The 60,948-nt window shown below is 45.1% G+C and overlaps 2 protein-coding genes and 1 pseudogene across 2 annotated transcripts; all 3 read left to right on the top strand.

The window, feature by feature from the left end:
• The first annotated feature begins 25,672 nt into the window (after positions 1-25,672).
• On the top strand, positions 25,673-29,146 carry LOC123047480 (disease resistance protein PIK6-NP-like; annotated as a pseudogene).
• Positions 29,147-49,408: 20,262 nt separating this feature from the next.
• Positions 49,409-53,063, top strand: LOC123042817 (disease resistance protein PIK6-NP-like). The gene has a single exon (XM_044465191.1). It carries the CDS (start codon positions 49,837-49,839, stop codon positions 52,729-52,731), a length of 2,895 nt encoding a protein of 964 aa, XP_044321126.1. The 5' UTR covers positions 49,409-49,836; the 3' UTR covers positions 52,732-53,063.
• A 2,135-nt stretch (positions 53,064-55,198) lies between these two features.
• LOC123047481 (uncharacterized) lies at positions 55,199-59,534 on the top strand. Its single transcript, XM_044471047.1, has 13 exons — positions 55,199-55,497; positions 56,419-56,734; positions 56,803-56,952; positions 57,037-57,213; positions 57,289-57,414; positions 57,509-57,712; positions 57,784-58,079; positions 58,166-58,364; positions 58,448-58,564; positions 58,632-58,891; positions 58,987-59,062; positions 59,150-59,279; positions 59,376-59,534. The coding sequence occupies exons 4-13, from the start codon at positions 57,175-57,177 to the stop codon at positions 59,393-59,395; spliced, it is 1,467 nt and encodes a 488-aa protein (XP_044326982.1). The 5' UTR covers positions 55,199-55,497; positions 56,419-56,734; positions 56,803-56,952; positions 57,037-57,174; the 3' UTR covers positions 59,396-59,534.
• The last annotated feature ends 1,414 nt before the right edge of the window (positions 59,535-60,948 follow it).

Here is a 60,948-nt window from a genome sequence, read left to right on the forward strand (position 1 = left end):
TCTGCACAAAAACCTGGTTGCTCACACACTGATTCGTCTCCAACGTATCTATAATTTTTCATTGTCCCATATGCTATTATATTACCTGTTTAGGATGTTTAATGGGCTTTACTAAGCACTTATATATTATTTTTGGAACTAACCTACTAACCGGAGGCCCAATCAGAATTGCTGTTTTTTTGCCTATTTCAGTGTTTCGCAGAAAAAGAATATCAAACGGAGTCCAAACGGAATGAAACCTTCGGGAGAGTTATTTTTGGAACAAACACAATCCAGGAGACTTGGAGTGGACGTCAAGAAGCAAACGAGGAAGCCACGAGGCAGGAGGGCGCGCCCTAGGGGGGTAGGCGCACCCCTCACCCTCGTGGGCCCCTCGTGGCTCCCCTGACCGACTTCCTTCGCCTATATATATTCACGTACCCTGAAAACATACAGGAGCACCATGAAACCCTATTTCCACCGCCGCAACCTTCTGTACCCGTGAGATCCCATCTTGGGGCCTTCTCGGGCGCTCCGCCGGAGGGGGAATCAATCACGGAGGGCTTCTACATCAACGCCATAGCCTCTCCGATGAAGTGTGAGTAGTTTACCATAGACCTTCGGGTCCATAGTTATTAGCTAGATGGCTTCTTCTCTCTCTTTGATTCTCAATACAAAGTTCTCCTTGATCTTCTTGGCGATCTATTCGATGTAATTCTTTTTGCGGTATGTTTGTCGAGATCCGATGAATTGTGGGTTTATGATCAAGATTATCTATGAAAATATTTGAATCTCCTCTGAATTATTTTATTTATGATTGGTTATCTTTGCAAGTCTCTTTGAATTATCAGTTTGGTTTGGCCTACTAGATTGATCTTTCTTGCAATGGGAGAAGTGCTTAGCTTTGTGTTCAATCTTGCGGTGTCCTTTCCCAGTGACAGCAGGGGCAGAAAGGCACGTATTGTATTGTTGCCATCGAGGATAAAAAGATGGGGTTTATATCATATTGCTTGAGTTTATCCCTCTACATCATGTCATCTTGCCTAATGCGTTACTCTGTTCTTATGAACTTAATACTCTAGATGCATGCTGGATAGCGGTCGATGTGTGGAGTAATAGTAGTAGATGCAGAATCGTTTCAATCTACTTGTCGCGGACGTGATGCCTATATACGTGATCATGCCTAGATATTCTCATAATTATGCACTTTTCTATCAATTGCTCGACAGTATATGTTCACCCACCGTAATACTTATGATATCTTGAGAGAAGCCACTAGTGAAACCTATGGCCCCCGGGTCTATTTTCTATCATATAAGTTTCCGATCTACTTTGTTTTGCAATCTTTACTTTCCAATCTACATCATAAAAATACCAAAAATATTTATTATCTCTATCAGATCTCACTTTTGCAAGTGGCTGTGAGGGGATTGACACCCCCTTTACCGCGTTGGTTGCAAGGTTCTTATTTGTTTGTGTAGGTACGAGGGACTTGTGTGTAGCCTCCTACTAGATTGATACCTTGGTTCTCAAAAACTGAGGAAGTACTTATGCTACTTTGCTGCATCACCCTTTCCTCTTCAAGGGAAAAACCAACGCATGCTCAAGAGGTAGCAAGAAGGATTTCTGGCGCCGTTGCTAGGGAGTCTACGCACAAGTCAAGACATACCAAGTACCCATCACAAACTCTTATCCCTCGCATTATATTATTTGCCATTTTCCTCTCGTTTTCCTCTCCCCCACTTCACCCTTGCCATTTTATTCACCCTTCTTCTGTTTGTCTTTTTCGTTTGCTTTGATGTCTTACTTGGCTCGTTTGATTGTTTGGTTCGAATACTTGTTTATTTATTGCTAAACAAAGAACCTAAGATCTATGGATCCTCATCCGCTTGCTAATCTTTTTAAGAGATCCAATTATGATGAACCAATTGCTAGTGAGTTTTGTGCACTAGATTATCTTTATGAAGTTTTGCTTGAAATTCATGACTCTAAAAATTGTGGTGAAGAAATTTATGAAGAGATTCACGATGTCTCCTTGAATAAAAAGCATGATTGCAATGATTTTACTATAAATTCTCTTGATGTCAATTTTGTTAATAACATGCAAAACCCTAAGCTTGGGGATGCTAGTTTTGCTATGTCTACTACTTGTTGCAATGATCATGATTGGGGTGATTCTTCTTATGATCTTCAAAATTTATTTAAGCCCCATGATGAATATGAGATTGATAATAGTGTTTGCAATAATATTGAAAGTGGGTTTGGAAGAGTGTCAACTTTAGATCCCACATATTTGGAGTATGTTCAATCTTATGATATTTTTGATAAAAGTGGGTTTGGAGAGGTCATGACTTTAGTTAATGTTAATCCCACTATCTTGGAAGAGTGTCAACTTTGGATGCATGTGGGTCGTGTTGAGAATATGTTTTGTGATAGCTATATTGTTGAATTTGCTTATGATCCTATATGTAATTATTATCAGAGAGTAAAATATGGTTGTAGAAATTTTCATGTTACTAAATTACCTCTCGTCATGTTGAGTTTGCTATCGTCTCTTTCTTCTTCCTTGCATATGCTAATTTTTGCTTTTTATAATAATTTGTTTGCTTATAAAATTCCTATGCATAGGAAGTATGTTAGACTTAGACGTGTTTATCATGTGTTTTACGATGCTCTCTTTGCACTTCAATTCGTGTCTTTCATGTGAGCATCATTAAAATTATCAATGCCTAGCTAAAAGGCTTTAAAGAAAAGTGCTTGTTGGGAAACAACCCAATATTTTTACTTGCTGTTATTAAATAAATAATTCATATAGCCTTTGTTTAGATATGGTTTTATATTTTAGGTAGTGTTTGTGCCAAGTAGAACCTATAGGATCATTTTCGGTGATAGTTAATTTGATCTTGCTGAAAAAACAGAAACTTATGCGCGCGCGAGAATAATTTTAATAAATCACAGAAACATGATTTTCAGTTGATTCTTTTTGCAGTAGATTAGTAGACAAATTTCCTAGGACTTCCTATTTTGGTAGAATTTTTAGGATTCTAGAAGTATTCGAAAGTTACAGATTTCTACAGACTGTTCTGTTTTTGACAGATTCTGTTTTTCGTGTGTTGTTTGCTTATTTTGATGAATCTATGGCTAGTATCAGGTGGTATGAACCATATAGAAGTTGGAATACAGTAGGTTTAAAACCAATATAAATAAAGAATGAGTTCATTACAGTACCTTAAAGTGGTTGTTTGTTTTCTTGCACTAATGGAGCTCATGAGATTTTCTGTTGAGTTTTGTGTTGTGAAGTTTTCAAGTTTTGGGTAAAGATTTGATGGATTATGGAATAAGGAATGGCAAGAGCCTAAGCTTCGGGATGCCCAAGGCACCCCAAGGTAAAATTCAAGGACAACCAAAAGCCTAAGCTTGGGGATGCCCCAAAAGGCATCCCCTCTTTTGTCTTCATCTATCGGTAACTTTACTTGAGGCTATATTTTTATTCACCACATGATATGTGTTTTGCTTGGAGCATCTTGTATGTTTGAGTCTTTTCTTTTTAGTTTACCACAATCATCCTTGCTGTACACACATTTTGGATAGACACACATGCATCGGAATTTATTAGAATAATCTATGTGCTTCACTTATATCTTTTGAGCTAAATAATTTTGCTCTAGTGCTTCACTTATATCTTTTTAGAGCACGGCGGTGGTTTTATTCTGTAGAAATTATTGATCTCTCATGCTTCACTTATATTATTTTGAGAGTCTTTTAGAACAGCATGGTATTTGCTTTGGTTATAAAATTAGTCCTAATATGATGGGCATCCAAGTTGGGTATAATAAAAACTATCATATAAAGTGCATTAAACACTATGATCAATTTGGTACTTGATAATTGTTTTGAGATATAAAGGTGGTAATGTTAGAGTCATGCTAGTTGGGTAATTATGAAATTGAGAAATACTTGTGTTAAAGTTGGCAAGTCCCGTAGCATGCACGTATGGTGAACATTGTGTGACAAATTTGTAGCATGGGGTGTTCTTTGATTGCCTTCCTTATGAGTGGAGGTCGGGATCGCGTGATGGTTAAATCCTACCAACCCTTCCCCTAGGAGCATGCGTAGTAGTACTTTGCTTTGAGGGCTAATAAACTTTTGCAATAAGTATATGAGTTCTTTATGACTAATGTGAGTCCATGGATTATACGCACTCTTACCCTTCCACAATTTGCTAGCCTCTACGGTACCGTGCATTGCCCTTTCTCACCTTGAGAGTTGGTGCAAGCTTCGCCCGTGCATCCAAACCCCGTGATAAGATACGCTCTATCACACATAAACCTCCTTATATCTTCCTCAAAACAGCCACCATACCTACCTATTATGGAATTTCCATAGCCATTACGAGATATATTGCCATGTAACTTTCCACCGTTCCGTTTATCATGACATGCTCCATCATTGTCATATTGCTTTTGCATGATCATGTAGTTGGCATCGTATTTGTGGCAAAGCCACCTTTATAATTCTTTCATACATGTCGTTCTTGATTCATTGCATATCCCGGTACACCGCCGAAGGCATTCACATAGAGTCATATTTCGTTCTAAGTATTGAGTTGTAATTCTTGAGTTGTAAATAAATAAAAGTGTGATGATTTCCATATTAGAGCATTGTCCCAAGTGAGAAAAGGATGATGGAGACTATGATTCCCCCATAAGTCGGGATGAGACTCCGGACTTTATGAAAAATAAAAGAGGCCAAAGAAACCCAGATAAAAAAGAGGCCAAAGAAGCCCACCAAAATAAAAAAAGAGAAAAAATGGGAGAAAAAAAGAGAAGGGACAATGTTACTATCCTTTTTCCACACTTGTGCTTCAAAGTAGCACCATGATCTTCATGATAGAGAGTCGGAGATGGAATTGGATGGTTGTGTCGTGTCGGGGTCCATAGCTGTTTGGTGACCACACTCCCTATTGATGCCGGTCATCCCCTTCTCCTCAGTGCCAGCTCGGTCCTAGCTCCCTGGTGCTTCGTTCTCGGAGGAGGGCCTCGATGTCTGCAGCTGTGTGCTTATCTGTTTTATCTTCTAGGTTGTAGCTTTGAGGCTAGTTAGCTGCTTACCAGCGTCTATGTATCTTACCGTGTTGTTTTTCTTTCTTTGGTTCTTGTGATCTGTAATCCTAGCCGGTTGATGGCTTTGTCAATTCAAAGCCGGGCTAGGCTCGAGCCCCATCTCGGGCTCGGTTGATGCCTTTTCTCTAAAAATAAAAAAAGTACGCTCTCACGTCTCCATTCACGGATATGCAGGTCAACCCCTCTTCACCTCCTCTCCACTCATCTTCTTTTCCAGAGCTAGTTGTATGGTTGCATGGCAAATTGTGTTATTGGGCTCGCCATGTTCTGCTTTTCCTGGTTGTCGTGTGTGTTCATGTGCAGGTTGACCAATGGGGCTTTTCTTTTCTGGTAAAAGCCAGAGGTACTATTCTCCATGCATTAGATTTTTGTAGTTCCCTTGTTTCCATGCTTGTTTTTTGTGGGGTGTAAATATATGCTTTTTGTTCCTTGTCTGGATTCAGGTAGGGCCTAATATTATTGTTTCTTTGTGTACGGAAATGTTGGTGGTTTTGTTCCTTTATGTATGGAAGCGTGCCATGATATGAATTTCCAATGCTTGAGTTGTAATTAGTGTTTTTGTTACACATTAAAACATATGGTTATTTGTCCAATCACACATGAAAAACATAAGGTTTTTTGTCCAACAATTTTCTTTCTCTGTGATGGTTTTAATTACTAGAAACAAAGTACTCACTATTACTCCCTCCGTTCAAAAATAGATGACCCAACTTTGTACTAACTTTAGTACAAAGTTGAGTCATCTATTTTGGAACAGAGGGAGTACATCATCGTATATATCTTACTGTGTCGTGATATATGTATAAACCCTATCTACTTCCTTTTGACATTCCAAGTTTTCTTTTTCTATGGCATATATTTGACTCCTTTCCATGCCTTTTGACTCTAAAATTTCCTCATGGTCATGTCTACTACTATAAAGGGCACTAAAAGCCACATCTATTGTTATCTACAGACTGTGTACCATAAATCTCTATTTTATACGGAATTTCCGCCTCCTGGTATTAGGTTATATGGTGAATCGCAGTCGACCATAGAAGCGCAAGTCACAGCTCACGCCGCTGTTCCGTCGGGGTCACTATCGCGTCATCATCGTCCTCGCATTGTGTGTGCGCTCAGGTGCTTCATTCCAACTTCCTCTCTCATGTTTCATAAATTTCAGGTTTCATATTTCCTTCGTGACCTTGGAGATGGCCACTTGTCCAGTTTTTTACTTTTTGCAATCCTGGGCAAATCAGTAACTTTTTCTTCAATGCCTGGTCTAGGTAGCCATTTATCTTGCATCAATCTGTGTGTAGCTAAAGAATGTTGGTTCCATCCAGTTTGAGTAGGTTGTCTTGAGCTCGGTACTTAATTCTGTGGAAAGTGTGTTCTACAGATTAATAATTATATAGGCAAATGCATGCCCCAATTTAGGATTATTGTTACAACTGCTGGATTTGTGATGTTCCTACATTCTGGTGATGTAGTTTTAGAATATCCTTCTTTTGGACTAACAAAAGTTTTTTGTTTGCCTGTAGGTTAGCAAGGTGTCAAAAGATATATTACCTTGGCAAAAGGTAGGTGTCAAAAGATATATACCTCGGCAAAAGGTACAAAAAGAATGAATGATTTACAGGGAATGGGGACACAATAAGATTGACTATAGAGTATATTTCTTTTAGTTTAGGAGGTTCTTATGTGGTGGTCCTGATGCAGCTATGTACTCATGTAGTGGTATGTCTGCTCTATTGTAAGTTTGAGGATAACAAGGTTAGTGAAGTCAATGATTCTATATTTCCAGGTGAGAGAGCAGTTGATTCTATTTGCCAATTAGTGTGTTTAATACATAGTGTTACTTTACAAAGGGCCATTTTATCTAATGTCAGATACTACGAATTACAACTGACTTTAGTGTTTCTTTACATATATGTTTGAAGCAATTCTGATTTGAGCTATCGTTATGTTCATGTCATTCTAATTTTTTGTTGCTGCCAGTTAATGCCCTTCTCATTTTCTTTAGTGATTTTTGATTACATGAACTGACCACTAGGACTGGCATGTAACTGGAGTATTCAGTGTAAATTTTGTGGTTTGCAACTTTTTTTTAATCAATACAACACCTATATTTTTATATATAGAGTAACTATGACTACCATGGCACTTGAGTAATTCAGTCTGTGTACTCCCAACTTTAATCTTCACGAACTAAACTATGTTGAATCCAAATTAAAATGCAGATTTGACTTTCCATATGTAATTATTGGCCATATTGCTATATGATCCAGAAATGAATACACTTATAGGCATTTCTCGAGTCCCTGAAGGATCTAAATCGGGCAAATGTTAAATTCATGTAGTTAGCTGCATCTAATGCCACGTCCAAGCGAACTAATTCAGCAAAATAATGCAATTGTGATGTGGCAGTGTCGCTGACAAGTACATCCTTCGTCTCTTTACAGAAGGGTCTACATTTATTGCTTGTGTATGTAAACAAAGAAATCTTATGTTTATTCCAGTATAACTGACGGGCACCAATTGATTTGGTGCAGGTAGGCCTACTCAAAGAATGAAAACCAGAAAATGTTCATGTCTGGGTTGGATATGATTGGAAATTATTGTGTGCCTTGCTTTGAGTTGTTTTCATTCTCATATAAATGCTTAAAGGATTGTTGCTTACTATTTTCTAATTTGAATGTGCTGCTACAGTTTTTATATGGATTGCTATACCTCTCTGGTTAAGGTCCCATTGGAACTGAGAGGCATCGTATTTTCTAAATTTTCCTGGGTCAGTTAATTGATAGCACTTTGATGTATTGTACTGCTTGGAACCTCTATCATGCTACGTTACATTTTATATGCAATGCTCCAGTGTCTTTGTTTATGGGTTGGATATGATTGCACCCGCGGGGGTGCAGCAAGCCACACTTCTATATATGGAGGTTAATTCGACATTCCCCCGTGCGAGATCAAACGACTTGAGCTTTACATTGAACTGTCATGTCATCAAATATTATGTTTGCGAGTTGAACAAGATCTTCGTCACTCCTGGACAGAGGATGGTATGGACCTTAAATACCCTGCACTTCTTACAAGTAGAGTGTTGTAGTGCCCAGCTATAACCAATGCATGTTTCTTTTCGCAGTATTTCTCTTGTCGCTTCACAAAACTGCATCTAAAAGACCATTTCAGTGAACTCGTCGAGGACATGATGGTTAGTCTGAGCAACCGATTAAGAGGTATGTACATGAACCGCGTAGAAGTACTTCCATACCAGTTGCCGCAACAGCTTGCTGGAAAGATCTATCATGATCTGGACCATGCTGGGTATGCAGAACGACCAGAAGAGGTGAATGACATCGAGATTCCATTGGAGCTGCCGCACTACCCAGTGGCCGCAATGCATGTGGTGGATTTGGAGCCGATGGACTAGAAGGTATGGATTTGTTGGTGTGTTTAATCGATGATAACTGATTTCTGAACATTGTATTCAAAAGGTTTAGGTATGTATGGTTGTCACTAGGATGGAAGCGTTCCTTAGTTCATAATAAAAAGTTATAACCTAGATGGTGGTGTGTGCTACCTCTTGAGCATGCGTTGGTTTTTTCTTGAAGAGGAAAGGCTGATGCACCAAAGTAGCGTAAGTATTTTCCTCAGTTTTTGCGAACCAAGGTATCAATCCAGTAGGAGGCTACACGCAAGTCCCTCGTACCTACACAAACAAATAAGAACCTTGCAACCAACGCGATAAAGGGGTTGTCAATCCCTTCACGACCACTTGCAAAAGTAAGATCTGATAGAGATAATAAATATTTTTCGTATTTTTATGATGTAGGTTGGAAAATAAAGATTGCAAAATAAAGTAGATCGGAAACCTATATGATGGAAAATAGACCCGGGGGCCATAGGATTCACTAGTGACTTCTCTCAAGATAGCATAAGTATTACGGTGGGTGAACAAATTACTGTCGAGCAATTGATAGAAAAGTACATAGTTATGAGAATATCTAGGCATGATCATGTATATAGGCATCACGTCCGCGACAAGTGATCGAAACGATTCCGCATCTACTACTATTACTCCACACATGGACCACTATCCAGCATGCATCTAGAGTATTAAGTTCATAAGAACAGAGTAACGCATTAGGCAAGATGACATGATGTAGAGGGATAAACTCAAGCAATATGATATTTTTTTAGAAAAGGAGGATGACCCCCGGCATCTGCATCTGGGCGATGCATATGGCCACTTTATTAATTATTCTCACAAGACCTTACAAAGTAATACCACAGTAAGACTAAAGCCGCCGTCTAAGCAACAAATTGTCGCTACACCTATCCAGTTGATGAAGGGGCGCAGATAGCATGGGCCTAATACCAAACAGGCATCGCAGCCAAACCTAACATCTAAGACCTGAGGACCCATCCTGGACGCCTGCCGGGCATGGATCTCGCCGGTCCGTCTTGCTCTCAGAGGCCGCCGCTGCCAGCTGCCACCGCTCCATCTTCAGAACTGTACTGATGCATCAACCTTGGTTGGTCTAGCTATCGTCGACGCCACCACGGCGCCCAACGGCACCTCCTCCCTGTGCGCAAACAGTTGTGCACGTCGCGGCCGCCACTGATACACCTCAGCACCATGCTGCCAAGTACCACCAGCCGACATAGCTTGAAGTCTTTGGAAGATATGTCGTGCGTAGCACCTGCCGACCAGGCATGACAAAGCGTAGCACCTGTCGGTCAGGCATGACTTGACATCTCCACCGAAGCTCTGTGCAAGACGAAGCCGCTCCACCTCCTGGCTCTGACTTCCAGCGCTGCTCCACAAATGATGCTCCCAAGAGAGAAACGACACCGCAGTGCCGCCATCATCCGATATGGAACACCAGATCCTAGGGTTTCCCCCAGAGCAGCACGAGTGGGTAGACAGTAGTTACACGACAATGCCTCCATCAAGGTAACGACGTAGAACGCTGCCATTGCCTGCCAACAACTCAGTTTTCACCGGCAACCATGTCTCCCCAACTCGCAGCCGGGACTAGATGATGGATCTCGAGATCCGATCACCAAGCCTCTGGCCGGCCATCTTTGACAACGAAGATGACCACCACCATTGGCCAACGAGACGACACGAGATGAAGTAGGGCACTGCCAGCATGCGTCCTGGCCAGCGGCGCTAGGCCTGTCCCGAACCACGCCTCATGGCCGAGGGCAATGGCAAGCGCTGCCATGACAAGGACGCAAACCAGAAGCCCAGATCCGGCCCACCCGCACGCCGCCATGTGGCCACCACCAAGCGCTGCTCAGGGGAAGCCCCGCCGCCGTGAGGGACGCCGCCTCATGGCCAGCAGGCGCCAGCCCCCGGCGGAACACCGCCGCGCGCCACCGGCCGCCGCGAGATCTGCGCGAGAACAGCGAGTACGCCCCGCCGCCACCTTCCCTGGGGACCACGCGGGCTTCGCCGATGTCCCCTCCGGCGGCGGCAAAGTGGGGGAGGAGCGGGGAGGGGCGGCTGGCGGCACGATTAGGGTTAGGGGCGGGGAGGGACTGCTATCATGTGTTCCTAGCAAGCAATATGATATAAACCCCATCTTTTTATCCTCGATGGCAACAATACAATACGTGCCTTGCTGCCCCTGCTGTCACTGGGAAAGGACACCGCAAGATTGAACCCAAAGCTAAGCACTTCTCCCATTGCAAGAAAGATCAATCTAGCAGGCCAAACCAAACAGATAATTCGAAGAGACTTGCAAATATGACCAATCATACATAAAAGAATTCAGAGGAGATTCAAATATTGTTCATAGATAATCTTGATCATAAACCTACAATTCGTCGGATCTCGACAAACACACCGCAAAAAGAATTACATCGAACAGATCTCCAAGAAGATCGAGGAGAACTTTGTATTGAGAATCAAAGAGAGAGAAGAAGCCATCTAGCTAATAACTATGGACCCGAAGGTCTGTGGTAAACTACTCACACTTCATCGGAGAGGCTATGGCGTTGATGTAGAAGCCCTCCGTGATCGATTCCCCCTCCGGCGGAGCACTGGAGAAGGCCCCAAGATGGTATCTCACGGGTACAGAAGGTTGCGGCGGTGGAAATAGGGTTTCGTGGTGCTCCTAGATGTTTTCAGGGTACGTGAATATATATAGGTGAAGGAAGTCCGTCAGGGGAGCCACGAGGGGCCCATGAGGGTGGGGGCGCGCCTACCCCCCTAGGGCGCGCCCTCCTGCCTCGTGGCTTCCTTGTTTGCTTCTTGATGTCCACTCCAAGTCTCCTGGATTGCGTTTGTTCCAAAAATAACTCTCCTAAAGGTTTCATTCTTTTTGGACTCCGTTTGATATTGTTTTTCTGCGAAACACTGAAATAGGCAAAAAAACAGCAATTTGGACTGGGCCTCCGGTTAGTAGTTTAGTCCCAAAAATAATATAAAAGTGCTTAGTAAAGCCCATTAAACATCCAAAACAGGTAATATAATAGCATGGAACAATCAAAAATTATAGATACGTTGGAGACGTATCAAGCATCCCCAAGCTTAATTCTTGCTCGTCCTCGAGTAGGTAAATGATAAAAACAGAATTTTTGATGTGGAATGCTACCTAGCATATTTCTCAATGTACGTAATTTCCTTTATTGTGGCATGAATGTTCAGATCCAAAAGATTCAAGATAAAAGTTTAATATTGACATAAAAATAGTAATACTTCAAGCATACTAACAAAGTAATCATGTCTTATCAAAATAACATAGCCAAAGAAAGATTATCCCTACAAAATCATATAGTTAGGCCATACTTCATTTTCGTCACACAAAATACTCCCATCATGCACAACCCCGGTTTCAGCCAAGCAATTGGTTCATACTTTTTAACGCACTTCAGCTTTTTCAACCCTCACGCAATACATGAGCATAAGCCATGGATATATCACTATGGGTGGAGTAGAGTATGATGACAGGGATTGTGTGAGAAGACAAAAAAAAGGAGAAAATATCACATCGACGCGGCTAATCAATGGGCTATGGAGATGCCCGTCAATTGATGTCAATGCAAGGAGTAGGGATTGCCATGCAACGGATGCACTAGAGCTATAAATGTATGAAAGCTCAACAAAAGAAACTAAGTGGGTGTGCATCCAACTTGCTTGCTCACGAAGACCTAGGGCAATTTGAGGAAGCCCATCATTGGAATATACAAGCCAAGTTCTGTAATGAAAAATTCCCACTAAAGGCCCCCCCTTTAGTACCGGTTTGTGCCACGACCCGGTACTAAAGGCCTCGCGCTGCCACCCCAAAGTTTAGTCCCACCTCGCCAGGCGAAGGGCAGCCGCACTGGTTTATAAACCCAGCCGCGGCTACCACTTCGAACTCCTCTATATAGCAGGCTTGTGGGCCTAAACTCTGCGCGCTGCCCTGTGAGTCTGTTGGGCCTTTAAGGCCTGTAATTACACACCTGTGGCCTAACAGGCCCACAGGGCAGCGCCCCAATTTTTTTTATAGTTTTTTTCTTTTCTGCTTTATTTTCTTCTATTTATTTTTGCATAGTTTTTTGTATAGTTTTTTCTTTTCTGTTATATTTATTTTCTTCTATTTATTTATGAGTAGTTTTTCATCTAGTTTGCCAAAATTCAACATTTTCAGAGTTCATTTTGTAGTGATTTTCAATTTCACGGTCATTTTGTAAACGATTGAAAAATAGCAAATATAATTTTTTTTCTTTCTGCTTTATTTTTTCTTCTATTTATTTCTGAGTAGTTTTTTCTTTTCTGCTATTTTTATTTTCTTCTATTTATTTTTGAGTAGTTTTTTTATATAGTTTTTTTCTTTTCAGCTATAGTTTTTCTTTCTTTTCTGCTATTTTTTCTTTTCTGCAAAACTTGATGGTCAAAGTCTGGAGTTATAACTTAAAAAAAATGTCGACATGCAATTAGTTTTTGCCATAAGAGAAGAAGTCCGGAGTTGTAATAAGTTATGAAAAATAAAAAAGAGGTGCAATGCTCGTTAATTTGCTTTAAGCCTTTCAGAATAGTGTAAACTGCACTGCGCATAGCTCCGTGCAGTCTACCGTATTCCTGAAGGCTTGAAGCTAAGCAACGTGAGCATTGAGCCTCTTCTTCATCGTCTCTGCACTCAGGGCTTATAAACCGCTCCTAGTCCCTCTCACTTCGCGAGGTGGGACTAAAAACAGCTTACGTCTGGTTCATCCATGAATCGGTACTAAAGGTGCTCGTGGGGCCCCAGCCTTACCTGACACAACCTCATTAGTACCGGTTCATGGTATGAACCGGCACTAAATGGTGATGGTGCGGCCATAGCCTGACCGGAGGCTGACACATCCTCTTTAGGTACAAAAAAGTACAAACTTTCTGTTAGTGCCCGTAGTTTTCAAATTTGAATAGTTTAAATTTTGAATTATTTGAAATTAGTGTGAATCACTAGTTTGTGAATAACTTAACTTTAAAAATCAGTAAAGGCATGAAAGAATTTGTTTGCACATAAAATTTCTTCGCGTTTCAAATGTCAAAACACATAACTACCCTAACTATTACAGAGATTCCCCTTTGGGTGTGAAACACAGAAGAAAGTGATGATAGTGAAGCCGATCACATCCCAGATCTTTGGGTGTGAAACTTTTTCTTCGCGTGTGTCCCTTTGCGCCGTAACCATGGAAAATCTTCATCATTTAACGGGATGCTCGGGTCAATATTCACTGTGAATGGAGCAATTTCATCAAACTTTTCATAATCTTCTGACTTGTCTGTCTTGTCATCCACTCCCACGATGTTTCTCTTCCCAGAAAGAACTATGTGCCGCTTTGGCTCATCGTACGATGCATTCGCTTCCTTATCTTTTCTTTTTCTTGGCTTGGTAGACATGTCCTTCACATAGAAAACCTGTGTCACATCATTGGCTAGGACGAATGGTTCGTCTGCATACGCAAGATTGTTGAGATCCACTGTTGTCATTCCGTACTGCGGGTCTTCCGTTACCCCGGCTCATGTCATATTGACCCATTTGCACCGAAACAAAGGGACCTTTAAACCACATCGATAGTCAAGTTCCCATATGTCCTGTATATAACCATAATATGTTTCCTTTCCCGTCTTGGTTTTTGCATCAAAGCGGACACCACTGTTTTGGTTGGTGCTCTTCTTATCTTGGGCGATCGTGAAAAATATATTACCATTTATCTCGTACCCTTTGAAAGTCATTATATTCGAAGATGGTAACTGGGACAACAAGTACAGGTCATCTTCAATAGAGGTGTCATGCATGGTACGTGTCTGCAACCAGCTGGCGAAACTCCTGGTTTGTTCACGTGTAATCCAGTCATCAGACCGCTCCGGGTGTTTGGAGCGTAGCAAATTCTTGTGTTCATCCATATACGGAGCCACCAAGGCGAAATTCTGTAGAACTGTGTAGTGTGCTTCAGTGAGAGAATGTCCGTCCATACATATTATTTGTTCTCCTCCTAGCGTGCCTTTTCCATCCAGTCTGCCCTTATGCCGCAATTCAGGAACACCAATCGGCTTAAGGTCAGGAATAAAGTCAATACAAAACTCAATGACCTCCTCATTTTGATGGCCCTTAGAGATGCTTCCTTCTGGCCTAGCATGGTTATGAACATATTTCTTTAAGACTCCCATGAACCTCTCAAAGGGGAACATATTGTGTAGAAATACAGGACCCAAAACGTTAATCTCTTCGCATAGGTGAACTAGGACGTGCGTCATGATGTTGAAGAAGGATGGTGGGAACACCAACTCGAAACTGACAAGACATTGCACCAAATCATTCTGTAAACTTGGTATGATTTCTGGATCGATTACCTTCTGATAGATTGCATTGAGAAATGCACATAGATTCACAATGGCTAATCGAACGTTTTCCGGTAAAAGCCCCCTCAATGCAACCGGAAGCAGTTGCGTCATAATCACGTGGCAGTCATGAGACTTTAGGTTCTGAAACTTTTTCTCTGCCATGTTTATTATTCCCTTTATATTCGACGAGAAGCCAGACGGTACCTTAATACTGAGCAGGCATTCAAAGAAGATTTCCTTCTCTTCTTTGGTAAGAGCGTAGCTTGCATGACCCTGATGTATGCCGTCTTCTCCGTGCATACATTGCTGGTCCTCCCGTGCCTCAGGTGTATCTTTTGTCTTCCCATACACGCCCAAGAAGCCAAGCAGGGTCACGCAAAGATTCTTCGTCACGTGCATCACGTCGATTGCGGAGCGGACCTCTAGGTCTTTCCAATATGGCAGGTTCCAAAATATAGATTTCTTCTTCCACATGGGTGCGCGTCCGTCAGCGTCCTTTGGAACAGGTTGTCCGCCAAGACCCTTTCCAAATATCACCTTCAAATCCTTGACCATATCATGTACATCAGCACCAGTACGGTGGCGAGGATTCGTCTGGTGATCCGCCTCACCTTTGAAATGCTTGCCTTTCTTTCTTACGGGATGCCTGCTCGGAAGAAATCGACGATGTCCCAGGTACACATTCTTCTTACAACTATTCAAATATATACTGTCAGTATCATCCAAACAGTGCGTGCATCCGTGGTATCCCTTGTTTGTCTGTCCTGATAGGTTATTGAGAGCAGGCCAATCATTGATGGTCACGAACAGCAACGCCTTTAGGTCAAATTCTTCCCCCATGTGCTCATCCCACGCACGTACACCTGTTCCATTCTACAGTTGTAAGAGTTCTTCAACTAATGGCCTTAGGTACACATCAATGTCGTTGCCGGGTTGCTTAGGGCCTTGGATGAGCACTGGCATCATAATGAACTTCCGCTTCATGCACAGCCAAGGAGGAAGGTTATACAAACATAGAGTCACAGGCCAGGTGCTATGGTTGCTGCTCTGCTCCCCAAACAGATTAATGCCATCTGTGCTTAGACCAAACCATACGCTCCTTGCATCATCTGCAAACTCCTTCCCGTACTTTCTTTCGATTTTTCTCCACTGCGACCCGTTAGCGGGTACTCTCAACTTTCCGTCTTTCTTACGGTCTTCTCTCTGCCATCGCATCACCTTGGCATGCTCTTTGTTTTGGAACAAACGTTTCAACCGTGATATTATAGGAGAATACCACATCACCTTGGCAGGAATCTTCTTCCTGGGGCGCTCGCCCTCAACATCACCATGCTCATCGTGGATGATCTTATAGCGCAATGCACCACATACCGGGCAAGCGTTCAAATCCTCGTACTCACCGCGGTAGAGGATGCAATCATTAGGGCATGCATGTATCTGCTGCACCTCTAACCCTAGAGGGCAGACAGCCTTCTTTGCTTCGTACGTACTCTTGGGCAATTCGTTGTCCTTTAGAAGCATATCCTTTATCATTACCAGTAACTTTCCAAATCCCTTGTCAGATACACCATTCTCTGCCTTCCATTGCAGCAATTCCAGTGTGGTGCCCAGCTTTTTCTTGTCACCTACGCAATTCGGGTACAACAATTTTTTGTGATCCTCTAACATGCGCTGCAACTTCTTCTTCTCTAAATCACTTGCGCAGTTTCTCTTTGCATCGGCAATGGCCCGACCTACCACCCGGTACTAAAGGGGGTCGCTTCCCGTCGCTTGGCCTGGCCAAAACAGGCCTTTAGTATCGGTTGGTGGCTCCAACCGGTACTAAAGGTGCCTTCTATATATACAAGACTTACGAAATTTTCATTCTTCCTATGTTTCCGTCGTCTCCGTCGCCGTCGCCGCCCCCGTCCCCGTCGCCGCCCCCGTCCCCATCACCGCCGTCGTCTCCGTCGCCACCCCGGGCCCGTCCCCGTCGCGCCGTCCCCGCGTCGCCGCCCCCGCGTCACACCCCGGCCCGTCACCGCCCCCGACCGTCGCCTCGCCGTCGCCGTCGCCCCGCTGTGAGCTCTCCCCCTCTAACCCCTCTCCCTTGCCCCCGGGGGCCACCATGGGCGCCGCCCCTCTCCGAGCACATACACACACGCACACACACAAGCATGATGAACACACACACACACACATGTATGAATTAATGCATGTATATATTAGTATATACGTATTTTGTATGTTTAATTAGTTTAGATTATTTAGATTATTATTTTTTCACTATTATATATGTATGAATGCATGTTAGATGGATATAATTAGTGTTTAATTAGTATGGAAATTTTTTATATAATGTTGTTTTTCAGTTTTTTAATGGATGTATAGAAGTTGTGTTTTCTGTTTTTAGTGTTAGATGCTTAATTAGTATGAAATAGTATATAGATTTTTGAAATAGTAGAAATGTTAGAAATTTTAGTTATCAAAATCCAATCATTAAAAAAATGTTACTTTTTGCGGGCATATAGCTAGTATTTGTTCTCGACGATGCCCGGCCCGCATCCTCGCCGTCGACCCGTCCGCGACGACGTCCAGCCGACCCATGTCCAGGACTGGGCTCCGTCGGGCTGGCACTGGGAGGTGCTGCCTGGAGGGGCGCGCCGCTTGATGAGGAACCCGGCCCCGGGTCCCGTCGTCGACCCTGATCTCGTTTGGTGGCGTTCGCGTGGGCCAGTTTCGGTGCGGAGGGACCCGGCCCCGCAGGAGGTGGTACGTCGCCGTGTGAGGGAGGAGGACGAGCACGTCCATCACTACATGGTTGCGTTAGAGGGCGGCAGGTTCTCCAATACCTGGTAGTATCTTCGAGGATCTCACTTCAGCTATGATCCTGTGAGGGTTCCTTCTCTTTGGGTGTCCACCGCCCACGCCGCAGGAACCGCGAGTGTCCTAGATTCTTCTGTAGTATTCGATCTTTAATTAGCTACCTAGCCAGTGATGTACTATTCAATATTATATATTATTCGAGATGATGTATTCGAGATTATATCTATTATTCTAGACGGTGTATTCGAGATTATATCTATTATTCGAGACGATGTAATTTGAATACTAAATTGTTTTATATTTCTTTTGGATTAGTTAAATAAAAGCTATGGCAGACAATACCGACAGAGAGGGAGAACAGACCATGTTCGATATGATACGCGGGCCAGATGATGATCAGAATGAAGAAGATTATGACGGCTCCGAATTTCTAAACAACACTGGAGAGGGTGATATGATATTCAATCGCGACGACCGAATTGATGAAGTCATGAACTACGGTTATGACGATGACGAAGAACATGTTGATCCTGAAACAACAAAGACCGGCGAGGTATATATATTTATATAAGCAGGTATCTGGTGATCATCACATGTTTTAAATGACTTGAAGATATATTAACGAATCGATCTTTGTTCTTTCAGCCATCCGGATCGAGCAAATCTTCAGGCAAAAGGACGAAACGAGGCCAGAACAAAAAGTTGAAGGAGGGCGTAAAGTACAATATCGAGACAGTTAAACCTAATGGCGAACCATTAGCGCCTAAGAAGATTGCGGACAAGTTCGTTCGTCAGTGCGGAGTTCTTGTGAAGGACCAACTCCCGATCTCCCTTCAAGAATGGAGAGAGCCAGCAAAAGACAAAAGACAAAAAGACAAAGAGGACGCTGCTCCACGTCCAGATGTTACTTTTGTCGACAAGAATCAAAAAGATCTGCTTTGGGATACTCTCATGGAACATTTCACCCTACCAGATCATTTCACAGAAGCATATGTGCAGAAAGTCAAGGACGCTGCTCTTAGGAAGATGGCGGTTGCATTCAAGAACCACAAGAATCGTGAATGGGACAAGTACGTCAAGGGAGGAAGGAAGACTCCAGTATTCGAGGGAACACTAGAGAACCAACGTGCTCATTGGGACGATTTCGTGAAATTCAAGGATTCGGAATTAGCTAAGGAACGGTCGAGAATAAACAAGAAGAATGCCGAAAAAAGGATAAGTTCCATAAGCTGGGGCCAGGTGGCTATGCGGTGGCAATGCCTAAGTGGGATAAGTCTGAGAAAGAGATGGAGGATGCAGGTGTCACTCCGGTTACTAAGAGCTGGCCCCCCAGGTGCAGGACTTGGTTCTATGCGCATAGGGGGGAGTTGGACCCGAAGACAGGCAATGTTTCGACGAAGGCAAGTCTGAAGGGAGCCGACGATGCGATACTTGTTGCAATAGAAGAGGCACGATCGGGGGTGTTCCAGCCCAATAGAGAGAACGATGAGCTTACGCGTGCCCTGGGAAATCCTGAACACCCAGGAAGAACACGAGGCAAGGGCACTATTCCGTGGTATGAGGGGTTTTCAGACTGGAACAACGACTACAGAACCCATGCGAGAAAGAAGATTGCAGAGGAGAAGAAGAGGAAGATGGAGGAGGAGCAGAGGAAGTGGGACTATGAACGCCTTCAAGGCCTAGAAGCAAGTCAAGCGGAATTGGCAGTCAAATTCCAGCGGCAGCAGGAGCAGATCGACTCACTTACCCAACAAAGGGGGTCTCAGCAGCTGCAGCAGCTAGCGGACGATCCAGCATTGGATACCACCGGCCCATCCATGCCGAGAAGCAGCGTGGGTTCGGCCGCTCCGGACGACGCAATGCTGGGTAGATACCCCGTGGATGACATCACGGAGAACACTAACTGCGAGCTACACGTCAAAATGAAGAACATATCCATGAAGGTGGCGGACGCCGTTGCTTTTACAAATCCCCCCGAGGCAACCTTCCATTGCAACCCGATTCCAGCGGGCTATGCTCGTGTCTTGGTTGATGAGGTGGTGGACCCACCATATTCGGAGCTACAGCTTGACATTCCTGGAGGTGACGACGAGCGCTTTCTCGGAGAGGCCAAACATCGTATCATCCTATGGAAAAAGGATTGCATCATCTTTCGAAGGCCACCGACACCGCGTCAGCCGACTCCTCGTCGAAGTCCGCCACCGAGTCAGCAGTCTCCCGCTCCTGCAAGTCCACCAAGTCCGGCAAAGTGTCAGGCCACTCCTCCTCCTCCAAGTCCGCCACAACGTCACACGTCCACTCCTCCTCCAAGTCCGGCACAACCTCAGGCCACTCCTCCTCCAAGTCCGCCACAGCTTCAGGCGGCCACTCCTCCTCGTCCAACTCAGCCCCGTCAGCCGTCTCCACCGCCTCAGCAATCGCAGAAGAGACACCCCGCAGCTATGGTGCGTAGCGGTACGAGTCGAGGTAGTACAGGAAGTACAGGCGGAGGCAAGCGATATAAATATGGTCCAAGCCTCACGCCTCTTCCGCAGAGGGCTTATGACAGGTCCGAGGAGGAAATCGCAGCCATATCGAAGGCCGAGGTGGAAGCCCATTTCGCACCTAAACCGCCAGCGCCGCCAAGGGAGAAAGTGCCCGAGGAAACGATTGACCATTTCATTCGTATGGCTCAACCACCAGCTCCCAAGCCTGTTGACACAGACTATGAGCGCCACATCAGGAAGTTAAATCAAGCACGTCTACGTAAGGAGGCGAGCTCGGGATCGAGCAAACAAGAAGCAGCTATCAAAAAATGCGGGAAAACCATTCCCAAGCTGGGAGAACAGGCGGCGCAATCCATCCCCTCGCTTGTTGTGCCAACAACACGTGACAGTACGTGCGCCCAATATTATTGTGGGCAAACAGTTTACGTTCCCGAGGTGGGCAATGTGGTAATAACGGAGGAGCATATAATGCAGGCTGAAGTTCTCAACATCACTGTTGGACAACTCCACGAGATCGAGCCCATGCCTGTGCTTAGAGAGGATGAAATAAAACGGAAATATGTCCGGGGCCAACCTATGGTCGAGCCAGACAAGGTCAAGAACCTCCCAGCGAGAATGTACGAATTGCATCAATGGTACATGAACATTACCAAGATTTCAGATCGATTGTCCCTCATGGTGAATGTCAAGGAGGAGCATTACTTCCATGAGAAAGCTCTGTCCGTTGAGTATTCTCAACTGTTTCAGTTATACAATAAAGACGCACTCGACAAATCTATCGTTAGTTGCTATTGTCTGTAAGTGATTTCTTTCTGTAATTTAAGTCTCAAGCTAGCTGTAGTGATCCTTTTGATCAATCATTACCTGTAATTATCCTCACTATATTCTTTTCTGTGGTATTATGCAGGATGAAGATGTATGAAATGAGAAAAGGTGGACGCTTTGGCATTGGGTTCATTGACCCAAACACCGTTAATGAATACACATGGCGGATAAATTCACATCATCAAAAGGACGTAGAGGACAACATGCTAGAGTTCTTGAAGCGCCTCAAATACAATGAAGATATACTACTTCTTTACAACTTCCAGTGAGTCACACTGAGTACTACAAATTCTCTGTTTTTGCCTACTAGCTAGCTACATATTTTTGCTTACATATGCCCGCTTAATTAAGACATGCAAACGTGTGTGCATGCAGATTTCACTGGGTCTTGTGTATCATTAAAGTTGACGACGGAACAGTTGAAATACTGGACTCACTACTCAAAGCAAAAACTGACTATAACATCTTGTTTGGGATAGTCAACAGGTAATTTCAATCATTATTAACTATATATCTCGGCCTATTTAGTTCGTCATTTCATGATATGAACTATTTAATAACCCCTTTATTCATTTTCTTTGTCGGCGGGCAGGGCTTGGGCAAGGTTCATCAGCGTCACGGAAGGCGAATGGAAACAAAAGCTTAAATGGTTTCGATCCAAGGTAAGTAATTAAGTAGTACTAGCTAGCTAGCTAGCTACCATCTCTTTAATTATCATGCTTGATTAATTATTATCTGATCAAAATCCATTCTCGTAAAGGCCCTGAAGCAGGCGCAGGGGACTGATCTGTGTGCATTCTGCGTTTGCGAGAACATTCGCATGATGGCATCCGAAAGGAGCAGATCTCAAAGACAGGAATGGGTACGCTTGTCAGAACACTATTCACAATTTTTACACCATTATCGATATCTAGTCACACAACTAATACACATGCATATTGATCTCCTTCTTAACAGTTCAAAGAGGTGCAGGAGAAGCTCCTAGAAACGGAGCGCGTAGAAGCACTTCAAGAGGAAATAGCGAGATTTTTGCTTGACCAGGTCATAAATCCGAAGGGAGAATACTATTACCCGCTACCGCCCCCATGAAAACCACTTCCAATTGTCATCGTGCTCCGAAGGCACCAATTAGGCTAATGCCACTGGCTCCGAAGGCAACATCATATGTAGGAGAAATTGTATATAGCTATACATGTGTGTATGTGTGAATTAATTAATATGGTGGTTTGTGAGACATTGATGATATATATATATGCATGATTGGTTCTACTAGAAATTCTATTTATATATATATATATATATATATATATATATATATATATATATATATATATAACGTGTACAATGTGTAGTATCGTAAAATACCAGCAAACGAAAAAGAATTAAAATGGAAACACAAAATTAAATGAAAAAGAAATCATAAAACTAAAAAACCCCAAACCTTATAGTACCGGTTGGTCTTACCAACCGGTACTAAAGGGCTCCAGGCCCCCGGAGCTGGCTCGTGCCACGTGGTTGCCCTTTAGCACCGGTTCATGCTGAACCGGTACTAAAGGGGGGGGGGGGTCTTTAGTGCCCACACTTTAGTGTCGGTTATGGAACCGGCACTAAAGGGCCTTACGAACCGGTGCTATTGCCCGGTTCTGCACTAGTGAGGCAGGGAGAGCCCGACGAGCGGCCGGACGAGGAGGAGGACGCCCCGGGCCGCTCCATGCGCCTCGGCGTCCAGGAGCTCCCACGGCGGCGTGAGAAGGCCGGGGGAGCGGGGTACTCGGCCTCGAAAAGGAGGCGAGCCTCGTCCTCGTGAAGATGGCGGCGCCCGAAGCCATTCGCCGCCGCGCCGTCGCCTGGGAAGCGTTCGGCCATTCTTCTGAACTGGAGACGGCGAGAGGAGGAAGGGGGGGAAATGGGCGCGTCGGCGGTGGAGTATCTGTGCGTGTCTCCGGCGCGCTGGTTGTCGGCTTATATAGGCGGAGGCGCCGCGTGGTAGGCTTGGCCGGCACGTTATGCATGGCGGGAGGCGTGGCTGGCGAGGAGACGCGCGTCGCCCGGCCTTCACTGCGCCGCCCGTGAGGCATCAATGGAGGCTGACCGGCGTGGCAGCGCGCGCAGCTTTGGCATTGATTCGCCGCGGGAAACGAGGCGATGAGGACAACGAAGCGGCGAGAAGAGAGTCGAGTCGCTGGCAAGGGGGGCCCGCGGCTCTTCACGCCAAAAACGATTCGCCCGGCGCCCCCGAGCATCCCCTAGCGCGCCGGGTTCGGGTTGGATCCGCCGACGCCAATTTCGGCCCGAGCCAGCGAAAACTGGGCCCTTGGGGGCGTGACTGGGCCGATTTTTTGGCGTCGGCGGCCGAAAAATCGCCTGAGGGGCCTTGTTGGGGGCGCGGCTGGAGATGCTCTAACAAACTGCGTAGTAGAATCAATGTATGCCTTCATTGCCTACCGCCGGGTTTTTTGACGGTAGGGTTACACGGCCTACCGGCGAAGGGCCTGGCGGTAGGGTATTTTCCACGTTAAACAGACGTAACGACGCAGTTAAGTCCTACAGCCAAGGGCCTTGGCGGTACGTTGTGTTATCCTACCGCCAAGACCAACGGTGATAGAAAAAAGATAAACTCAACTCACGTCATATTGGTAGACTACATTTAATCATGGCCGTGGGTGGTGACTGCATTCCATGTTCCCGCTCAAATGTAGTATGCATTCACCACCCACAGCTAACATATATCTCTCCACCAAACCGCTCGCTTTGTCGAATAGTCCTATAGTAGAAATTCACCAAACATAGTTTTAGTATGTCTCAATACCAAGTGATGCAAACCGGTCTCGACAAAAATTCACCAAGATATCTTAGGTAGGTATAAGTATGGATGGGGTTCTGATACTCCATGAGATCATACATAGTTTACATGCTGGTAAAAAGAATATGATTGTATTTAAAATGGATTTCGAAAAGGCTGTCATATCAACTGGGCTTTCCTTTGTGAAATCATGAAACTTAAAGGGTTTTCTGATCAAGTTGTTGATCTGATTATGAGTGCTATGGTGGATGGCAAGGTATGTATCAAAGTCAATGATGAACTTTGGTCCAAACTTCACTACAAAGGTGTAAAGGCAAGGTGACCTTCCACTGCTTTTCAGCCATTCCGACATCTAATTAATGTCATGTGGAAGTGCCAATGGAGCTATGGAAGACTTGCTTCCATAGTTTCGCTTGATGGCGCGAACTAGTGTGAGATGCCCGAGGATGGAGTCAACGGCGCATTGGCTGGTCACTTGGTTCTCGATTCAAGATACAACGAGGACAATGCAAACCTTGTGGCCGGCAAGGAGCTAGCCAGCTAGGAGCAGACTTTTCAATGGAGGATGTGTAACATTAAAAAAAATATCAGGAAATTTTTAAAAAATCTGAAATTTTGGGATATATAAAACCTGAGTGCCCATTGTACACCTGTGTTCATATTCGTAGGGAATGGGTGCTCGTGGTATCCGCAGCGCAGGAACTACGGTCTGACATACATTACACCTAGTTTTTTTCTACACATGTGGGTTTTTTGTCTTTTTTCCTGACATTACCACGGGCACCTATTCCCCACGAAACAGAACACATGTATATAACGGGCACCCAGGTTTCATATCCTAAAATTTTATTTTATTTTTTTAAATTTCATAATATGCTTTTTAATGTTAGATTCATATAGGGGTGTGTGGCACCCGAGAGCCATAAATCCCTCCGCTAGAAGCCATTCAATGTTTCCTTTCTTTCAAAACCTAACTGGAGTAGGTAGCCAACATAATTTAGTTCACTGACGTCACTAGAAACTGCAATATGAGATATCGCCTGCAATTCTATCATGTCCCCGATATGTTTGGTCATTGCCACGGTGCAAAGCGTCTTCTTAAATTGGACGAGACCATTTACAATAATCCATTCATAAGTCCAATACCCAGAAAGTAGATACTTTAGCTTTGGCAGAAAAACTGAATTTTTGGCGAATGCTTGTACATTTGTGTGACGGATGTCCAAGGTCTCTAGGGACTGAAGCTTGTCGAGCTGCTTCGGTAGTTCAGTGATGTTGTAGCTTGCGAATTACAGATCAGATTGCTTTGGATTTTTTTTCCTCTCCTACATATAGCTTTGGTCGTATATGACTTTGCTATTGCCTCGTGTTTTAGTGTGTGTGTGGTGTTGGATGTATGCATTCTAACTATACGGAAGCCGGATGTGCTTATTGTATTTGTATCCTCTTAATGCTTCATTTTGAGACAATAAAATCCACATTTGTCGAAAAGCGGCGGCGCACTTCTGAAGACCAAAGAGCCCAAGCAAGCCAAGGACATTTCTCTTCAAGTTGAAGTAATCATCATACAATCCACATATAGCAGCAGCAACAGACGCCTCGAAAGACGAGTAAACAAAACGAATAAAGTGGCAGAAAAACAAAAGGCGACCACTGAAAAGAAAAGCCAAAGCAACATTGCGATTTACAAAATCTGGAGTGGGGTAGACAGTTAACTTTTCTTTTTTTACTTTGAACCTTGGGCAGAGAGTTACCTGCCTGACATAGGAAACGAACCAAAAGGAAACGAGAGAAGGTCGATTGGGTCGGATCACGCTGCAGACACACAAACACAAACATGGCATGACATCCCAGTGACCGACAGGCTAAATTTACCCAGGCCCTGCCACCACAGCGCACCCATACCTGATACCCCGCCATCCCTCCCTTCCTTCTTCCCCACACAGAGAGAGCCAGCGGCGAGCCCAACGGGAAGCTGGCGAGGCGACCGCAACCTAACCGCCCACCTAAGTCTACAGCGCCTCTCCACGCCACCGCCAATGCGCCCTTTACCCCCTGCCGCCGTCCGCCCGTAGCTACACAACCTCCATTAAAAGGTTTGCTCCTTGCCGGCCGGCAACCTTGCATATCCTCGTCGATAAACCGGGAGATCGATCGACCGGAAGGATGGCGGACATGATCCTGGGCTCGGCACAGGGAGCCGTGGACTCCCTCCTGGGGCGTCTGACATCGGTCCTCGTTGACGAGGTGCAGCTGCTTGGTGGTGTCCGCAGCGACGTGCAGTTCATCAAGGACGAGATGGAGAGCATGAACGGCTTCCTCCTGCACGTTGTGTGCAGAGGCCGACGAGGAGGACCACCAAGTCGGAGCGTGGATGAAGCAAGTCGCGGAGGTCGCCTATGCCTCCCGGAACAGCATCGATCGGTACATTCAGAGGATCGGTGCTGGCCGCAGGGAGCCAGGCCTCCTAGGCTACCTGGGGCGGCTGCCCAAGTTGGTGTGGACGTTGCCGGCGATGCGTCACCGCATCGCCAATCAGATCCGGGAGCTCAAGATCCGGTCGTGCGAGGTGGGGGGGAGGCGCATGAGGTATGACGTCAAAGTGCCCGAGCCCAACGGAGACCGTGCAAAGTTCATGAAGAAGGCAGGGTGGCAAGCTGCCAGAAATGATGACACCAAGGAGCAGGAAGATGCTCAACGGCGTGACTTGGCTGATGCTCTCCAGTCGCCTAAGAATACCTACTATGAGAGCACCTTGATAAAGCTGTTGACGGATGTAGGACAGGACCATCTTAAAGTCCTAGCAATTGTAGGAATGGGTGGCTTAGGCAAAACTACTCTCGCTCGGAGAGCTTGGCAGAGTGTGGTAAGCTCATTTGACTGCAAGGCTTGGATCTGCGTATCCAATTCAAATTCAGATTTCATGTTCTTCCGGGAGGTCCTAGAAGCACTGGCCAGTCCATCAGATCAATTCGATTTGGATGGCAAGAAGGAGGAAGAGCTTATGGCACAGCTTCAGTTGCACCTGAAAGGTAAAAGATTCTTGCTTGTGTTTGATGATGTCTGGGGTATATCTTGGGGAAGAGCTCTATGGAATCGTATCAAATCTGCTTTCCCCCATGAGAATTGCTCTGCTGGTAGTGCCATACTGATTACCACACGTTCGATTGATGTGGCCCACTCATTTTCTCCCAATGAATACTTAGATTTGGACACTGATAGTTATTTCTATGTGTGCAACGCAATGGACCTAATGAACAGCAACAACCAAAGCACTTATCTGCGGCCTCTTTCACGGGAAATTGTCTCAAAACCCTTGCCAGTCAGGTTGTTTCTACGTGCTCTCTATGTCAATCCTAACAGGACCAAAGCTGATTTGCAGAGTCTGTGTGACAGCCTGGACAGCTCCAAACCATCAATGACGAACAATGTAAGGCAACTACTCACGTTCTGTAATCTGAGTAGCAACTGCAAGAATTGTTTGCTATATATGTCTATTTTCCCCCGAAGATACAATCTTTGAACGGACAAGATTGGTAAGAAGATGGGCCGTTGAAGGCATGACTGCCAAAAGAGGCAGACTAAGTGCGCTGCATGAAGCTGACCACTGTTTTGAATTGCTTGTCGCCCACCGGCTTCTTATACCGATGGGCGATGGACATGGCTGTTACAGGAAAGGTGAAGAGCTGTAAAATGCATGAGAGCATCCATTACATTGTTACAGAGATTGCAACAGAAGATAATTTTGTAAAGAACAGCCATCAGCCAGACTTGGCTTATCGCCTTTCGGTTCACTATGAAGTCTAACCACAGCAAGCTGAGAAGGAACAATATGCAACTTGTTCCCAAGCCTGTTGGGATATTTGTCGCCCTTCCCGTCCAAGTGAACAAACAACAGTTGAACAGTCCAATGCCACAGCCACTCAAGAATTTTTGGAGTCGCTTCCTTCGTCGACTCACTTGGGGATTCTGAAGGTGCTTGATCTAGAAAACTGCAATGAATTGAAGAACCACCATCTGAAAAACATTTGCAGCCATGTGTTACACCTGAAGTACTTGAGCCTTCGGAAAACTGGCATTACTCAACTACCCAAGCAGCTTGACAAGCTTCAGTCCCTAGAGACCTTGGACATTCGTCAAACAGAAGTAAAAGCATTCGCCAAAAATTCAGTTTTTCTACCAAAGCTAAAGCACCTACAAGCTGGACACTGGACTGATGACACAACCCAAGGTAGCGACCAATCTGAAGAGACATTTCTCACCGTGTCGCTGCCCAAACGTATCGGGGACATGACAGAACTGCAGGTGCTATCTCATATTGCAGTTTCTGGCAAAGGCGATGAACTAATTGATGTTCGCAACCTACTCCAGTTGGTTAAGTTGGGTGTGGTTCTCTCTGGGAGCAAGAGATCAGTCTTCTGGCATTTGTACCATGCAATTGGAAAGCTTAGGAAATGTCTTCGCTCACTGTCAATCCGTGTCACAGAACTGACAAGCAACGAAGAGGATGACAACATGAACATTGAAGAAGCACCCCTCATACATCCCAAGTATCTTCAGAAGCTAAAAATCAGTGGCCTGAAATATGGATTGCCCTCATGGATTAAAAAGCTCGACGTACTTACCAAAATAACCCTCCATATGACTTTCATAACGGATGATGACTTCAAATTCCTCGGAGAGCTTAAAAGCTTGTCCTGCCTTAGGCTCCAACGAGAGTCATGCAATGAAAACACACCCACCTTCAAAAAAGATGCATTTCAAAGTCTCAAGTTCCTGGATATTGAGTGCTCAGCCATTACCAGTATCAAATTTGTCAAAGAGGCATCTCCTATGCTGAAGAAGTTAGTTTGGTCTTCTACTCGTGAACAGTCTCTTTCTGGGATTGAGGACCTTCCAAGTTTCCGAGAGCTCAAGTTGACAGGCATCTTTGACTTGCAAAGTGTGGAACAAGCAATGGCAGCAAACAAGAACAAGCCTATCTTGGTAGCAAACCCAATAAATGCTTAGGTTCAGGAGATGATGCGCATTTGCTCCTTGACCGACCTTACCGGATGCCTCGATGCTGCTCTTATTATCAAGGAAAAGCTTTTCACTCTTCGTGGATTATTGCTATCCACTTCCACCCCTATATATTTGGTTTACTTTGTTGTGTGAGTTATTCGTGCACTGCGGTGATTGAACTGGAATGTGTTTGTTCAGGCCGCTCTCAGATTCCAGTTAAGTGTTGTTGTGTTGTGTGGTGTTGTATCGTGTGCTATTGTTAGCATTTGTCCACCCAAAAAATGTATTTCCTTCAATAAAAATCAAGCGCTGTTGCTCTTGTGCGTACAAGGACAAGTATTAGCATTGTGGTATCAGGGTGAGTATTATTATCTGCGTTATGCATTTTAAAATGCCTGCGGCGTTTATTTTATTACATACCCGAGAGCAAAACTATGCTTCTATAGTCTTCTATATACCTGCTTCACCCAACCAATGTTCCTCAATTCGAATTAAATCTCTGAAACCCTGAACAAACTGTGGTTATTTTAGATGCTCCAAAGGTTCGCAGTGTTTATTGTTTATAAAAGAAAGCAATTTCAAGAAAATACATGTAATAGCTGAAGAAAAATCTGTCACCTGGGGAACGGCCGATTCCTTCATTTCTCCGAACAATGCCACTGGTCTTTTGCTTCCAGTAGTGGTCGCGGTCTTCTCTAGAGGCCACGAAGAAGGTCGAAGCAGGGCTGTCCTGCGTATGCATCACACTCCTAGGTATGCGGCCGGCCGCCCGTCCTCCCCTCGCCCTGAGCGCCGGCGCCGGGGAACCCGTGGTGGACGCACATGGCGGCGCCGCCAGGGCAAGGAGCACTGAAGGAGACCGAAACAGAGCTTAGGGTTAAAATGGGCCGACCCAGCTCCGGTGTTAATGTTTACCAACAGCTATCTATTTTTGCCGCCTCTAGAAAAACAGCTATCTTTTTTTTTGAACGCAAAAAAAAAACAGCTATCTATTTTTCCTAAAAAACAAAAAAAAATCAGGTCAATCTCACCTGCTCAGGTTGTGATAACACATAAGTGACACACTGCCTGTGTATCACCTTCATAACTCGGGAGTTTTTCTTTTTCTTAAATTTATTTATTCAAAACATTTTATTTCTTAAACCATTCATCTAAATTGTGAAACGTTTTTAGCATTGAATTTCTTGCGTCGAGAAATTCAAAACTAGATTCCATGTTAAAAGATTTTGATATATATTTTTTTTGTACAAAAAAACCATAAAAAAGGCAGAAGAAAAACCCAAGCAGAAAGGATTGTTTATTTATCCTTTCCAAGAAGCACAATTGCACCTCTCGTGGAAGCACATATGTGTCTCCACGACAAGCAAATCTGTGCCTCTTGTGAAAGCAAAAAAAAAAAGTTTTTTTCTCCCTATCTGAGGCACAGCTCACTGAAGCAAATGTGTGCCTCCACGAGAAGCTAATATATGCCTCTCATGGAGAAAAAAGAACCCCTTTCTGAGAGGCACGGTTGTGCCTGTCGCTGAAGCAAATATGTGCCTCCATAAGAGGCAAGTATGTGCCTCTCAAAGAAAAAGAAAAAAAGTTGTATTTTTAGAAGTTTCAAAGAATTCTCTAAAAACCAAGGAAAGACTGGGCACCAATCGAAAAGCCAAAATCCAAAAAAAAAACACAAAAATCCAGAAAATGTACATAAAGGTAAAACAAAAAACAAAATCCCAAGGAAGTGCCCAACACGCGATACGTGGCGGCGATTGAGGAAGCGCCCAGAAATGACCCTTGTGGAGCTCCCGCAAGGGGTACCGCTTGGTTACTTGTTCCCAAAAAGACGTGGGAGCTATATGTTGCCCTGGCTTGAAAACTTTTCCCACCCGTAGCCATTGGGAAGGGCCGTTTTGTATGTCTTCTTTCATTCGATAGGGTTTCGATCGAGACCCTCGATCAATGTTGGTTACCTTCGCTCTGTTTTCTTTTTTTCCCTTTTTTCATTCTTTTACTCCATGGATTTTTTTAAAAATCTTCTATTTTTGTTTTCCTAGGGTTTGTAATCGGTTTTCTTTGTTTCTTTCTCCGTTTTCACGGTTTTTCTTTTATTTCTTCAGATTTTAGTTTCTTATCTGTGTTTTCTCTGAATTTTTTGTTTACCTTGTTTCATTTTTCCACTAGATTTTTGTTTTCTTTTTCTTCGGTTGTCTTTGGTTTCTCCGTGTTTTTCTTTTTCCATCGTCATACTTCATTTTTTTTCCTTTTTCCTTTTATTTTATTTTTTGTTAGGTTTTCTTATTTTTCTATAAGTTTTATGGTGTATTTCCTTTCATTCTCCTTTTGTTTCTTTGATGCTTTACATCCGGGTTTTTTATCTCAATTTCTTTTTTCTATTTGATTTTTTGTTTCTTTTTCAGTTTTCAATGTTTTCTTTTTTTCCTTTATTTTAATCGGGTTTCAGTCCTTTTCATCCTTTTCGGACTTGTTTTTTTGGGTATACTTTTTCTGTTTATTTTTTGGTTTCGCTTCTTTCGTCTTTCTTTGTTTTTTTTATTCTCTATTGTTTGTGATGCGACAAAACAATTTTTAAGACGCGCTTAACATTTTTCAAATATAAGTTTATTATTATATTAAATAAATTCTTTTTGTTTATTTAAAGTACTTTTGTAGTGTAATTATTTTGAATATTTGGAAATATAAAGGAAAGTAAAAACATGAAAAGACAAAAAAAGGGCAATGGCCTCCTGTGTGTCTGGGCCGGCCCTTTAGGGAGGCACGTGGCGCGAGAGCACACTAGGTCTCGCTATAAGCGAGACATAGTGCTGCCTAAAAAACCAACAGTTATCTATTGCTCGCAACCGTGCAGCTCTCAGTTCGACCAAAAGCTAGTTAGTGGGTAGTTCCATTATGCTCTCTCCGCACATGAGCTAGCTTAAAAGCTCTCGCTTCCCTCAAGAGACTACTAGTTTGATCAACCAACATGGAGTAGCAAGACCGATCCCTGTCCGGAGCTTTGATCATACTGAGAGCAATGAGGCAGTCCGTTTCGACCTCGATGGGCAGTTGCGTCCACTATAGTGTGAGACTGATGCCCTCCATGCACGCTAAGAGCTCAACCTCCGGTGGTTCAACACACGTCCTCAATTCTCTGCCGGAGGAGAAGTTGATCTCGTGTGGGGAACGACACGGGGGGGCTGTTTCATCCTTAACATGGTTACACATGTTCTCTGAAGGTGTTCACCTGCACTGGGTAGTGTGTCTTACTCTTCAGTTATCCTGCAGTCGACAACGCTTCAATCAACGGCTGAGATTCTCCCATATCGGTTCACTCGGCACTATATCTATTACAACTGTTACTAGCCCTTAGTATTGTTAAGTATTGTGAAACTGCCCTTCTCAGCTCGAGCTCATATGAGCTCAAGTGAATAGTAAAGTGCAAATAAATAAATAATTCTGAACTTTTTTGCTAACATTGACAAATGTTTTCAATGCTTGAAAAGTTTCATCATGAAATGGCATTCGTGGACGTCATGGCAAAAACAAATCAGCACTCCAAATATAACTTCCTTGGAGCATCAATTTTTTCTTTTTTGCTACGACTTCAACGAATGTTATTTTGTGATGAAATTTCGCAAGCATGTAAAACATTTGTCAAATGTTGACACAATTTTTTCCAGTTTTCTTATTGTTTTCTCATTTTTTTGATTTTACTGTTCACCGAGCTCATATGAGCTCGGGCTCATTTTATCTACTTCCTAATATAATATAAGTATTATTGCTTCAATATCGCACTATAATCTATCGTGTGTTTTGCGTCAGTATATTTTTCCCATTGCTGGCAAAAGGGCTTAAACACTGGGACAATTACACTCTCTCATACTCGTATCTGTACGTCGGAATTCGGACTAGGTAAACTACGTTTTGTTGTTCCTGCTTTGAGTAGTTCACCATAGCAACTCCAATGCGCCGACCCAAATGGACGGCGGTTTTGTCTGCTTTTCGTCCGTTTGGGTCGATCGCCCGCTCGGCGTCTGTTCTGTTTTCTTTTCGGGTCGGCTATGCGCCCAACGTAAGAGACTCATTTCATATCCGCCTGCAAATTTAAAAGGCATGCGGGCATAGATCTTGCCAGTGATCATGCCGCCGCTCAAAGTTCATGCCGGCATCATGGGCTAGCATACAAATGCCAGCCATCAAAAAGACCATCACACAGTTCTTACTGGCGCGCTTGCCAACAGCCGGCACACATGGCAGCACACAAAAAAGGTCGGTAGTTCGACCACGCCATCTCGGCCGTGGTCATACCAGCACATTTGCCGGCATACAAAAAAGGATGCGCATGCCGTCATAGACTACTCGTCGTCAAACTTGAGCATGTGGCCTGCATCTTCTCGAACCATGGCCTCTTCCTCAGTGACACGGTGTTGAGGTCCACCTTCATGATCTCCACCCCAGTCATCATGCTAGCCAGAGCCACTTCTTTCGCCTTGGTCTTGACATTGTCGGCCCCGATCTCTAGCATCTTGGCTTGCTTCTCCGCCTCCATCTCAAGCCTCCTCCTTCGAAGCCAGCCGCGGTGGCACCTCCAGCGGTCGCCACACCACCCTCGAAGATGATGTTCTCCATGAAACGGTTGGCTGGCTTGTCGGCGGTGGCCGTGGGCATACAGTCGAACAGGTTGCAGGCATCGGGGAGCACGTCGGCTGGCATCTCCCGCGTGTGTTTCCTGGTACCTCCAGATGATGAGGCACCAACCACCGGCGTGGCGCTGAGGTTGATGGGCGCGGGCACGGGCGCGGAAGGAGCCACCACGCTCACCTCCGATGAGCATTCCCCGAAGAGTCGGGAGGCTTGCGGGCAGATGTGAAAGCCGGTGATCGGGTGCGTCGCTGACGCGCATGGCGACTCCGGCAGCATATTTGAGGGGTGCCCAGTCAGTGCCCGCGGAGGCGCCCGAACGCGTCCACGGGTGTTTGAGGGGCCGGTTTTACCAAGTCCGGCGGTAGATGCTCTGACAACATGTAGAGATGTCACAGATGGTGGTAAAGTAGACAGAAAACCCATTAATATATAGTTTTATCACATGTAAACTTCCTGGTGCGCGGCCAGGATAGTTCGGTACCAGCACATACGAGCACAGATATGTGAAACTCACCGCCGGACCAACCGCAGAGCAGACAGCCGCGCCGGCCGGCGCGGCGGTAGAGCTTTGCTTGCACACAGCTGCCGACGGCCAGAAGCTCATTACATTTCTTAGACATTTTCACAATGAAATAAGAAAAAAATGGTGGTCTAATAAGCGTGATCAGAAGACACGGAAGTGTATTGAATACCACATGCAAGCACTTTGTAGGGAAATTCTTTCTACACCAACGTTTTTTTTTTTTGCGATGTTTCTACACCAACGTTAGCAACCTTGCAAAATTGTGTTCATTGCCCATTCAACCAGTCCATCTAAAAATTGATTTTCTCACGTGGAGGTACCATCTTGAGACTGCAACGGAAGTGAAATGGGTCACAAAATGACATATCTTGTCCAGCTCAAGTTCAAGCATTCACCGGTAAGATCCAGATAAGTAATCTCATACATTACCTCGATGTTTAGTACAAAGCCTTCACATGTGGATCAGATTCAGCTCAAAGACAAGGGCCGAGAAAGACAAAAAAGAGCCACAAAACTCAATGATCGAAATTGATTTTATCAGAGAGGGTAAAGAGAGATCGGCACTCAACTACACAGCAGCCCAAGGCGTGCTCTTCGCGGACGAGGTTGCCGCTGCCGATGCGGGGCACATCGAGGAGGATGCCATAGGTCGTCGTGCCGCTGGGGCACCCCAGGAACATCCACTGCAAGCTCGCCTCCGCTGCGTCCCCGCAGGCCGGATGTTGGCGCATAAATTTTCGTGAGAAGTGATCGATCTTATCTACTACGGGAGCCTTCCGACGCTCTCAGTCCTTAGGAAGATCTGGCCGTCCATTTGATTTTCTAGGCACGTGACACCCATTCGATCTTGCGGCGAAAAGATCTCGGCCGTCGGGTCAGCACAGACCACTGTTGCAATGAATAGTGCGGTTTTTCTTGGTTTTTTCTTACTCCGGGGTTATGGCCTTATAGCGCTGACGCGCGGAGACCCTCGTGGGTGGGCCGCGTTTGTCAGTTGCTGTAGCTGGGAGCGTGCTCTATGCGGCCTGTCGAGGCCCTCCAGCAGTCAAATATCTTGTGCCACCGCCCATAATTCTCATGCCCTGTTGAGGGCATTTTCGTCTTTTCACCTTTTGCCGTATGCGTGGTTGGCTCTGGTTGGCCCATGGTTGGATGAGGGGAGAGGGCGTGCCTTTTGCCTCTTCCTGCTCCCATTCGCCCCCTTCTCTCTGGATCTCGCTTCCTCTCACCGCTGGTCGTCCTCATCGGAGATGCTAGGTTCCGGCTCTCTCCTCTCACTTCTCTCACTCATTCGCACCTCTCTCATGTCGCCACCGCTCCTCTCTCGTTGCTTTCTCCAGCCCCAGCCTCCCGTGGCTTCTCCCCTTCGTTGGGCCGCCGTGTAACACGAATGTGGTGCTCGGCTTCCTCCTCGGCGCTCGGCATCCACACTAGAGGGCGAGCACGAGCCATAGGCGAACTGCACCAGAGGGCTTCGCCACAGTGAGGGACGAGAGGATCTGAGGTGAGCCCACCTTCCCTTGCCTTCGATTGGTTGTACGCAGTAGCCGATGAGAGCCGAGAAGAAGAGGAGGATGCAGCGGGGGAGATGGAGAGGGGGGAAGAGGTAGTGAGGGAGAAGGAAGAAGGGAGCGACCGAGCAAACTTCCTCATCGCTCTCTCCGGCCCCAGCACGGACAAGTTACAGCCCCTGCACGTGCGAGTGCATGGCGTCGAGCACGACCGCGCTGATGGGCGTCGTCGTCGTCGACAGGAGAAGCATATCGCGGCTCATGCTGCTGATCCGCACGGTTGTGCTCACGCTGCGCGTTCTCTCAGGTATTGCATCCTAGTGTTCACTCACTCATAGATGCCCATATGTACACAGTTCTGATCTCCTTTTTTCTGCTGCTCCATACAACGAACAACAAAGCCGTCCATGCATTGAAAGCTTGATGTTGTGGGCCCAGGCTAAGCGGCAAGCCGGAGTTGGACCTGCATATCGCGTATCGGTACCCTCTCACGTGGCGAACTTTTGCCCCCCCTCCCCCGACCCCCGCGTCGCCCCTCCAGGGGCGTCTCGTGGGCGAAACCCTAGATTGCCGCAGAGTCCTCCCCTTCCCATCTCCGACCCCTCGCCGCCCCGAGGAAGGTGGCGGCGGGGCATCTGCTGCTCTGCTTTTCGCAGGGAGCCACGGGATCTGGGGCAGCGGCCTCGGTCGGAGTGGCGCCACCGACTCTGTGGCGAGAGGTGGCGCGGGCGTGGTGGCGGTGTCCCTGGCCGCGAGGACGGTGGGGATCGAGTGGGCGTGGACCTGGCGCGGTCCTGGCGGCCGGCGGCACCAGATCTAGCGTCCCCTGCTTTCTCGGACGTGGTGTGACCCCTCCCCTCCGGGCCTGGGTCGGCGTTCTTCTTCGATCTTCGGTCTCTGTGCTGCGGGTGGGGCGGTGGTGTGGAGCCAGACCAGGAGAAATCCATGGCCGGCCATGGCTGGCCGCGACGGCGCCGGCGCCCGAGGGCACCGTTCTTCCTCCTTGGAGGCGTTTGTCAGGTCTAACTCCCTCCACCCACCTTCCTCTAGCCTCCCGGGTGAAAGCCCTAACCTCGGTGGGCGGCGGCGGCACTCCCGTGTCGTTCTCCTTCTTGAAGGCACCACCTTTGGGAGCTGTTTGGTTGGTGTGCACTGTTGGGGTGCATTCGATGACATCAGTGGTGTGTCCTCTTCGTCCAAGCTTAGTGTTATCCCTCCTCTGCTACCGGGCCTTGGGCAATTCTGCTTGAGGGAAGCTTTGGCGGCTCGTCGGGAGTGCAGGGATCCTCTCTATGTGGCCATCCTCCGGCGGCATCCATTCTAGTTCTAGGTGGAACATTCTATCTTCCGATGGTATGGCTCCTTTGGAGCCAGGCCAGGAGGTTGTGGCCTGATGCCTCTTCTTCAGATTCTTCCCGCATTACCGGCTCAGCTTCTTCCCCCATTGTTGTATCATCGTATTCAGGGAACCCATGGCCAGGATAGCTGTCGTCGTCCTCTTCTTCTTCATTGTCTTCCATCATAACCCCTCTTTCTCCGTGCTTGGTCCAAACACTATAGTGGGGCATGAAACCGGACTCAAACAGGTGGACGTGAATGGTTCTTGACGTAGAGTAATTGCGACCATTCTTACAGCCAGCACATGAACAAGGCATAAAACCATCCGCCCGCTTGTTTGCCTCAGCCGCAAGCAGAAAAGTATACACGCCCTCAACGAACTGGGGAGGGCATCGGTCATCGTACATCCATTGCCGGCTCATCTTCATTACACAACACCGAATAGACCAAATTAATATAAGTTCATACATAAAGTTCATACAACACTTAAATGCAACAAACAAATAACTCTCTAGCTAAAGCATTTAAATGCAACAACAAATGCGATCAAGATCGCAACTAAGGTAACAATTGATCCAACAGCATAATGATACCAAGCCTCACTATCGATGGCATATTTTCTAATCTTTCTAATCTTCAAGCGCATTTTCTCCATCTTGATCTTGTGATCATCGACGACATCGGCAACATGCAACTCCAATTCCATCTTCTCCCCCTCAATTCTTTTCAATTTTTCTTTCAAGTACTCGTTTTCTCTTTCAACTAAATTTAACCTCTCAACAATAGGGTCGGTTGGAATTTCCGGTTCACATACCTCCTAGATAAAAATATCTATGTCAACTTGATGGGCATAATTTGTCATAAACACGAAATGCAACAAATAATTTTAAAAGAGAATATACCACATCCGAATCATAACAAGGACGAGGGCTGACGGGGACGGATATCAAAACCATGGCACTATGTATAACAAACAACGTACGGGTAAGATAATTATTATACGAGTAACTATATATCCAAATCACACAAACATCAATTTTTTATATAAAATTTCATGAACAAGAGGCTCACCACAAGGTGGTGCCGGCGACGGGACGGTGCGGGCGATCGACGGTGGTTACGACGGAGATTTAGAAGGCACTAAGTAAACCACACCTACATATGCAAACTAAGTGTTATTTTTGACCTCAAATTGCATATAAATCAAATACTAGCACATATATATATTTCCTCCCAAATTACTAAACTCACAAATTAATAACTATATAAAGCATTGCAAGAGCTAATCTAGCAATGAAAGATGAAAGGACAAAGTTGCTAACCTTTGTGATCATTTGAATGGATGGGGGCCTTCAAATCTTGACAAATTTTGGGCAAAATGTGTGATGAGATCGAGAGGAAGAGGTGAAGAACAGAGAGGAGAGGGGAAAGGGGAAGAACAGAGCGAGCTCGGGTGGACGAAGGGTTTATGTAGGACGACCTTTAGTACCGGTTCGTGCGAAGAACCGGTACTAAAGGTGCTGGAGGGGGCCCAGACTGACAACATCCTGCCACCACTCTCATTAGTACCGGTTCGTGGCACGAACCGGTGCTAAAGGTTAGCCACGAACCGGTACTAATGAGAGCGGCCCGGCTAGCCATTGGAACCGGCACTAATGTATACATTTGTGCCGGCTCAAATACAAACCGGCACTAATGTGCTTCACGTTTGACCCTTTTTCTACTAGTGCCTCCTCCCCGTCAAGGCGGAGCCCCAGGACACACCTGTCAGCGCGCGCACCCACAGCTCCGGCGTTCGCATCGACGAGTCCACCCCCCCTCCGGCCGCTTCATCCTCGTCGAGCCCAAGCCAGAGCCCGGCCTCCCCGCGGAGTACGAGGAGATAGCTCAGTGCGGCTTCTCCGACGAGGACGCCATGCAGTGGGCGCGGGACGACTACCTCCGCGACGAGATGGTCCGGCAGCGCCGGGCCCTGGAGGAGATAGAAGCCCACAAGCATGGGCGCGAGGACGAGCACGACGTCGTGATCCTCGACAGCGACGACGACGAGTACGCCCCCGGACCGTCCAACCCGCCGCGCCAACCGGGGAAGGGATGTAGCAGGGACGACGGCGGCGGAGGCGGCGGCGACGACGACGACGGCGGCGGCGGCGGCGACTACACGTGGTTCTACAGCCTCCTCGGCATGTAGAACTGCAAGGGCGGGCGGCGGGCGGCGGGGAGCGGCGAGGTAGACGGCGAGGAGCGGCGATGGAGACGGTGAGGGGCAGCCCCTAGTAGTTTTTTTTGTAAAATATGCTTAAATTTGAACGAACTCGCCGATGTTTGTGTTAAATTTGAGCCGTGTTTGCGCCGTATTCAACTTTTTTTTAAACGTGGGCGCCGTGACTGGGGGACATCACGCCCCCAGCACGCCGGTGCGCCCCCAGGGGGCGATTTTAGCCCCTCCTGGAGGGCCAACGACTGAAGATGCTTTTAGTGGTAGTACACACATGCATTGGCCTTGCATGCAGCAACTCTGCGGCGCACTCTCCTGTGTGCATCACTGCATGCATATCCATGACCAGACCGATTATATCACAGGAGGGGGCAGAGATTGAGTGGACAACCTAGTAGCTAGATGCCTAGCTCAGCTTTCTTCTGTTTTTGTGGCTACTGCTGGCCGCAACATGCACACATCAATGAGTCTATCCATGCACCCACTGTCTACTGCGTCTACTGCTGCATATGCAACACAGGCACACACCGAGGAAGGCTACCGCCAAAGACCATGACGGTAGTGTCTTTTCCGTACCAAACGAGTGTGCTGGTGCCGGTAAGTCCTATCGCTAGGACCCTGGCGGTAGGTTGTGCTACCCTACCGTTGAGACCAACGGCGATAGAAAAAGGGTCAGATCCCGAACTTTTTACAAAACAGGGTCAAATCCAGCTAAATTTTGTCCAAATGGTCAAAACACGAAAATCGGCCGCCCCTGGCTCCACGAAAATAGGTTGATTCGACAATTTCTCCCGGGCCAGGCCGTGCATTGCTTTGAGGATCGTGCACGACACCATGCACATAACAAAACAACCCAAATTTGGCCCCAGAGCCTGCATGGTTGTTGTGCGAAATGGCGTTTTGAGTAGCACCGCCTCTGGCTTCTCATCATCACTTGTGGCGGTCGGCCGTGCTCTAATTCCTTCTTGACCCCTCTTTGTCATGTTTATTTTTACATAATGAATACAAATTTGGTGATCCTCTCTTCCGATTGATGATATTGCTGTTGCTAGAGTGTGCTCATAGTGTGTTGGAGTGTAAATGGGGTTGTAATCAAATTACAACTTATTTTTATTCCCTTCATTTCTTTTTTACTTTGCGTATAAGATTTGTCTGAAGTCAAATTTCTAAAGTTTGATCATCTCTGTAGAGAACAAAAATACCAAATTAATGTTGGATATATGCCCTAGAGGCAATAATAAATTAGTTATTATTATATTTCCTTGTTCATGATAATCGTTTATTATCCATGCTATAATTGTATTGATAGGAAACTCTGATACATGTGTGGGTACATAAACAACACCATGTCCCTAGTAAGCCTCTAGTTGACTAGCTCGTTGATCAATAAATGATTACGGTTTCCTGACCATGGACATTGGATGTCATTGATAACGGGATCACATCATTAGGAGAATGATGTGATGGACAAGACCCAATCCTAAGCCTAGCACAAAGATCGTAGTTCGTATGCTAAAGCTTTTCTAATGTCAAGTATCTTTTCCTTAGACCATGAGATTGTGCAACTTCCGGATACCGTAGGAATGCTTTGGGTGTACCAAACGTCACAACATAACTGGGTGGCTATAAAGGTGCACTACAGGTATCTCCGAAAGTGTCTGTTGGGTTGGCACGAATCGAGACTGGGATTTGTCACTCCGTGTAAACGGAGAGGTATCTCTGGGCCCACTCGGTAGGACATCATCATAATGTGCATAATGTGACTAAGGGGTTGATCACGGGATGATGTGTTACGGAACGAGTAAAGAGACTTGCCGGTAACGAGATTGAACAAGGTATCGGTATACCGACGATCGAATCTCGGGCAAGTACAATACCGCTAGACAAAAGGAATTGTATACGGGATTGATTGAGTCCTTGACATCGTGGTTCATCCGATGAGATCATCGTGAAACATGTGGGAGCCAACATGGGTATCCAGATCCCGCTGTTGGTTATTGGCCGGAGAGTTGTCTCGGTCATGTCTGCATGGTTCCCGAACCCGTAGGGTCTACACACTTAAGGTTCGATGACGCTAGGGTTATAAAGGAAGTTTGTATGTGGTTACTGAATGTTGTTCGGAGTCCCGGATGAGATTCCGGACGTCACGAGGGTTCCGGAATGGTCCGGAGGTAAAGATTTATATCTGGAAAGTCTTATTTTGGTCGCCGGAAAAGTTTCGCACTTTATCGGTATTGTACCGGGAGTGCCGAAAGGGGTCCGGGGGTCCACCGGGGGGGGTCCACCTGCCCCGGGGGGCCACATGGGCTGTAGGGGGTGCGCCTTGGCCTATATGGGCCAAGGGCACCAGCCCCAAGAGGCCCATGCGCCAAGGAGACTTGGGGAGGGGAGAGTCCTAAAAAGGGAAGGCACCTCCGAGGTGCCTTGGGGAGGATGGACTCCTCCCCCCTTGGCCGCACCCCTTCCTTGGAGGAAGGGGCAAGGCTGCCCCCTCCTCCTCTCCCTTGCCCCTATATATAGTGGAGGGGAGGGAGGGCAGCCGCACCTGAGTCCCTGGCGCCTCCCTCCCTCCCGTGACACATCCTCCTCTCTCGCAGGTGCTTGGCGAAGCCCTGCAGGATTGCCACGCTCCTCCATCACCACCACGCCGTTGTGCTGCTGCTGGATGGAGTCTTCCTCAACCTCTCCCTCTCTCCTTGCTGGATCAAGGCATGGGAGACGTCACTGGGCTGTACGTGTGTTGAACGCAGAGGTGCCGTCCGTTCGGCACTAGGATCTCCGGTGATTTGGATCACGACGAGTACGACTCCTTCAACCCCGTTCTCTTGAAAGCTTCCGCTTAGCGATCTACAAGGGTATGTAGATGCACTCTCCTTCCCCTCGTTGCTGGTTTCTCCATAGATAGATCTTGGTGACTCGTAGGAAAATTTTGAATTTCTGCTACGTTCCCCAACAGTGGCATCATGAGCTAGGTCTATTGCGTAGATTCTTTGCACGACTAGAACACAAAGTAGTTGTGGGCGTTGATTTTGTTCAATATGTTTACCGTTACTAGTCCAATCTTGTTTTGACGGTATTGTGGGATGAAGCGGCCCGGACCGACCTTACACGTACTCTTACGTGAGACAGGTTCCACCGACTGACATGCACTTGGTGCATAAGGTGGCTAGCGGGTGCCAGTCTCTCCCACTTTAGTCGGAACAGATTCGATGAAAAGGGTCCTTATGAAGGGTAAATAGCAATTGGCATATCACGTTGTGGTTTTGCGTAGGTAAGAAACGTTCTTGCTAGAAACCCATAGCAGCCACGTAAAACATGCAAACAACAATTAGAGGACGTATAACTTGTTTTTGCAGGGTATGCTATGTGATGTGATATGGCCAAGAAGAATGTGATGAATGATATGTGATGTATGAGATTGATCATGTTCTTGTAATAGGAATCACGACTTGCATGTCGATGAGTATGACAACCGGCAGGAGCCATAGGAGTTGTCTTTATTAATTGTATGACCTGCGTGTCATTGAACAACGCCATGTAATTACTTTACTTTATTGCTAACCGGTAGCCATAGTAGTAGAAGTAATAAGTTGGCGAGACAACTTCATGGAGACACGATGATGGAGATCATGATGATGGAGATCATGGTGTCATGCCGGTGACGATGATGATCGTGGAGCCCCGAAGATGGAGATCAAAAGGAGCAAAATGATATTGGTCATATCATGTCACTATTTGATTGCATGTGATGTTTATCATGTTTATGCATCTTATTTGCTTAGAACGACGGTAGTAAATAAGATGACCCCTCATTAAAATTTTAAGAAAGTGTTCCCCCTAACTGTGCACCGTTGCGAAAGTTCGTCGTTTCTAAGCACCACGTGATGATCGGGTGTGATGGATCCTTACGTTCACATACAACGGGTGTAAGCCAGATTTACACACGCGAAACACTTAGGTTAACTTGACGAGCCTAGCATGTACAGACATGGCCTCGGAACACAAGAGACCGAAAGGTCGAGCATGAGTCGTATAGTAGATACGATCAACATGAAGATGTTCACCGATGATGACTAGTCCGTCTCACGTGATGATCGGACACGACCTAGTTGACTCGGATCATGTAATCACTTAGATGACTAGAGGGATGTCTATCTGAGTGGGAGTTCATGCGATGAACTTAATTATCCTGAACATAGTCAAAAGATCTTTGCAAATTATGTCGTAAGCTCGCCCTTTAGTTCCACTGTTTAGATATGTTCCTAGAGAAAATATAGTTGAAAGTTGACAGTAGCGATTATGCGGATAATAGAAAGCTTATGTCCTTAATGCACCGCTCAGTGTGCTGAACCCCAAACGTCGTTTGTGGATGTTGCGAACATCGGACATACACGTTTTGATAACTACGTGATAGTTCAGTTAAATGGTTTAGAGTAGAGGCACCAAAGACGTTTTCGAAACGTCGCGGAACATATGAGATGTTTTGAGGGCTGAAATTGGGATTTCAGGCTCGTGCCCACGTCAAGAGGTATAAGACCTCCGACGATTTTCTTAGCCTGCAAACTAAGGGAGAAAAGCTCAATTGTTGAGCTTGTGCTCAGATTGTCTGAGTGCAACAATCACTTGAATCAAGTGGGAGTTGATCTTCTAGATGAGATAGTGATGTTTCTCCAAAGTCATTGCCACCAAGCTGCTAGAGCTCCGTGATGAACTATAAACATATCAGGGATAGATATGATGATCCTTGAGGTATTCGCGATGTTTGACACCGCGAAAGTAGAAATCAAGAAGGAGCATCAATTGTTGATGGTTGGTGAAACCACTAGTTTCAAGAAGGGCAAGGGCAAGAAGGGATACTTCATGAAACGGCAAATCAGCTGCTGCTGTAGTGAAGAAACCCAAGGTTGAACCCAAACCCGAGACTAAGTGCTTCTGTAATAAGGGGAACAACCACTGGAGCAGAATTACCCTAGATACTTGGTAGATGAGAAGGCTAGCAAGGTCGATAGAAGTATATTGGACATACATTATGTTAATGTGTACTTTACTAGTACTCCTAGTAGCACCAGGGTATTAGATACCGGTTCGGTTGCTAAGTGTTAGTAACTCGAAATAAAAGCTACGGAATAAAACGAGACTAGCTAAAGGTGAGCTGACGATATGTGTTGGAAGTGTTTCCAAGGTTGATGTGATCAAGCATCGCACGCTCCCTCTACCACCGAGATTGGTGTTTGCGTTAAAGCATAGACATGATTGGATTATGTCTATCACAATACGGTTATTCATTTAAGGAGAATAATGGTTACTCTATTTATTTGAATAATACCTTCAATGGTCTTGCACCTAAAAGAATGGTTTATTGAATCTCGATTGTAGTGATACACATTTTTCATGCCAAAAATATACGATAGTAATGATAGTACCACTTACTTATGGCACTGCCATGTAAGTCATATTGGTATAAAACGCATGAAGAAGCTCCATGTTGATGGATCTTTAGACTCACTCATTTTGAAAAGTTTGAGACATGCAAACCATGTCTATTGGTGTATACGCATGAAGAAACTCCATGCAGATGGATCGTTTGGACTCACTTGATTTTGAATCACTTGAGATATGCAAATCATACCACATGGGCAAGATGACTGAAAAGCCTCGTTTTCAGTGAGATGAAACAAGATAGCAACTTGTTGGAAGCAACACATTTTGATGTGTGCAGTCCAATGAGTGCTGAGGCATGCAGTGAATATCGTTATGTTCTTACTTCATGGATGATTGAGTAGATACTGAGTATATTTACTTGATGAAATACAAGTCTGAATTATTGAATGGTTCAAGTAATTTCAGAGTGAAGTTGAAGATCATCGTGACAAGAGGATAAAATGTCTATGATATGATCATAGAGATGAGAATCTGAGTTACAAGCTTTGGCACGCAATTAAGACATTGTGGAAATTGTTTCACAATTAATACTGCCTGAAACACCATAGTGTGATGGTGTGTCCGAACATCATAGTTGCACCCTATTGGATATGGTGCGTACCATGATGTCTCTTATCGAATTACCACTATCGTTCATGGGTTAGGCATTAGAGACAACCGCACTCACTTTAATAGGGTACCACGTAATTCCGTTGAGACGACACCGTTTGGAGAAACCTAAGTTGTCGTTTCTTAAAAGTTTGGGGCTGCGATGCTTATGTGAAAAAGTTTCAGGTTGATAAGCTCGAACCCAAAGCGGATAAAATGCATCTTCATAGGACACCCAAAACAGTTGGGTATACCTCCTAATTCAGATCCGAAAGCAATAGGGATTGTTTCTTGAATCGGGTCCTTTCTCGAGGAAAAGTTTGTCTCGAAAAGTTGAGTGGGAGGATGGTGGAGACTTGATATGGTTATTGAACCGTCACTACAACTAGTGTGTAGCAGGGCATAGGAAGTTGTTCCTGTGGCACCTACACCAATTGAAGTAGAAGCTTATGATAGTGATCATGAAGTTTTTGGATCAAGTCACTACCGAACCTCGTAGGATGACAAGGACGCGTACTGCTTCGGAGTGGTACGGTGATCCTGTCTTGAAGGACATGTTGCTAGACAACAATGAACCTACGAGCTATGGAGAAGCAATGGTGGGCCCATATTCCAACAAATGGTTAGAAGCCATGAAATCCGAGATAGGATCCATGTATCAGAACAAAGCATGGACTTTGGTGGACTTGCCCGATGATCGGCAAGCCATTGAGATAAATGGATCTTTAAGAAGAAGACGAACATGGACGGTGATATCACCGTCTATGAAGCTCGACTTGTGGCGAAGAGTTTTTCACAAGTTGACTACGATGAGATTTTCTCATCCGTAGGGATGCTTAAGTCCGTCGGAATCATGTTAGCATTAGCTACATTTATGAAATCTGGCAGATGGATGTCAAAACGAGTTTCCTTACCAGTCTTCGTAAGGAAAGGTTGTATGTGATACAATCAGAAAGTTTTTGTCGATCCTAAGAATGCTAAAAGGTATGCTGGCTCCAGCGATCCTTCTAATGACTGAAGTAAGCATCTCGGAGTTGGAATGTGCGCTTTGATGAGATGATCAAAGATTTTGGGTTTATACAAAGTTTATGAGAAACTTGTATTTCCAAAGAAGTGAGTGGGAGTACTATAGAATTTCTGATGAGTATATGTTGTTGACATATTGTTGATCAGAAATGATGTAGAATTTCTGAAAAGCATATAGGGTTATTTGAAAAGTGTTTTTCAATGAAAAACCTGGATTAAGCTACTTGAACATTGAGCATCAAGATCTATGAGGATAGATCAAAAACGCTAAATGGTACTTTCAAATGAGCACATACCTTGACATGATCTTGAAGGTGTTCAAGATGGATCAGTCAAAGAAGGAGTTCTTGCCTGAGTTGTAAGGTATGAAGTTAAGAGTTAAAGCTCGACCACGGCAGAAGAGAGAGAAAGGACGAAGGTCGTCCCCTATGCTTAAGATGTAGGCTCTACAGTATGCTATGCTGTGTACCGCACCTGATGTGTGCCTTGCTATATATCTGGCAAGAGGGTACAAAGGTGATCAAGGAGTGGATCACCAGATAGCGGTCAAAATTATCCTTAGAGGAATAAGGATATGTTTCTCGATTATGAAGGTGATAATTCGACATAAAGGGTTACGTCGATGCAAGCTTTAACACCTATCCGAATGACTCTGAGTAGAAAACTGGATACATATAGTGGAACAACCATTTGGAATAGCTTCAAGTGGAGCGTGGAAGCAGCATTTACAATATGACATAGAGAATTGCGAAGTCATACGGATCTGAATGTTGCAGACGCGTTGACTAAAACTTCTCTCACAAGCAAAACATGATCAAACCCCAGAACTCATTGAGTCTTAATCACATGATGATTTGAACTAGTTTAATGACACTAGTAAACTCTTTGGATGTTAGTCTCATGGCGATGTGACCTGTCAGTGTTACTCACATGGCGATGTGAACTAGATTATTGACTCTAGTGCAAGTGGAAGACTGTTGGAAATATGCCCTAGAGGCAATAATAAATTAGTTATTATTATTATATTTCCTTGTTCATGATAATCGTTTATTATCCATGCTATAATTGTATTGATAGGAAACTCTGATACATGTGTGGGTACATAGACAACACCATGTCCCTAGTAAGCCTCCAGTTGACTAGCTCGTTGATCAATAGATGGTTACGGTTTCCTAACCATGGACATTGGATGTCATTGATAACGGGATCACATCATTAGGAGAATGATGTGATGGACAAGATCCAATCCTAAGCCTAGCACAAAGATCGTAGTTCGTATGCTAAAGCTTTTCTAATGTCAAGTATCTTTTCCTTAGACCATGAGATTGTGCAACTCCCGGATACCGTAGGAATGCTTTGGGTGTACCAAACGTCACAACGTAACTGGGTGGCTATAAAGATGCACTACAGGTATCTCCGAAAGTGTCTGTTGGGTTGGCACGAATCGAGACTGGGATTTGTCACTCCGTGTAAACGGAGAGGTATCTCTGGGCCCACTCGGTAGGACATCATCATAATGTGCACAATGTGACCAAGGGGTTGATCACGGGATGATGTGTTACGGAACGAGTAAAGAGACTTGCCGGTAACGAGATTGAACAAGGTATCGGTATACCGACGATCGAATCTTGGGCAAGTATAATACCGCTAGACAAAGGGAATTGTATACGAGATTGATTGAGTCCTTGACATTGTGGTTCATTCGATGAGATCATCGTGAAACATGTGGGAACCAACATGGGTATCCAGATCCCGCTGTTGGTTATTGGCCAGAGAGTTGTCTCGGTCATGTCTGCATGGTTTCCGAACCCGTAGGGTCTACACACTTAAGGTTCGATGACGCTAGGGTTATAAAGGAAGTTTGTATGTGGTTAACGAATGTTGTTCGGAGTCCCGGATGAGATCCGGACGTCACGAGGAGTTCCAGAATGGTCCGGAGGTAAAGATTTATATATGGGAAGTCTTATTTTGATCGCCGGAAAAGTTTCGCACTTTATCGGTATTGTACCGGGAGTACCGAAAAGGGTCCGGGGGTCCACCGGGGGTGGGGGGGTCCACCTGCCCCGGGGGGCCACATGGGCTGCAGGGGGTGCGCCTTGGTCTATATGGGCCAAGGGCACCAGCCCCAAGAGGCCCATGCGCCAAGGAGACTTGGGAAGGGGAGAGTCCTAAAAGGGGAAGGCACCTCCGAGGTGCCTTGGGGAGGATGGACTCCTCCCCCCCTTGGCCGCACCCCTTCCTTGGAGGAAGGGGCAAGGCTGCGCCCTCCTCCTCTCCCTTGCCCCTATATATAATGGAGAGGAGGGAGGGCAGCCGCACCTGAGTCCCTGGCGCCTCCCTCCCTCTCGTGACACCTCCTCCTCTCCCGCAGGTGCTTGGCGAAGCCCTGCAGGATTGCCACGCTCCTCCATCACCACCACGCCGTTGTGCTGTTGTTGGATGGAGTCTTCCTCAACCTCTCCCTCTCTCCTTGCTGGATCAAGGCATGAGAGACGTCACTGGAATGTACGTGTGTTGAACGCGGAGGTGCCGTCCGTTCGGCACTAGGATCTCCGGTGATTTGGATCACGACGAGTACGACTCCTTCAACCCCGTTCTCTTGAACGCTTCCGCTTAGCGATCTACAAGGGTATGTAGATGCGCTCTCCTTCCCCTCGTTGCTGGTTTCTCCATAGATAGATCTTGGTGACTCGTAGGAAAATTTTAAATTTCTGCTACGTTCCCCAACAATTAATACTATTAGATGCATCTTGGAATTTATTTCCATATTATATTGCTTTATATATTGTACATGTTGATGTTTTTTTAATATAAATTTGATCAAAATTTACGAAGTTTGACTCGGGGGTATTTGTATGTCGTTGTTTTTTTCTTTCCCCTGCCGAAAATGGGGAGTACGTCGCTCTGGGACCACATCACATGCACATGGCACAGGATGCTTTTCTCTATCCCTTGGAGTGAGATGGGGTGAACGGTCTGATAAGCTCTGGTACCACACCACAGGCAAACAAAACAAGCTGACGCCACACGCGGACCCGCACAACAGAGGCACAAGGCCCGCGTACAATCTGTAGACGTTGCGGGAGCAGCTGGCCCTGAGATGGGCTGAGAGGCCTCTTCCTCTTCCTTCAACTATGGGCTACTCCACTTGTGCGTCTTTTGTCTGTTTCTCCTCTTGACCTTCGGTCCCTGGCCCATGTAGCTGGTCGACAGAAAGGACAATAAATAAAATATGGTAGAAAGACTTGAAAATCTAAACGGCGCAAATCTCGAGAAACCATTTTCTGGGCACTAATAGTCAACGGAGCTGGCCTGATTCCTTCCCGTTGCACGAAGCAAATCTCATGCTCTGACTACCTCCTTCTAGCTCCACTTCCACAGATCCACCATCCCCAATTGGCAGGCCTGCTCGTAGCTGGGTAGCTCCTTGCCGTCCGGCCAGCTAGCTTACATTATCCTCATCGTGTCCAACTGAGACACCGGCCAGAGGGACATGATCCTGGGCTCCAAAGCATCACGGAGTGAGCTGGCCTGATTCCTTCCCGTTCCACCAAGCACAACTCATGCTCCGACTATCTCCCCCGAGTTCCATTTCCAACCACCATCCATTGACCAGATTGGATCCAGATCCAGACATCCTCCATTGAAAGGCCTGCTCCTAGCTGGTTAGCTCCTTGCCGGCCGGCAGGCTTTGCATATCCTCACCGTGTCCAACTGAGAGACCGGCCAGAGGGATGGCGGACATGATCCTGGGCTCCGCCCAGGGCGCCGTTGACTCTCTGCTGGGGCGCCTCACATCGGCCCTCGTCGACGAGGCGCAGCTGCTCGGCGGCGTCCGCGGCGACGTGCAGTTCATCAAGGACGAGATGGAGAGCATGAACGGCTTCCTCCTCCACGTCGCGGAGGCCGACGAGGAGGACCACCAGGTCGGAGCGTGGATGAAGCAAGTCGCGGAGGTCGCGTACGCCTCCCAAAACAGCATCGACCTGTACATCCAGAGCATCGGCGCTGGCCGCAGGCAGCCAGGCCTCCTAGGCTACCTGAGCCGGCTGCCCAAGCTGGTGTGGACCCTGCCGACGCGTCACCGCATCGCCAATCAGATCCGGGAGCTCAAGATCCGGGCCTGCGAGGTGGGGGAGAGGCGCATGAGGTACGACGTCAAAGTGCCCGATAATAGCAACCGTCATCACGCGAATGGTAGCAAGGCAGGATGGCAAGCTGCCGGAAATGATGACACCAACGAGCAAGAAGATGCTCGACGGCGCGTATTGGCTGATGCTCTCTTGACTCTCACCGCGGACGCCTTTATGGGTGACGACATTGCTGCTTACTTCCCTCAGGCCGACGAGATTCATAAGGATAAGGGTACCTTCTATAAGGGTGCCTTGATAAAGTTGATGAAGGATGTAGGAGAGGACCATGGCGGTGACGGGCAACACAACCTTAAAGTTCTAGCAGTTGTAGGAAAGGGCGGCATGGGCAAAACATATACTGCAGAGAGCGCTTGCCGAGATCCTTCTGTCGTGAGCTCATTTGACTGCAAGACTTGGATTACCTTAGGGTATAGACCAACTCAAGCGGCCCTGTTTTTCCGGCAGGTCCTGGAAGGACTAGCCAGTCCAGCAGATCAGTTCGACTTGGTTGCCAAGGAGGAAGGGCTTATGGCACAGCTTCAGCTGCACCTGAAAGGTAAAAGATTCTTGCTCGTGCTTGATGATGTCTGGGATAGATCTCTATGGAATCTCATCAAATCTGCTTTCCCCCATGAGAATTGCGCTCCTGGTAGTGTCATACTGATTACCACACGTTCGACTGATGTGGCCTTCTCATTTTCTCCCAATGAATACTTGGATATGAACACTGATAGTTATTTCTACTCATCCAACGCAATGAACCTCATGAACAGCAACAACAAAAGCATTGATCTGCAGCTTGTTTTGCGGGACATTGTCTCAAAGCCCCAGACAGTCAGGTTGTTTCTGCGTGCTCTCTATGTCAATCCTAACAGGACCATAGCTGATTTGCGGAGTCTGTGCGAAAAGCTGGACAACTCCACCACGTTATCATCGAACAATGCAAGGGAGCTACTAAAGTTCTGTAATCTGACTAGCAACTGCAAGAATTGTTTGCTATATCTGGCTATTTTCCCTGAAGATACCATCTTTGAACGGACAAGGTTGGTAAGACGATGGGCCAGTGAAGGCATGACTGCTAAAAGAGGCCGACTAAGTGCACTAGATGAAGCTGACCACTGTTTTGATCTGCTTGTCGCCCACGGGTTTCTTACACCAAGGTACATGGATGTTACAGGAAAGGTGAAGAGCTGTACAATGGGTGCCGTCAACTTTGACATTGTTACACAGATTGCAAGAGAAGATGATTTTGTAAAGAACAGCCATTACCCTGACTTGGCTCATCGCCTTTCTCTTCACTATGAAATCCAACCGCACCAAGCTGAGAAGGAACTACATGGAACTCGGTCGAAAGCCTGTTGGAATATTTGTGGCCATTTGAAACGAAGTGACCAAACAATAATTGAACAATCCAATGCCACCGAACAGTTTTTGCAGTCGCTTCCTTCGTCGACCCACTTGGGGATTCTGAAGGTTCTTGATCTAGAAAACTGCAATGAATTGAAGGATGGCCATCTGAAAAACATTTGCAGCCATGTATTCCACCTCAAGTACTTGAGCCTTCGGAAAACTGGCATTACTCAACTACCCAAGCAGCTCGACAAGCTTCAGTCCCTAGAGACCTTGGACATTCGTGAAACAAAAGTAAAAACTTTTGCCAAAAATTCCCTTTTTCTGCCAAAGCTAAAGCATCTGCTTGCTGGCCACCGCACTGAAGACACAACCCAAGGTGATGTCCAATCAAAAGAGACGTTTTCCACCGTGAAAATGCCCAAATATATCGGGAACATGACAGAACTGCAGGTCCTATCTCACATTGCAGTTTCTGGTGACGGCAGTGAACTAATTGATGTTGGTAACCTACTCCAGCTGGTTAAGTTGGGTGTGGTTCTTTCTGGAAGCAAGAGATCAGTCTTCTGGCATTTGTACCATGCAATTGGAAAGCTTAGAAAATGTTTTCGCTCACTCTCTATCCGAGTCACAGAGCTAATAACTGATCAAGAGGACGGGAGCATGAACATGGAAGAGGCACCCCTCATACATCCCAAGTACCTTCAGAAGCTAAAAATCAGTGGCCTGAAAAATGGATTGCCTTCATGGATTGAAAAGCTCAAGGTACTCACCAAAATAACACTGCATATGACTTTCATAACGGATGATGACTTCAAAATCCTTGGCCGACTCACAAGCTTGTCCTGCCTTAGGCTCCAACAAGAGTCATGCAATGAAAGTACACTCACCTTCAGAAAAGATGCATTTCAAAGTCTCAAGTTCCTTGACATTGAGTGCTCAGCCATCACCAATATAAACTTCGGCAATGAGGCCTGTCCTAAGCTGAGGAAGTTAGTTTGGTCTTCCACTGGTGAACAGTCTCTTTCCGGGATTGAGTACCTTCCAAACCTCCAAGAGCTCAAGCTGACAGGCAGCTTTGACTTGGAAAGTGTGAAACAAGCAATTGAAGCAAACATGAACAAGCCTATCTTGGTAACAAACTGAATCAATGCTTAGGTTCAAGAGGTGATCCACATTTGCTCCTTGACTGACCTCTCCAGATGCCTCAATGCTGCTCTTATTCCGGGGCAGAAATGTATCTCAAGAAAAGAATTTATTTCTTCACGGATTATTGGCATCCAGTTCCACTCCTACATATTTGATTTATTTCGTCTGTTGTATAAGTTATTATGTGCACTGCAGTGATTGAACTGGTGTGTATTTGTTCAGGTCACTCGAATTCCAGTGTGTTGTGTTGTGTCATGTCGTGTGCTATTGTTAGCATTTGTTCACCCAGACACATGTATTTCGTTCAATAAAAATCAAGTGTTGTTGCTCTTGCGCGTACAAGGACAAGTACTAGCATTGTTGTATTAGGGTGAGTGATAGCAGACATCCTATGGATGGGCAAAAAATACTACTATTTGCATTGTGCGGTTCAAAATGCCTGCATCGTTAATATGGTTATATATCTCGCAGCAAAACTATGGTTCTATACCTGATTTATCCAAGCAATATTCCCCAATGTCGTGTGTTTCAAGTGTTAACTGAAGCCAATCATGCAAGGTATTCAGATATTAGAAAGGTACGTACTTGCTAATTGCTATGCAAGTTGACACACTAGAACAATTAAGCTGCTCAAGATAGGAACCGCACACCACATCCATCTCCAGTTAAAAAACTAAAACTAAACTGAGATTGAAAATCATGTAATTCTTTTCTTTTTTAGCAGGAGAAAAGCATGTAATTCTCTCACCTCAGCGACAACCTAGAGACTGAAGGGCCGATTCCTTATCTCTTTGATTGCATCAGTGGCCGCGGTCTTCTCCAGAGGACGCCCGAATCGGCTGGCCGGCAGCCCGCCACCATGAATAAAGCAGGGCTGCCTTGCGTTCGAGGTTTGCGCCCGGCCGGCCGTCCTCCCCTCGCCCTCAGCCCCGGCGCCAGGGAACCCGCGCCCGCCCACGGGGGCGCCGCCGCGGAAAGGAGCACCGCCTGTATCCTCCGGCGAGCCGCTACCTCTCCGCCGCCCAGCCGACAGCGCCTCCGGCCGGGGCCCGCCTCTACCGTACCGCCGCCAGCCAGCCGTCGCGACGCGTGTCATGTGGCCGTGAGCCGGCACCGAGGGGTGGGCTCCATTTGTCACCGTCCATATAAAGATTTTCACTTTGGAATTCTTTTGCATTCTTGTTATTATAGTTCTTCCACCGTATATAATATATTGCATAAAGAGGTGTGGCCAAGTCCCTTCACTCTCTAAGGATAACTCTAATCGATCCTAAATAAATAGTTCCAGCTCAAAAAAGATCATTTCATACTTTAACTCTAATCAAAGTCAAATGACCTTAACTCCCAATACCCTTTTTGAAACACACCACGCCCCCATTTTATAGGCGTTTTCTTCCAACTCCCAATCTGAGTTCCAAAACCTAATTTCACAGCAGGAGTGATATTTCCCCTCCCGTGCGACACCACTGACACTCCATTACGCCGCCCCATCTACTATTAGTCCTCCGCCGCTACAGTTTGTTCAATAGGACCCCCTTCCCCTCTCCCGTACACACCCCCATCTTTAATCATGGCGGTGAAGACAGTGAGAAGAAACACCACCTTGCCCGCCCACCTTTGGTTGTCATGGTGTTCCTAACATGCCCGACACTGTCGGCATGCCCGTAAATTTTCAATACACCATCTATATATGATTTATATGATACAAATGATGATTACAAAATATATGTACTCAACCACAAACAATCTTTACCTATTTTTTTTTACTAATACTAATAAAGCACGGAGTGCTTCTGCCCGTACGTCGTCGGCACTTTTGCAAAAAAGCCCCTCTATTTCTTAGTATTCAACCCGCGGTCCTTGTGCTAAAACAACCCGAAGCGTTACGTGAGATAAAAAAAATAAAAAGGGGATCCTGCCTCCTCCGATCAGATCTCCACCTCCATCGCGCCTCGCCCCGCCTCAAGGCGCGCCGCCGTCCGCCACCGTGTGCCGCTGGTCGCCGCCGCCCACCCGGCCGGTGCGCCCTACCCCATGTTCCCCAACACCCGCGGCCTTCCACCGGGGACCGGAGGTTGGCGCCGGCGGGCTCGTGGACGGGGATGGAGAGGGCTGGTGCCAATCCGGCGTGACAAGAAAGTTGTTGCGGCGCCGGCCGACCAGCTCCGTCTCCGCGATTCCATGGACGGCGGTGACGTCGTCGCGGGGGCGGCCTGCCGGGAGGGCGAGTGGCTGCGCGCGTAGGCCGTGGCGATGATGCCGCGGGTGGAGGCGCTCGCCGCCGACCGCGCGCGGCTGGAGGCCATCAACGCGCTGCAGCACGAGTCCTGGCCCCTGGGAGGCCCGCGACGTTCGCCTCCAGTGGCGCCTCCTCAAGGTGACCCCTCCGCTCCATCCACTCCCTCCTCTTTATCCTAGGATTTCGATCGGCTCCTCACTGATGCTACTGACTAGCGTGTGCGTCGCGCTGTGCTCGCGCGCGAGACCGTGCCTAATTTGGAAAGATTGCAGACCGTGTCCTTGTCGAACGAAATTCACCGTGTCCTTGTCGAACAAAATTCAATGGAGTGTCCAGTCCGGATTGTTGCTTTCTGCTATATAAGAGGACGGAAGAGTAGTCGGCCAGAATCTCCATCAGATCAATTTGGGACGAAACATCCAATGTCTTCGCCAAGTTCGCCGGAGGAAGAAGCGTCGAGTTTGCCGGAGGAACAACAACATCCGTCGAGCACTCCAATGTCGCCTGCGGCGGCTACACCAGAGGTATGTTTGTGCCCTGTTTGATTAATTTTTCTGTCCCCTGTCTCGCTCGCGAGCCCGTCCGCGGCGACTGTTGCTGCTCGCGAGCTCGTGCGCGTCCCTGCTGCTGCCGCTGCTTGCTTATTCCCCGTGCGCGGTGACTCCCTGCTGCTGCTGCTGCTCGCTCGTGCAACGTGCGCGGCGACTGTTGCTGCTCGCGCGCTCGTGCGCGTCCCTGCTGCTGCCCTCTCTAGCTAGCCGAATCACTCTGAAGCTGTGAACCTAACGCGTGTGTTCTAAAACTTCTGAACTGCATGCTTGAAAGATCATCTTGTCCTGAAAAAATTTGCTTGCTTGTCACTGTTTGAATTGGTTATTCCTCAGTTATAGTGCTTGATGGATTCTGTAATAGCCTTACTCATATAGTACCAACGAAATACAATTGCAGCCAGATATCTGTTTGGTCATTCTTCAGTTATAGTGGTACTAATGAAATCCAATTGCTTAGTCATCTATTAGCTTTGCAGTGGCATACACATGAATAGATATCTCAGCGTGTACTACAAACATCTTATGTTGGATATATGTGTGCTTTTCAACATATATTTGAAGTGTAACCAGTCTTTCGCAATTGGATGTATTCTGAACATATGACTTTATCTTCTGAACCCATGGTTACTTACTGAACATAACTGAAAGTATATATAATGTACTGTACTTTCAGTAAAATAGATGCCAATATCATTACCTTTTTCAGTTAGGGGGTAGTATGGATTCACTTTGGTATAAATCTGATTGATAGGTACTGCCAAATGATTGTTATATAATCATTCAACCATGTATTTATAAGCTACAAATCCACATTTGAGATTGGTCTGAATCTGAAATATTCTACCAACAAACTAACGGTTCGAGGCTTACCTTTTATTTGTGTTGTAACTGCAGAAAACAGATGACATCGCTGAACTGAAGATTACAGAGGATTTGGGTAACCGACCTTCAAAAAAAGCAAAAATTGCGGAATTAGGTGTTCTGGAGCCATCACCAATGTCGCCAACTATATCAGCATCTACACCAATTTCTGGATGTTTTGAATCCATTGTGCTGGAATCAGATATTCAGATAGATCATGATCCATTGCCATCTCCTCCATCCCCATCTAGCTCAACATTTTCTTCTGTTTTCTCATTACATGATGTCAAGGAACTAGATTCAAATAAAGAGATCAAAGTTGATGAGACATATGATTATCTCCCACAAGGTATTTTTTTGATTTATTATTTGTACTTTTGTATTCAATAAATTCTTAACTTATTGTGTTTTTTGCAGAATATGAATTAACCGACCATGATCTATGTGCACATATAGCAATAGAATCATCTTTAAGTAAAGAATTGCTGGTTCAGATAGATGGAAGTTCTGTGAGACAAAATCAATTGATGTGTCTGCTAGATAAAAAACGAGTGGTTAAATGATGATGTAAGTATACACTTACTCAAACAGGAACGAATTTCTAAACACTAATATTTATTAGTAATGTATTTTTCTAAATCTTAACTTCAGGTGATCTATGCATATATATGTTGTTTAAAGGACCAAATTCATGTACAGAATGACAATAAAGTATATTTTGAGAGTCCTTTTGTTACCTCACTATTAAAACGGGATGGTAACCTCGGCATACAAGAAGATAGTTCCTTTATGACAAAGATTGTCAAAAAATATATGGAGCATGACATGGTAATATACATATCCGTAACTTTCTTGATTATGTTTCATTCATTTTTATTTTTTCCCTAATTATCTTTATTACAGATAGAACTTCCAATAAATACCGGCAACACGCATTGGTATTTAGCTATTGTGAATACAAAAAAGCGTGAGATTCAAGTGTTGGACTCATTGTGCTGGAAGTTTGACCGAGAGGACCTTGCTATTACGGTTAGTTACAACACCAATTTTAATCCTACGTGTAAATGATATAAATTCATATTTCGTTAATGTCTATCATTTCTGAACACCAACTCTCTTTTAGCTACGAGGAGTACAATTTCATTTGGAACTTCTTAAAAGTCAGAACTTGATTAAGGATGATTGGAAAGACGTTGATCTTACTGAATGGAAGATCACAGAACAATTACAATATCCAATTCAAAAAGACAGTACTTCTTGCGGTTTATTTACGGTCAAATTTATGGAATATTTCACCGGATGTACACTATCCTGCCCAATTACACAGGTATATATCTTTTGTCTTTGGTAAAAGTATGTTATTTTTAAAATGTACTAATAATAGTTCATTTTGCACAGGAAATGATTACTTCTTTTAGGTTTAAGTTAGCCAGCATACTATTATGTTGGAAAACAAATACTGCATCAATGACTACGATCGTTGAAGAAAGTGACGATGACAACAAGGGAGATCCTGATGATGTTCAAATATTGGAAAGTGTAGATGATATTAAAAAAACAAAACAAAAAATCCCATTATCTGTTGAAAATAAATACAGATCACTAATATCTATTCTTTCTAATATGAGCTTACATGAGTTAACAGGTGCACTCTGTAACTTCATTAAATCAATCAAATACACCGAGATTTTAGAGTAAGTCCTTTTAAATTAGTAGTGCAGTTGTACAATATCTTACTTATTTATTTGTGGTTTATTTACGTAATTTGGAACACTGTCAGGAAAGTATGGATACAAAGTTCAAAGCCGTATCCAATTAGCTTGTCTCTCAGAAAGCTACAAGGAATGCTAAATGATGATTTACCCATGGACCGAGATTGCTTTAATTTGGTCGTACGGATGATTATGTTTGATGACATCCAAATGGCACAAAAAACAAAACAATTGATAACGAAGCATTATGTTGACATGAAATTTTGGGTATGTTTTTATATTCATTATTTACTTTTTCCTATATTCTAATTTTTAATCACCTTTCTAAACCAATTATGTTTGTGTTCTAGATGACTACCGATTTTGGACGACACCCAGAATTTCGCAAAAAGTTAGATGTGGACCAACTAGCAAATTCTGTTCGCAGTTGGCCTGGTATCAAATATAATGTTTCAACATGCAAATCGGTAAGAGCACTTCTGTATACTTTAGACCGCAATTTTTTTATTGCATCTAATATGTAGTCTATTTCAGATTCATATTCCAGTACAATCCAACGGTGATTTCATTCTATTCACATTGGACAAAGATACCAGAACAGTCTACATTTTGGACCCTACTCCTATTAATCCCATGTACCAATACAACCCACTCGCAAAATATGTGGAAAAAATTATATGGATTGCCAAGCACTTACCGAAAGCAATGTCAAAAGCATGCCCTGGATCTAGATGGAACGAAAATATTCTTCTATGGCATCAAAAAATCCTAGATGATATTCCAGTTTACAACAGGTATTTTTCAAGAGATGAGTACTATATACTGAGTATTTTTTGTTTTTATTATGTATGCAATATTAATTACTAACATATATACTCTTATATACAAGGGAAATGTCCGGTTATCTTATTCCCATGTTCATGTCCACATGGGAAGATGAAAAACCACATTTGCCATTTTTAAAGGTAAATATCACGACCATACAGATCATAAATATTATAATTACAAATTTGATTCTAATTTCATTCATTTACAAAAATATGGATGTATAGGATGGATATGAACTCAGAAAACTAATTTTGGGCCAACTGCTAACATTCAAGGACAATGAATGTGAAGATAACATGCCCGCCGGTGTACTTGAATTCATCAGTTGTATCAGGAAAATCCAATATAAAACTGGTATGTAAAATAGTATGATTAGTAAGATTACATAATAACAAATTCTTTTCACAAGATTGATTACTTAGTTGTGCTAACTTCAATTTGCTCAAACAGGACGTGCGTGCTATTTCTGAAAAAAGAAGCTTCTCTGTTGGCCAGCATCCACGGCGGTAGTTTCAGATATCCAGCAAATGAAGGGCGCCTCATAATTCATTGGATATAGAGTAGTTGGGTCAATTACATATAGTTGGATGTAAATGACTTTCAGTTTCTAGCTTATAACGAAATCTAAACATGTACTCTTTAACAGTATCATGTTCATGATGGTGGACATATGTATTGGTTGAAATTATCAAGTTGATTACTAGCAGTTGCAGTGCTCTTATTATTTTATTTCCACAAATATGATCCCCTCAATCTTCCTGCTGGTTTGTGTGTTGCTTCCGCTGGATGATGCTCCGTTGAGAATACTGTGGCCATTGAACTTTTGTTTAAACCCCGCGAAGCTTGTTGCAAATTATCAAGTGTCTACACTTTATGTGAGTTGGTATTTGCAAACTGAATTTTTAGATGATTGGCGGCAAATGCAATGTGCTGGGAAATGATAACGTTTCTTGCTGCCTGAAGGTTCTACGGTTTTGCTAGGAAAGAACCACCTGCACATTAATAATTACCGTATGCAAATTCATCGAAGGTATCGATAAACTCATTCTTGATTTGGATCTTTATAGTAATGCAACAGAAAAAAGTAAACCAACTTAGAACAAATCTCAAAGCATACTCAGTTTGGACGCCCAGACAGAAAAAATAAATTTATAACAAATCTTAAAACATAAGAAGAGAAAAATACAATCAGAAGCATACACCAACTTGGACTCGGACATGGAAAACATACGCCAACTTGGACTCGGTCGGACATCTTTCCAAGCAAACAACCAACTATCTATAGAAAAATTCGACATAATAAAATAGGTTAAAAATGTTCACAGTCTTACATGTGTTTACACTTAAAAGAATGTTCACACTTTTAAAAAGGTTCAAAATTCCCAAAAATGTTCCAATTTTTCTAAAAAAAATATTTTCATTGTAATTTGTACAAAAACTTAAAATAATCAAAGTTTCTTTTTTCAAAAAAAGACATCTGTTCCAAAAAAAGTTCCTCAAAAAGATGCTTCAATTTCTGTAAAAACCTCAGCTTTCCTTAAAAGAGTCCCAATTTTTTGTGAGTTTTATAAAAAAAGAAGGAAATTTTCGCATTTTCTCGAAAAGTAAAAAATAAAACTGATGGACAACTATTCCATCCAAAACTACTCTTCCATCAGACAAAGAATGCTAAGTTGCTTCTTCATGTCCAAACTTCATCCTACAAAAAGCAATAATCAGTGTAACCTTATTATTGATACTTATTAAAATTGGATATAAAAAATGGCGCATAAAGTAGGTTGTGCACCTTTTTTTCGCCCGGTGCAACGCACGGGCATTTGTACTAGTTTTTATATATATATATATATATATATATATACTAATAAAGCGGCTATCGCTTCTGGTCGTCCGTCATTAAAATTACCCTTCAAGTTGGTTAAAATTACCCACCAATGTCATCCCTAAGTGGAAAAACGATTCGATTTTTCGGACCAAAAATCGACGCTTCCTTCGTTATTTTATAGGGGCGCGACGAGTAGAGATC

This window comes from Triticum aestivum, chromosome 2B (genome assembly GCF_018294505.1).
Source record: "Triticum aestivum cultivar Chinese Spring chromosome 2B, IWGSC CS RefSeq v2.1, whole genome shotgun sequence".
Taxonomy (NCBI): Eukaryota; Viridiplantae; Streptophyta; class Magnoliopsida; order Poales; family Poaceae; genus Triticum; species Triticum aestivum.

Bases quoted from the DNA above. Each gene is read 5' to 3' on its own strand.
- LOC123042817 (XM_044465191.1), top strand. From the start codon at position 49,837: ATGGCGGACATGATCCTGGGCTCCGCCCAGGGCGCCGTTGACTCTCTG.
- LOC123047481 (XM_044471047.1), top strand. From the start codon at position 57,175: ATGACAAAGATTGTCAAAAAATATATGGAGCATGACATG. The intron at 57,415-57,508 runs GTTAGTTACAAC...ACTCTCTTTTAG, and splicing joins GAGAGGACCTTGCTATTACG to CTACGAGGAGTACAATTTCA. The intron at 59,280-59,375 runs GTATGTAAAATA...TTGCTCAAACAG, and splicing joins GAAAATCCAATATAAAACTG to GACGTGCGTGCTATTTCTGA.